The 72089-nt window shown below is 42.4% G+C and overlaps 2 protein-coding genes across 3 annotated transcripts; both read right to left on the bottom strand.

Annotated features, from left to right (window-relative positions):
- Positions 1 to 12642: 12642 nt before the first annotated feature.
- Positions 12643 to 43927, bottom strand: LOC135558143 (carboxyl-terminal PDZ ligand of neuronal nitric oxide synthase protein-like). Of its 2 annotated transcripts, XM_064991880.1 has the most exons (10): positions 43745 to 43927; positions 43235 to 43306; positions 31552 to 31644; positions 29267 to 29325; positions 27845 to 27953; positions 21398 to 21542; positions 20145 to 20269; positions 15942 to 16094; positions 13793 to 13961; positions 12643 to 13250 (listed from the first exon to the last, which is right to left on the bottom strand). In XM_064991880.1, exons 1-10 carry the CDS (start codon positions 43847 to 43849, stop codon positions 12724 to 12726), a joined length of 1557 nt encoding a protein of 518 aa, XP_064847952.1. In that variant the 5' UTR covers positions 43850 to 43927; the 3' UTR covers positions 12643 to 12723. The 2 variants fall into 2 exon arrangements, with proteins under 2 accessions (XP_064847952.1, XP_064847951.1); XM_064991879.1 differs by having other exon boundaries at positions 13016 to 13961.
- An 8425-nt stretch (positions 43928 to 52352) lies between these two features.
- On the bottom strand, positions 52353 to 61171 carry LOC135558422 (regulator of G-protein signaling 5-like). Its single transcript, XM_064992217.1, has 5 exons — positions 61033 to 61171; positions 60349 to 60504; positions 54260 to 54321; positions 53950 to 54116; positions 52353 to 53052 (listed from the first exon to the last, which is right to left on the bottom strand). Exons 1-5 carry the CDS (start codon positions 61074 to 61076, stop codon positions 52891 to 52893), a joined length of 591 nt encoding a protein of 196 aa, XP_064848289.1. The 5' UTR covers positions 61077 to 61171; the 3' UTR covers positions 52353 to 52890.
- Positions 61172 to 72089: the final 10918 nt, after the last annotated feature.

Consider the following 72089-nt stretch of genomic DNA (forward strand, 5'->3'; position numbering starts at 1 on the left):
AGTAAAAGTCTAAAAGTACTCGGTTCTAAATATATTTAAGTATCAAAAGTGAAAGTAAAAGCATAAATCATTTCAAATTCCTGATATTTAGCAAAGCAGAAAAAATGTACGGATAGCCAGGGGCACACTCCAACACTCAGACATTATTTACAAAAGATACATTTGTGTTTAGTGAGTCCGCCAGATCAGGGGCAGCAGGGATGACCAGGTATGTTCTCTTGATAAGTGTGTGAATTGGACCATTTTCCTGTCCTGCTCAGCATTCAAAATGTAACAAATACTTTTGGGTGTCAGGTAAAACTTAAGGGGGCTGAATAATTTTACACGCCCAATTTTTCAGTTTTTGATTTGTTAAAAAAGTTTGAAATATCCAATAGATGTCGTTCCACTTCATGATTGTGTCCCACTTGTTGTTGATTCTTCACAAAAAATACAGTTTTATATCTTTATGTTTGAAGCCTGAAATGTGGCAAAAGGTCGCAAAGTTCAAGGGGGCCGAATACTTTCGCAAGGCACTGTAGCTAGAGAAATGTAACCCCTCATAGAAGGACCTAATGGATTCACGGACTGGAGATCAATATTATAGATCAGTCGTCATTTAAAGCTATTCAGCATTTGTTTACAGGAGGTGGAAACATTTTAGTAAATGAGGTGGCAGATTTGCATGTCAACAACAGGCACAACTGAGATACAAAGAAAAGAAAATATATAATGTAAGACTGCAACTTCATTCGTAACAACAACCTAAACATGAGGAAACGTTGGTCATAGGCCTCACGCAGGCCCAGCTCCAGGATGACATGCCTGGCAGGCCCAGCTCCAGGTTGACATGCCTGGCAGGCCCAGCTCCAGGTTGACATGCCTGGCAGGCCCAGCTCCAGGATGACATGCCTGGCAGGCCCAGCTCCAGGATGACATGCCTGGCAGGCCCAGCTCCAGGATGACATGCCTGGCAGGCCCAGCTCCAGGATGACATGCCTGGCAGGCCCAGCTCCAGGATGACATGCCTGGCAGGCCCAGCTCCAGGATGACATGCCTGGCAGGCCCAGCTCCAGGATGACATGCCTGGCAGGCCCAGCTCCAGGTTGACATGCCTGGCAGGCCCAGCTCCAGGTTGACATGCCTGGCAGGCCCAGCTCCAGGATGACATGCCTGGCAGGCCCAGCTCCAGGATGACATGCCTGGCAGGCCCAGCTCCAGGATGACATGCCTGGCAGGCCCAGCTCCAGGATGACATGCCTGGCAGGCCCAAGAACTCTACATTGGCAAAACTGGGCATTGCAATTCATATACAATTTCTTATGTTTAAGGGGAAACAAAACTGGGGGGGGGGGGACAAATTCTATCTGGGGGGTTCCATGCCCGGCTTTGCCACCTCATAAAGTGCTGTAGACATCACGTGGCAAATAAGCAATACATTTTCATGCTGACCAAATTATCCCATTGCCTTTCTTTTAAAAAAGTCTGAAGAAATATACACTGCTTCACGCTTTAGTCAGAACCCTCTGATTTGACCATGAGAGGGCAGTAAAAGTCCGTGAGGATCTCATATTGGCTTGTCTTGTGCGGAACAACACCAAATATGAATGAGAGGGCAGTAGAAGTCCGTGAGGATCTCATATTGGCTTGTCTTGTGCAGAACAACACCAAATTTGAATGAGAGGGCAGTAGAAGTCCGTGAGGATCTCATATGGGCTTGTCTTGTGCAGAACAACACCAAATATGAATGAGAGGGCAGTAGAAGTCCGTGAGGATCTCATATGGGCTTGTCTTGTGCAGAACAACACCAAATATGAATGAGAGGGCAGTAGAAGTCCGTGAGGATCTCATATTGGCTTGTCTTGTGCAGAACAACACCAAATATGAATGGGAGGGCTGTAGAAGTCCGTGATGATCTCATAAGGGCTTGTCTTGTGCAGAACAACACCAAATATGAATGAGTCTCAATAATTGTCTTACATGGCTCCCTCTCTTGTCGCCACTCATTCATCTTCACTAATAACAAAGATCAAATAAATAATGGACAGGTGAAAGCATTATGGTGGATCCTTACCAGGAATTGAATTCACATGCCCACTTTCTTTCCCATCAGTGCAGATTAAGGTAAGGACAGGAGAGGGATCCACTTTAAAATAATAAACACAGGAGAGGAAACCACTTTAAAATAATGAACACAGGAGAGGAAACCACTTTAAAATAATGAACACAGGAGAGGAAACCACTTTAAAATAATGAACACAGGAGAGGGATCCACTTTAAAATAATAAACACAGGAGAGGAAACCACTTTAAAATAATGAACACAGGAGAGGGATCCACTTTAAAATAATGAACACAGGAGAGGAAACCACTTTAAAATAATGAACACAGGAGAGGAAACCACTTTAAAATAATGAACACAGGAGAGGAAACCACTTTAAAATAATGAACACAGGAGAGGAAACCACTTTAAAATAATGAACACAGGAGAGGAAACCACTTTAAAATAATGAACACAGGAGAGGAAACCACTTTAAAATAATAAACACAGGAGAGGAAACCACTTTAAAATAATGAACACAGGAGAGGAAACCACTTTATCCTACTATAATGAACACAGGTGTCACGCCCTGGTCGAAGTATATTGTGTTTGTCTGCATTTATTTGGTCAGGCCAGGGTGTGACATGGGTTTTTTGTGGTGTGTTTTGTCTTGGGGGTGTCTAGCATAGTCTATGGCTGCCTGAGGCGGTTCTCAATCAGAGTCAGGTGATTATCGTTGTCTCTGATTGGGAACCATATTTCGGCAGCCCTATTCTTTGAGTATTTCGTGGGTGATTGTTCCTGTCTCTGTGTTTGTTGTCACCAGATAGGCTGTATAGGTTTTCACGTTCCGTTTGTTGTTTTTGACCTTAATTCATCAATCGAGTACAAGGGTGGAGCGAAAAATCACAGACACTCGGCCCTCCGTGGAATGAGTTTGACACATGATGTATGTGAAGTACAACAAGCTGTAATAAAATGTACATTTTTATCTGATATAACATTGATGAATACATAATATATGAAGAACATGCAGATTCTCGCATGCGGGTAGAATACATTAACACCAACCAAGAAATAACAACAACAGCTACAAATAGGATTAAGATCATGTAGGATACAGATCATGTAGGATTCAGCTCATGTAGGATACAGATCATGTAGGATACAGATCATGTAGGTTTGAGCTCATGTAGGATTCAGCTCATGTAGGATACAGATCATGTAGGATTGAGCTCATGTAGGATTCAGCTCATGTAGGATATAGATCATGTAGGTTTCAGCTCATGTAGGATACAGATCATGTAGGTTTGAGCTCATGTAGGATTCAGCTCATGTAGGATACAGATCATGTAGGATTGAGCTCATGTAGGATTCAGCTCATGTAGGATATAGATCATGTAGGTTTCAGCTCATGTAGGATACAGATCATGTAGGATATAGATCATGTAGGTTTCAGCTCATGTAGGATACAGATCATGTAGGATTCAGCTCATGTAGGATTAAGATCATGTAGGATTCAGCTCATGTAGGATTCAGCTCATGTAGGATTAAGATAATGTAGGTTTCAGCTCATGTAGGATACAGATCATGTAGGATTCAGCTAATGTAGGATTCAGCTCATGTAGGATAATGATAATGTAGGATTCAGCGCATGTAGGATAATGATAATGTAGGATTCAGCTCACGTGGGATTCAGCTCATGTAGGATAATGATAACGTAGGATTCAGCTCATGTAAGATTCAGCTCATGTAGGATAGAGATCATGTAGGATAATGATAACGTAGGATTCAGCTCATGTAAGATTCAGCTCATGTAGGATAGAGATCAGGTAGGATAATGATAATGTAGCATAAAAATAATGTAGGATACAGATCATGTATGATACAGATCATGTAGGATAATGATAATGTAGCATAAAGATAATGTAGAATACAGATCATGTATGATCCAGATCATGTAGGATAAAGTGGTCTAAGTATTGGAGTCACAAAGCAATATACCTTCCCAGTTTCCATAATCAACTTAATGATCAAATCAAATTGTATTTGTCATATGCGCCGAATACAACAGGTGTAGACCTTACAGTGAAATGCTTACAGACGCAAAGACTGTGTCCTCATGTTCAGTACAGTGATGAAATCTGCTACAAGGCTTGGAGTCATTAAACTACATTAGGTGACAGAGAGCGAAAGAGCTACTGTAGAGTTACCAAGTGCCCAATTTCCCCATGATCAACTCAATGAACACTATCGTAAAAAAAGTGGTTGGAAGCAATTGACTGTATATGGAGTGTGGTCATTATCACAAGGCTTGGAGTCATAAAAAGTTGTAGACAGCGAGCTACTGTGGAGTTCCAAGTGCCCAACTTCTCCATCAGATATAGTTCAGGAGTCGTACCCGGCTTAAAAAATCACATAAGTTACATGGACTCACTGTGTGAGAAATAATAGGGGGTTGATATGATGACTCCTGAACTACTCCTTCCTCTGTCCCCCATACATACTGTACAACAACTGTAAGTTCCCTCAGTTAAGTTTAGAGTTTTAAGCACAGATTCAGCTACAAAGACCAGGGAGCTTTTTCTAAAGCCTCATAAAGAAGGGCAGTGATTGGTGGATGGGTAACAATAGCACATCAGACATATACATTTAAGCAGAGTCAAGGTAAGAATCATTTTATGGATTATGTATTAAACCACCCAGACACATAAAAGATGTAGTCGTCCTGCTGATCTGAGCTGTAAGACAGGAAGGAAACTGCTTAGTGATGAGGCCATTGGGGATTTTAAAAACAGCTACAGAGTTCAATGGCTGTGATGGGACAGAACTGAGGATGGATCAACAACATTGTCGTGACTCCACAATAATGACCTAAATGAGTGAAAATAAGAATAAAAATATACAGAATAACAAAGTAATACTTTTAAAAAACTGAAAATAAATCCCCTTTTTGGCCTAAATGCAAAGCCTTATGTTTGGGGAAAATCTAGTACAACACATTGCTGAGTAATTGCCTCCTTATTTTCAAGCATGGTGCTGGCTGCATCATGTTATGGGTATGCTTGACATCGGCTAAGACTGGGGAGTTTTTCAGGATAAAAAGAAACAAGATAGAGCTAACCACAGGCAAAATCCTAAAGGAAAACCTACTTCAATCTGCTTTACACCAGACATCGTGACAGAAATGCACCTTTCAGCAGAACAATAATCTACAAAACAAGGCCAAATTTACTTTGGGGACATTATTCAGAATTCTGATGTGATATAGATACAAAGAGCTTTTAAACCTTCCACCGTAGACAATAACAACAGCTCAGACCGGTGTGAGTTCATGTCAAATATAACACAGCTATTAGATATAGCCTAGGCTGCTTATCCATGTTCTTAAACATTAATTAGTCACAAGCTGCTGCTACTAACCTACTAGAATTGGAATAATTTTCTTCAGTCTTCTCACCTGAGAACTGTAACAAAAACAGTAGCTAAATGGAATGGATGTCCCGTTCTGATTAAAATAATGTTTTTCCTGTTGAAATAAAAGATGAATATGTATATATTTTTTAATTGTGGGAAGTTAGTAGAATCAAGAGGCATTCAGACAGTTTTCAAGATATGTAACTTTCAAAATACAGAAATGATCCCTGCAAAATGCATCATATGGGGGTGATTTCTGTGTTTTGAAAGTTACATATCTTGAAAACTGAATTGATAACAAGCAAAACATTTTGGGACTATGTCAACAATGGACTAATGAAACAAATCGCAAAAGATAGTTGTTGGGTGGAGTTTTCCTTTAAGAAGTCATATTATTACTTATTACTTATTATTATTATTATTATTATTATTACTACTGTTGGATTACTAAACAAGACTGTCATACCTGGTGTTAAATCAAATCAAATTGTATTTGTCACATGCACCAAATACAACAGGTGTAGGTAGACCTTACAGTGAAATGCTTACTTACAAGCCCTTAACCAATAATGCAGTTTTAAGGAAATACCTAAAAAAGTAAGAGAAGAATAACAAATAATTAAAGAGCAGCAGTAAATAACAATAGCGTGGCTATATACAGGGGGTACCGGTAGAGAGTCAATGTGTCAATGTGTGGGGGCACTGGTGTCGAGGTAATTGAGGTAATCATATACAGTTCATGTAGGTAGAGTTATTAAAGTGGCTATGCATAGATAATAACAGAGAGTAGACGCAGCGTGTCTGGGTAGCCAGTGGATTAACTGTTCAGGAGTCTTATGGCTTGGGGGTAGAAGCTGTTTAGTAGAAGCCTCTTGATGCTCGGGAACCGCTTGCCATGCGGTAGCAGATAGAACAGTCTATGACTAGGGTGGCGGTAGTCTTTCACAATTTTTATGGCCTTCCTCTGACACCATGCCTGGTATAGAGGTCCTGGATGGCAGGAAGCTTGGCCCGGTGATGTACTGGGCCGTACACACTACCCTCTGTAGTGCCTTGCGGTCGGAGGACGAGCAGTTACCATACCAGGCAGTGATGCAAGGCACCACACAGTCAGGTCTCTGACCTCCTCCCTATAAGCTGTCTCGTCGTTGTCAGTGATCAGGCCTACCACTGTTGTGTCATCGGCAAACTTAATGATGGTGTTAGAGTAGTGCCTGGCCGTGCAGTCATGAGTGAACAAGGAGTACAGGAGGGGACTGAGCAAGCACCCTTGAGGGGCTGCCATGTTGAGTATCAGCGTGGCGGATGTGTTGTTTCTTACCCTTACCACCTCGGGGCAGCCCGTCATGAAGTTCAGGATCCAGATGCAGAGGGAGGTGTTCAGTCCCAGGGTTTTTAGCTTAGTGATGAGCTTTGGAGGCACTATGGTGTTGAATGCTGATCTGTAGTCAATGAATAGCATTCTAGGTGTTCATTTTGTGAAGGTGGAAAAGGGCACTGTGGAGTGCAATAGAGATTGCATCATCTGTGGATCTGTTGGGGCGGTATGACAGTTGGAGTGGGTTAGTGTTTCTGGGATAATGGTGTTGATCTGAGCCATGACCAGCCTTTCAAAGCATTTCATGGCTACAGACGTGAGTGCTACGGGTTGGTAGTTATTTAGGCAGGTTACCTTAGTGTTCTTGGGCACAAGGACTATGGTGGTCTGCTTGAAACATGTTGCTATTACAGACTCGGACAGGGAGAGGATGAAAATATCAGTGAAGACACTTGCCAGTTGGTCAGCGCATGCTTGGTGTACACATCCTGGTAATCCGTCTGGCCCAGCGGCCTTGTGAATGTTGACCTGTTTAAAGGTCTTACTCACATTGGCTGCAGAGAGCGTATTCACACAGTCATCCGGAACAGCTGATGCTCTCAAGCATCTTTCAGTGTTACTTGCCTCGAATAGAGCATAGAAGTTATTTAGCTCGTCTGGTAGGCTCGTGTCACTGGGCAGCTCGCGGCTGTGCTTCCCTTTGTAGTCTATAATAGTTTGCAAGCCCTGCCACATCCGACGAGCGTCGGAGCCGGTGTAGTACGATTCGATCTTAGTCCTGTATTGACGCTTTTCCTGTTTGATGGTTCGTCAGAGGGCATAGCGGGATTTCTTATAAGCTTCCGGGTTAGAGTCCCGCTCCTTTAAAGCGGCAGCTCTACCCTTTAGCTCAGTGCGGCTGTTGCCTGTAATCCAAGGCTTCTTGTTGGGGTATGTACGTACAGTCATTGCGGGTACGACGTCCTCGGTGCACTTATTGGTAAAGCCAGTGACAGATGTGGTGTACTACTCAATGCCATCGGAAGAATCCCGAAACATGTTCCAGTCTGTGCTAGCAAAACAGTCCTGTAGTTTAGCATCTGCTTCATCTGACCATTTTTCAGGAGGATAGAGTTATGGTCCGATTTGCCAAATGGAGGGTGAGGGAGATCTTTGTACGCATCTCTGTGTGTGGAGTAAATGCGATCTACAATGTTTTACCTCTTGTTGCACATTTAACCTGCTGACAGAAATGAGGTAAAAACTGATTTAAGTTTCCCTGCAGTCACCGGCCATTAAGAGCGCTGCCTCTGGATGAGCGTTTTCCTGTTTGCTTATGGCGGAATACAGCTCATTGAGTGCGGTCTTAGTGCCAGCATCGGTCTGTGGTGATATGTAGACAGCTATGAAAAATACAGATGAAAACTCTAAGTAGATAGTGTGGTCTACAGCTTATCATGAGATACTCTACCTCAGGCAAGCAAAACCTTGACACTTCCTTAGATATCGTGCACCAGTTGTTGTTTACATAAATACATAGGCCCCCGCCCGTGTCTTACCAAAGGCTGCTGTTCTGTCCTGCCGATAGAGTGTACAACCCGCCAGCTGTATGTTCTTAATCTCATCATTCAGCCACGACTCGGTGAAACATAAGATATTATAGTTTTTAATGTCCCGTTGGTAGGATATACGTGCTTTCAGTTTGTGCCATTTATTTTCCAGCGATTGAACATTAGCTAGCAGAAAGGAAGACAAAGGCAGATTAGCCACTTGTTGACTGATCTTTGCAAGGCATCCTGATCTCTTTCCGCGAAACCTACGTTTCCTTTTTCAGTGAATCATAGAGATCTGGGTCTGGTCGGGTGTCTGTAGAATATCCCTTGCGTCCGACTCATTGATGAAGAACTCCTCATCCAGTTTGAGGGTGAAATCCCAGTTCTGAGGTCCAGAAGCTCTTTTCAGTCATAAGAGATGGAAGCAAAACAAGTTACGAACAAGATAAAATGGTAGTCCTACCCTCCGGCGCCATCTTCTCCAAATTTGCTTGTGTGTGTGTGTGTGTGCTTGTGTTTACATTTTACCTTTAGGGACTTCCACACAGAAACCTCTAGAATCTCTGAAAGGTTCCTCTCTCTCTCTCTCTCTCTCTCTCTCTTTCTCTCTCTCTGTTGTACTTAATCAGGGCGTACGACCAAAATAACTGCAAACCGACAACAACAACAACGTACCAAACACCATGAGAAACTCCAGTTGTAGCTAACCTGGTTCAGTTTATTTTAATTTGATTTAAAACGTATTTAAACTAGGCAAGTCAGTCAAGAACGCATTTTTATTTACAATGACGGGCTACGCCGGCCAAACCCTAACAAATGTTGATGTGTTGTTACATTAACTGGTTAAAGACATGTTCAATTTTAGAAATGTTCAAATGTTACATGTTTTTAATCTGTTAACGTAGGCCAAACGAAGCCAAGATTTTAGGATTTGTGGCACAAGCATCACAACTATTTTCTTAATATTCATGTCACTATTGGCTGAACCGCTGAAATTTGTGATTTAGAAATGTGCGTTTGAATCAGCTTTATGAAGTCAACAATCAGACAGTGAAACATACGCTCAAATTGATTTTGTAACTCTGATTATCAAGGCACAAGGCGAGACCCAGACGTAGACACAGGAGGCAGATGGTTGGAATCTTCCAATGTTTATTTTTCCAAAGGGGAAGGCAAGAAAATGTTCATTGACAGGCAAAAGGTCAAAACCAGATCAGAGTCCAGGAGGTACAGAGTGGCAGACAGGCTCGTGGTCAAGGCAGGCAGACTGGTCAGGCAGGCGGGTACTAAGTCCAGAAACAGGCAAGGGTCAAAACCGGAAGGACTAGAAAAAGGAGAATGCAAAAAGCTGGAGAACGGGAAAAACTCTGGTTGACTTGGAACATACAAGACGAACTGGCACAGAGAGACAGGAAACACAGGGATAAATACACTGGCACAGAGAGACAGGAAACACAGGGATAAATACACTGGCACAGAGAGACAGGAAACAATGGGATAAATACACTGGCACAGAGAGACAGGAAACAATGGGATAAATACACTGGCACAGAGAGACAGGAAACACAGGGATAAATACACTGGCACAGAGAGACAGGAAACAATGGGATAAATACACTGGCACAGAGAGACAGGAAACAATGGGATAAATACACTGGGGAAAATAAGCGACACCTGGATGGGGTGGAGACAATGATGAGGACAGGTGAAACAGATCAGGGCGTGACACTGATGATGAGTCAAAACACTAGATTCCATAATCAGCAAATGTGTTTTAGCATGTCCAACATGTATGTGCTGTACCGCGTACGCTACCCAGAGTTAGGAAACAGCAATGTCAGTATTCTTGTCACATTGAGCTTAATGAATGCTCCCACAGGTGCTGATCCCATCCAAAGACCAGCGCTGTTGGGCTCTTGCTCTCCCAGTCAGGCCAGCACCTTTCAAAATGCTCTCAACACAGTCCACTGTGTCCAGACAGCTAATGGCTATAAATACCGACAGAGAAAGACATTTTGAAAAGGTCAATGTTAGTTGGAGCACAGAATGTCGTTACCAGAAAAGAGCCGGTGCGGAATATGATAAGAGGAGACCTGGGTTCAAATACTATTTGAAATCATTTCAAATACTTCAGCTGTGTTTGATTTGAGCTTGATTGAGTTTGCCTGTTGCAATGAAACTAATAGAACAGTCCCAAAAGTGCACCTGGCACTCCAGGCAGGTTAATGCAATTGCTCAAAGTATTTAAAAGATTTGAAATACTATTTGAACCCCGGTCTGGATAAGCGCTTCACAGGAGGATGAGGCAAACTAATTATGCATCCCAAATGGCACACTATTCACTACGTAGTGCACGACTAGTGAATAGGGTGCCATTTTGGATGCATTCTAAAACAGCAGGCTATTTATCATTCCTTCACATTATCTAAAAGAGGAGATATATTGTATATGGCATTTGAGGAAGGGCATTGAATTCAACGAGGAGAGCGCCAGTGACATCACGTCAAAATAGTGCACTTCCACTTGTACACTTTCATATCAGAAAAGACATGATAGAGAGAGGGGAGAGAGAGGGGGGAGAGAGAGAAGAGAGAGAGAAGAGAGGGGAGAGAGAGAAGAGGGGGAAAGAGAGAAGAGAGGGGGAGAGAGAGAAGAGGGGAGAGAGTATGAGAGGGGAGAGAGAGAAGAGAGGGGAGAGAGTAAAAGACAAGTAGAGAGGGCACCAGAGAAATATAAAGAGTGTGTGTGTATGTGTGTGGGGGGGGAGAGCGAGAGAGTCAGAGAGCGAAAGAGAGTAAGACACGCACAAAAAAGTAAGAGAGTAGGAGAGAGAGAGAGAGATTTATCGATTTGGAGAGTGCCCAAAGACACAGCCCACCAGTACATTGAGTCAGAGGCTTGGCGCCGAGTCAAAAAGTCCTGCTGTTTGACAGCTGGGCCATTACAATAGGAAACGGCTGTTGTGGTGCAATACATTGACACGAGGGAATAGTGACAGCCGTGTTGCAGAGAGTAGCACCTGCTAAATATGATGCTGTTTTTGCAACACACCTCTCCGCTGCAAACAACATTTTGATTCGGGGACGATAGTCAGTAAATGTCTTAAGACTAGTGAAATATTGAAATAGTGAATCCTAACATGCCTCGCCTTGGGAGAGAGAGAAAATAGCTATGTTGAGCTACTGTAGAAATAGGCGTAATAACATTTTGACTACATGATATTCAATTGGCTCAAAACCTCTCCTCTACAGAGTAGTGATAGATTATTGGCCTAAAACCTCTCCTCTACAGAGTAGTGATAGATTATTGGCTCAAAACCTCTCCTCTGCAGAGTAGTGATAGATTATTGGCTCAAAACCTCTCCTCTACAGAGTAGTGATGGATTATTGGCTCAAAACCTCTCCTCTACAGAGTAGTGATAGGATTTAGATTGACTTTGGAGCCAATAATCTATCTTGGGAGAGATGGGGAAACAGTGTAGCGATGGTGAGTTGAGCTGTTGACATTATGGTTAATAACATTTTGGTTGTGCTGTATGATATTCAGTTGGCACAAAAGTTACTCGTACCATAGTCTAGGGGAAAGTTATATATTGTATGTTGCAATGTGGTGGATAAAAACTTGAATATAAACTGTTTTGAATCACTTGTCCATTGCAAATGAGATCCAGTCAAATGTACTGTAACACAGTGTTAGTACAGCAGGCGTTTGCAGTTCACAGTTCAAAACAATATCAAGTCTAATTTAGTCCTTTTTAACCCATTTTAAGTCTTTCAATAAAAAAACCCATCAAGACTGATGACTGGCCATGCTGGGGGGGTGTGTTTCACTGTTACACAATGGTCCAATAACACAGACCAGAGTCATATATTTAGATATATGATATACAGACCAGAGTCATATATTTAGATGGCTCTGACACAGACTACAACTACACTGCAATAAGCCCAGGGGAGTAGAAACAGCAGCAGAGGGTCAAGTGCTGAGACAAAATATATTAAAAAATATAAACAAATGCAACAAACACATGTAAACAACTGCATCAAATATAAACAAATGTGACCAAATATAAACAAAAACGGCAAAAATAAGCAAATAATAAAATATCCAACATATGTAAACAATGCAACAAAAAAAACATATTTAGCAAGTATAACAAATATAAACAAATATCAAATACATCTAAACAAATATCAAATAAATAAAAACAAATATCAAATAAATATAAACACATATCTAATAAATATAAACAAATAAACATAAACAAATATCTAATACATATAAACAAATATCAAATAAACATAATCAAATATCTAATAAATATTAACAAATATCAAACAAAAGTACTGTGAGCAGAGTTTGGAAGGAGGAGAACTGTCAACAACACTATAGCACTACTGTATATGCTATGACTGAGTGAAGCAGAGCTGTGGAGGGCTACACAGCCATCTCATCATCCAGACAGTCTGAAGGGCTCTCTGTGTTCAGCACGTTGAAGAGGCGTGCCGTGCCCTCAGGCCCCGCCCCCTCTCCCTGCCCCCAGCTGTCCCTGTCACTGCTCTCGTCCGTGTTGGACTCGTATTCCGAACCGATCCCCGACTCCCGGAACCGGAGGAGCTCTAGGGCTCCAAGGACCTCCTCTCCGCCAACAGGGGAGTCCCCGTCTGGCCCGCCTGAGCTCGGACTCTCACCCTCCTGGTCTTGGTTCTGGTGGGGCTCCTCTCCCCTGCGGCGGGGGAAGCGGAAGCACTCCAGCCTCACGGCACTGCCGCCAGGCCCCAGAGAGAGGCTCTCCGTGGCCCTAGTCCCTGGTGGAGAGGACCCTGTTAGGGTGGAGGCCCATGGGCCATTGTTGATCTGGGGCTGAACCTGCTGGGGGCCCATGGAGGTGGGGATGGTGGGGGCGTCACGCAGGGGGGGCTTGGCACGGAAGGTGATCTCCAGCAAACTGTCCTGGGAGCCCACTGTGGAGAAGACAGAGAAGAGAGAGAGTGAGATTGAAAGAGGATAAATAATGAAAGATACAAATAAAATAAAGAAAGACATTTAGTGGGAATGGAGGAAAGAAGATGAGTGGAGGGAATAGAGAGATGAGAGAGAGGAGGTGATTTGAGGGGATAATTGAGAGCGGAGATTATGATAAACTGGAAAGGGCAAGATGACAGGCAAGAAAACAGGCAAGATGACAGGCAGGATGAGAGACAGATAACAGGCAAGATGACAGGTAGGATGAGAGACAGATAACAGGCAAGATGACAGGCAGGATGAGAGACAGATAACAGGCAAGATGACAGGCAAGATGACAAGCAAGATAACAGGCAGATAACAGGCAAGATGACAGGCAAGATGACGATGAGAAGAGAAACAGGGATGAGAGGGGAGAGATGACAAGAGAAACAGGGATGAGAGGGGAGAGATATCTGAAAGAGGGATGAAGAGTGAGGGGGAGAAAATAAAAGCGAATGATAAGAGAAGAGAGAATGGATAAAGAAGCAGAGCCAGTCACTGGAGCTGAGTCCTCCAGCAGCCTTGAGCTCCAGCTCCTGGATCTGTTTGACCAGTAGGGAGATGTGCTGCAGCAGGTCAGTGTTCTGCAGCAGGAGTCTCTGGACACGGGCCTGGGCGTCTGTCCTTGCACGCACCTCCACTGACAGCTGGTCCTGGAGCACACACGTCTAGGTAGACACACACCACACACACACACTGGGAGGTGAGAGTGTATACACACACGTCTAGGTAGACACACACCACACACACACACTGGGAGGTGAGAGTGTATACACACACGTCTAGGTAGACACACACCACACACACACACTGGGAGGTGAGAGTGTTTACACACATGTCTAGGTAGACACACACCACACACACACACTGGGAGGTGAGAGTGTTTACACACATGTCTAGGTAGACACACACCACACACACACACACTGGGAGGTGAGAGTGTATACACACACGTTTGCAGGGATGTAGATACTATATGTAGATACTGTATGTAGATACTGTATGTAGATACTATATGTAGATACTATATGTAGATACTATATGTAGAAACTGTATGTAGATACTATATGTAGATACTATAGGTAGATACTATATGTAGATACTGTATGTAGATACTATAGGTAGATACTATATGTAGATATTGTATGTAGATACTATATGTAGATACTGTATGTAGATACTGTATGTAGATACTATATGTAGATACTATATGTAGATACTGTATGTAGATACTATATGTAGATACTGTATGTAGATACTGTATGTAGATACTATATGTAGATACTATATGTAGATACTGTATGTAGATACTATATGTAGATATTGTATGTAGATACTATATGTAGATACTGTATGTAGATACTATATGTAGATACTGTATGTAGATACTGTATGTAGATACTATATGTAGATATTGTATGTAGATACTATATGTAGATACTGTATGTAGATACTGTATGTAGATACTATATGTAGATACTATATGTAGATACTGTACGTAGATACTATATGTAGATACTGTATGTAGATACTTTATGTAGATACTGTATGTTGATACTATATGTAGATACTGTATGTAGATACTGTATGTAGATACTATATGTAGATACTGTATGTAGATACTATATGTAGATACTGTAGGTAGATACTATATGTAGGTACTGTATGTAGATACTATATGTAGATACTGTATGTTGATACTATATGTAGATACTGTATGTAGATACTGTATGTGCGTGTGCATGCTTACACACCAGGTGCATGCATGCAAAAATGCGAACACACACACACATTTGTGTATTACTATTTTTGTGAGGACACACACACATACACACAGTAAAATAATATAAATGAATATGCACTCATAGGTTATTAAACATACACACACAGAAATACCCCAAAATATCTAACAGAAATTCACAAACACACATCCACTGGTCCAGGATGAAAGGGAACACTTCATCACTCCTGTGATTCTGCCTCTGTTCGCTCAGCATTAAAAAAGAATCCGTCGTTATAACCCAAAACCAGCCCAAACCTCATTAGACCGTGTGATTACAGGAATGACAAGAGAGAATGAGAAACAGACTAGAGATTGTAGAGTGACAACGTTGAGCCGGTTTGCTCGTTAGTCATAAGGAATGTCTTATTAGACCAGCAGAGCTGAGAGCTACCTTTTGAGGAAGAGCACTGTCTTATCATCCTTTATAGCCCCAGCAGCAAAAGGCAATACCTCTCCCTTGTTGAACCGTCAATCATTAGAGTGGTAGCTCAGGGTAGCACGAACCAGTTAAACAAAATAAACACTAATTGAACTACTTAAAAGTAACGTAAACACGTTCGGGAAAAAACTCAATATATAAAATGTCGTATTTATAATACACACGTTACTGTCTATAGTGACGGTTCAGACAAATTATGAAATAGCCACTTGTGCTCACCACAGAAAATGCTGTACGAGGTTTCTAGCTAGCTAATAATCTGCCAAGGTACTGTGGCTCAAGTTTAATAGTCTCTTTTTGATCTAATATACCACAACAAACAGTGAAATGTACAGTATTTTGGCTAATCAAACTAGGCCAATGTTACACATAAGCTGCATTCAACAAGACAAACTGTAATTTGGAAAAGTTTGAAAATGTGTCTACCTGTGCTGCAGCAGCCTGGGCCTGCTGCTCCTGCTGCTGGAGCAGCCTCTGGAGCAGCTGCACCTGGTGCTCCACTGAGCGGGGGGAGTTCACGGCCAACAGGTCCGACACGGATGGCCCCGTTGTGGGGGAGGTCAGCTGCAGGGCTGGGTCCTTGGATGGGGAATAAAGAGGACCAGGTCAGTTGTTAGTGATCTATAATGAATGAGGATAGGAGGTGAGCCCACTGTACACGTTACGTTGCATATTGTTAAGGTGCAAGATTCCAGTAACTTTTCCCCAAATCTAGTGTTTTTTTCCCAGAAATCCTGGTTGAAGGATTCCCAGATTGTCTGTTGATTCCCTCCTGATTCTGGGAATCTTCAAATCAGGATTTCAGAAAAAAAACAAACAGTACATTTTGGGGAAGTTACTGAAATTTTACAAGCCCATACTGTACATTGTTGTATGTTCACACAGGCAGAAATTAGTTACTAATACTGTTATCTTTATGTGGAGCAAAGCTGTCATGATTTCTATTCCATCTGATAGTATTAGCCTTAATTTCCCCATTGGTGAATGGTGCCACTATGTTACAACGTGTTATAATTGTGTATACCACAATAGTGAAAGCTCATTTTGGAAACCTATTGGACTTCATTTAGCACTTCACTTAATATGCCTACCATCGTAAAAAAATAAGGACACAGCACCAAGGAAAGCTCCGTACTAGCAGTAATTATCTCTGTGCTATGAATACACCGGGCTGGGATTCAACACAATACGGTTCAATACAATACAATAGGCTACAATAAAGGTTGATACAATCAGACAGGGAAGATGAAGCTATTAACAAAGAGATAGAGAGAGAAAGAGAGACAGAGATAGGAAGAGAGAAAGTTATTTGACAAGCAGAAAGAGAGAGTGAAAGAACACCTTTTAAAAGGGAGACTATAAATAGTGGTCTGGAGGAGAGTGGCTGTCATGTCTGACAGTATTTATGGGGGTCTTTTGAGTACCTTCTTGTGTTGTACAGCATGTTAGCTTTTGTGACAGACATCTACAGCACGTTACAGTACAAAGACAATCTGGTTTGATGAAGATGAGGGTCTATCTCAGCCCAGCTCAGCTCATAGAGGATTATCATTAGATTATTAGGTCATTACTTAAGTATATTGATGGTTTACAGTAGAGACAGACCAGACCGTTCAACTGTCCTCTACTCTAAGTGCATCGATGACGTTGTCCCACAGTGACCGTACGTACATATCCCAAACAGAAGCCATGGATTACAGGTAACATCCACACCGAGCTAAAGAAAGCGAAGGTAACCTGCCTGTCGATGTTGCACACACTGTATATAGACTTTTTCTATTGTATTATTGACTGTATGTTTGTTTATTCCTGTGTAACTCTGTGTTGTTGTTTGTGTCGTACTGCTTTGCTTTATCTTGGCCAGGTCGCAGTTGTAAATGAGAACTTGTTCTCAACTGGCCTACCTGGTTAAATAAAGGAGAAATAAAATAAAAGATACATTTAACTTTGGATTGGAGATGTTTAATATGAGTCTGGAAGGAGAGTTTACAGTCTAGCCAGACACCTAGGTATTTGTAGTTGTCCACATATTCTTAGACACATAAGTCTAAAAACCGTCCAGAGTAGTGATGCTAGTCAGACGGGTAGGTGCGGGTGTAACCGATGTGACATGGCTAGCTAGTTAGCAGGGTGTGCGCTAATAGCGTTTCAATCGGTGACGTCACTCGCTCTGAGACCTTGAAGTAGTTGTTCCCCTTGCTCTGCAAGGGCCGCGGCTTTTGTGGAGCGATGGGTGCTATACTGTTACACTGCCAGCAATCGGTTGAAAAGCATGCATTTAGTTTTACTAGCATTTAAGAGCAGTTGGAGGCCACGGAAGGAGAGTTGTATGGCCTTGAAGCTCGTTTGGAGGTTTGTTAACACAGTGTCCAAAGAGGGCCAGATGTATACAGAATGGTGTCGTCTGCATAGAGGTTGTTCACTGTTCACTCTGCTACCGCACGACAAGCATTACCGGAGCGCCAAGTCTAGGTCCAAAAGGCTCCTCAACAGCTTCTACCCCCAAGCCATTGGACTGCTGAACAATTCATCAACAATGTACCCCCTCCCCTCCTTTGTGTTTACATTGCTGCTACTTGCTGTTTATTATCTATGCATAGTCACTTTCCAAATGACCTCGACTAACCTGTACCCCCACACATTGACCTGGTACTGGTACCCCCTGTATAAAGCCTCGTTATTGTTATGTCATTTTCTTGTGTTACTTTTGATTTGATTATATTCTTCTACTTTAGTTAATTGGTAAATGTTTCCTGAACTCTATTTCTTGAACTCCATTGTTCGATAAGACGTTCACTGTAAAACAAGACCTCTAGAATACACAATACTATCATCATCTTGCTAACAACCATCGGTTCAAACACAGAAGTCCCCCACCATAGACTTTATCATATCAATATGGAATGAGTGAGAGAGAGAGAGGGAGAGAGAGAGAGAGAGAGAGAGAGAGAAAGAGAGAGAGAGAGAGAGAGAGAGAGAGAGAGAGAGAGAGAGAGAGAGAGAAGAGAGAGAGAGAGAGAGAGAGAGAGAGAGAGAGAGAGAGAGAGAGAGAGAGAGAGAGAGAGAGAGAGAGAATAGATAGTGTGAGTGGGTTGTATGACACACTGGTTAGTGGAGCACTGGAGAGCATCATGCTGTGTTTTCATCAATAAAACATAGGAACACATTAATATTACAGCACCACCCTATGAGATATTTCTCGACCTTATGACAACAAACACAATATAACGACAAACAGGAGATAACATCTCAGATCCTTCAGTCGTGTATGTTAATCTGCAAAAAGCTTCAACGTGGGACCGTCATAGGATGCCACCTTTCCAACAAATCAGTTCGTCAAATTTCTGCCCTGCTAGAGCTTCCCCGGCAAGCTGTAAGTGCGAGTAACAATGGCTCAGCCGTGAAGTGGTGGGCCACCCAACCTCACAGAACGAGACTGGTGAGTGCTGAAGTCCGTAGCACGTAACAATCGTCTGTCCTCGGTTCCAACACCGAGTTCCAAACTGCCCCTGGAAGCAGCATCAGCACAAGAACTGTTCGTTGGGAGCTTCATGAAATGGGTTTCCAAAACCGAGCAGCCGCACACAAGCCTAAGATCACCATGCGCAATGCCAAGCGTCGGCTGGAGTGGTGTCAAGCTTGACGCCATTGGATTCTGGAGCAGTGGAAACGCATTCTCTGGAGTGATGAATCACGCTTCACCATCTGGCAGTTCAACGGACTAATCTGGGTTGAGCGGATGCCAGGAGAACGCTACCTGCCACAATGCATAGAGACAACTGTAAAGATTGGTGGAGGAGGAATAATGGTCTGGGGCTGTTTTGCATAGTCCAGGCGAGACCCCTTCGTTCCAGTGAATGGAAATCTTAATGCTACAGAATACAATGATGTTATAGATTCTGTGCTTCCAACTTTGAGGCAACAATTTGGGGAAGGCTCTTTCATGTTTCAGCATGACAACGTGTCATGCCCTGATTTGTTTAACCTGTCCTTGTGCTTGTCTCCACCCCTCCGGGTGTCGCTTATTATCCCCGGTGTACAAACTGGCATTTGTCCTGGCTCCTATTTTTCCCAGTCTCTGTTTTTTCTACTCTTCCTGGTTTATGAACTCTCGCCTGTCTCCGACCTGCCTTTTGTCTACCCCTTTTGTTCTAATAAATATCGGAGCTCAATCATTTTCCTCCTTTCTCTGCATTTGGGTCTCGCCTTGTGCCCTTATACAATGCCCACGTGCACAAAGCGAGGTCCATAGAGAAATGGTTTGTTGAGATCGGTGTGGAAGAACTTGACTGGCCTGCACAGAGCCCTGACCTCAACCCCATTGAACACCTTTGGGATAAATTGGAACGCCGGCTGCGAGCCAGGCCTAATCGTCCAATATCAGTACCCGAACACACTAATGCTATTGTGGCTGAATCGAAGCAAGTCCCTGCAGCAACGGTCCAAAATGTAGTGGAAAGCCTTCCCAGAAGAGTTTGAAGTTACAGCAGTAAAGGGGGGACCAACTCCATATAAATGCCCATGATTTTGGAATGAGATGCTTGATGAGCAAGTGTCCACATACATTTTCTGTTGCAAAACGTTTCGTTACAGTGTGATGTAATGAATAAGACTCAGGTCATACAGTACCTTCCCATCTTTACTAAGAAGGTCCTGGCTTTTGGTCTTGTCCAGGTCAGATGACAAACAGTCAATGCTCTCCTCTGTGGTGGCTTCAAGGTCAGTCGAATCAGACAATGCCAACCTCGTCTTGGCTGAATGAGAGAGATGGATGGAGAGAGATGGATGGAGAGAGAGATGGATGGAGAAAGATGGATGGAGAGAGAGATGGATGGAGGGAGAGATGGATGGAGAGAGAGATGGATGGAGAGAGAGATGGATGGAGAGAGATGGATGGAGAGATAGATGGAGAGACAGAAAGATGGATGGAAAGAGAAAACCAATCATAAACATAATAACATAGGGACCAACTTCCCACAGCAAAAACGTATAACATAACCCATTTTTTTAATACAAACTAATTGTATTTTAGAGATTTTCTCAGACCCAAAGACGCATGAAACATCAAATCAGAATTTGGCTCCTCTCCACTTTCTCTAGAGTCACAACACACTCTAACTGATTGAGTCTCAGAACAGAATGTCCCCACTGTGCAAATATAGAACAGTATGTACTAGGTAATAGGGCACTACTAGGTAATAAGATGGTTCTAGGTAATAATATGGTTCTAGGTAATAAGATGGTTCTAGATAATAAGACAGTACTAGGTAATAAGATGGATCTAGGTAATAGGACGGTTCTAGGTAATAAGATGGTTCTAGGTAATAAGATGGGTCTAGGTAATAGGACGGTACTAGGTAATAAGAGGGTTCTAGGTAATAGGACACTACTAGGTAATAAGATGGTTCTAGGTAATAATATGGTTCTAGGTAATAAGATGGTTCTAGATAATAAGACAGTACTAGGTAATAAGATGGATCTAGGTAATAGGACGGTTCTAGGTAATAAGATGGTTCTAGGTAATAAGATGGGTCTAGGTAATAGGACGGTACTAGGTAATAAGAGGGTTCTAGGTAATAGGACGCTACTAGGTAATAAGATACTTCTAGGTAATAAGATGGTTCTAGGTAATAAGATGGCTCTAGGAAATAATATGGTTCTAGGTAATACGATGGTTCTAGGTAATAAGATGGCTCTAGGTAATAAGATGGTTCTAGGTAATAAGATGGCTCTAGGTAATAAGATGGTTCTAGTTAATAAGATGGCTCTAGGTAATAATATGGTTCTAGGTAATAAGATGGTTCTAGGTAGTAAAATGGTTCGAGGTAATAAAATGGTATAAGGTAATAAGTCAGTATGGTGCATGGGCAAGTGAGACACACCTGGCACAGCGTCTTCCCCATCTGCATCGGTAGCATTGGTGTCCAGTCCATCCTCAGAGCTCTGCTCCCCTGTCTGCTGCAGGGTCAGCTGGTGGCACACGTCAAAGGCCTGGCCCACCGTCCGCACAATGCGCATGGCCTGGGACTAGAGGGGTGGGGGTGGAAGAAAGGGGAGAGGGAGGGGGAGGGAGGGAGGGAGGGAGGGAGGGAGGGAGGGAGGGAGGGAGGGAGGGAGGGAGGGGGAGAGATGGGGAGGGGGAGGGGGAGAGATGGGGAGAGATGGGGAGGGAGGGAGAGAGACAGAGGAAGAAGGGGGAGAGACAGAGGAGGGAGGGAGGGGAGAGATGGGAGGGAGGGAGGGAGGGAGGGAGGGAGGGAGGGAGGGAGGGGGAGGGAGGGAGGGAGGGAGGGAGGGAGGGAGGGAGGGAGGGAGGGAGGGAGGGAGAGGGAGAGATGGGGGAGGGAGGGGGAGAGATGGGGAGGGGGAGAGATGGGGAGGGAGGGAGAGAGACAGAGGAAGAAGGGGGAGATACAGAGGAGGGAGGGAGGGGGAGAGATGGGAGGGAGAGAGAGAGAGAGATGGGGGAGAGATGGGGAGGGGGGAGGGGGAGAGATGGGAGGGAGAGAGAGAGATGGGGGAGAGATGGGGAGGGGGAGAGATGGGAGGGAGGGGGAGAGATGGGGAGGGGGAGGGGGAGAGATGGGAGGGAGGGGGAGAGATGGGGAGGGGGAGGGGAGAGAGAGATGGGGGAGAGAGAGGACAACAAAAGAAGGAGGGAAGAGAGTTTTAGACGGCACAGTAATTCAGTAGGTGCATGCTGTCGTTGTAATGGATTGGTTCATTCCAGAGCCGTAGGATCTCAAGCTTTTCCTTTAGACCCTACAAGGCACAACAAACTCAAAAATCCATCCATTATATAACCAAAATAATTCAATATCTCCAACGTTATACATTCTTGCCCTTAGAGCAATTATGCCGCAAGGCCTGAAGGAGGGTTGTCTTGTGCACTCAGTGGCACATTGACCAGGTGCTTTAAAATGCCCCACATTCATACTGTGGAGGAATGGTGCCACAAGGCTGTCAATCACCACTGTATTTCGGTAAGCACAGGGCCAGTGTTGTGTGTGTGAGACAGTGTGCTCCTACAGTGCAACAATAATGACCACCGTTATATGTTTATGATATGCTATGTTACCTGTTTATAGTAAGTACCATGCTGTACCATATGGTGATCATTTGAGCTATTTCCAGTAGATGCCTCAATCCAAAAGGATCACCACTAATTTTAATTTTACATGGCCCAACGGGAAGTGAACTCATGACCTTTGAGATACTTGCTCTGCTCTCAAAAAAGAACCATCTGGATCACAAGGCCAATTTAGGAATTTCAGTATTTCTATAAACCCGACAGTGATCAACAGGAGCCGGGGTTACCAAACCCAGTGTCAGCAGTTTACCCTCCTCTCCTCTGGACAAGGTTTGATCTGGAAGTCCGAGATAAGAGGTTCAGGGCTGGAGGCATCTGAGAAGCGCGACTACACCATGTAGGGGATTACATCCTGTGTCTTTACTTTCTGGTACAGATGGCAGGTGGTACAGGTTGCAAATGTTAGAATTAAAAGCCTCTTTCTCTCTGACTGCATCCCTATGTAGTGCCCTACTTATAACCAGGGCCAATAGGGAATAGGGTGTCATTTGTGATGAATTAGTATGCTGCTTCACTCAGTCACTGTCTACGGTACATGCCTGGTATCCATGGTGAAGGGATGGGAGTCAACCTCACTGGAAGGGTTGTTATCCAGGCTTTTGTAATGAAGAACATTTCCGCTGTTTGATATGCAGCTATGGGGTAGTCGCGTGCCATCCTTTTCTACGAGCATTTTTCTATCGTGCAGAGTTGAGTCATCAGATGTGTGCAACTGTGATCTTGTAGATGAGTCAATGTGTGTGTGTGTGATTGTGTATAGACAAAACTCTCTATTGATCCAAGAGTCCCAAGGCTCCTTTAATGCATCATGGCACAGTGCCCTATACCCAGCCCCCTTCCCAAAGCAGCTGCTGCCACACATCTGATACCCTGTAGAGATAAACGGATTATACACCACAAACTAAATACCACAGATTATATACCACTGATTATATACCATGTATTGAATACCACATATTATATACCACATATTATATACCACTGATTATATGCCACTGATTATATACCACTGATTATATACCACAGATTATATACCACAGATTATATACCACAGATTATATACCACTGATTATATACCACTGATTATATACCACTGATTATATACCACTGATTATATACCACTGATTATATACCACATATTATATATCATGGATTATATACCACTGATTATATACCACTGATTATATACCACTGATTATATACCACAGATTATATACCACTGATTATATACCACATATTATATATCATGGATTATATACCACTGATTATATACCACTGATTATATACCACAGATTATATACCACTGATTATATACCACAGATTATATACCACTGATTATATACCACATATTATATACCACTGATTATATACCACATATTATATATCATGGATTATATACCACTGATTATATACCACATATTATATACCACTGATTATATACCACATATTATATATCATGGATTATATACCACTGATTATATACCACAGATTATATACCACTGATTATATACCACTGATTATATACCACTGATTATATACCACATATTATATTTCATGGATTATATACCACTGATTATATACCACTGATTATATACCACAGATTATATACCACTGATTATATACCACAGATTATATACCACTGATTATATACCACATATTATATATCATGGATTATATACCACTGATTATATACCACATATTATATATCATGGATTATATACCACTGATTATATACCACAGATTATATACCACTGATTATATACCACTGATTATATACCACTGATTATATACCACTGATTATATACCACATATTATATATCATGGATTATATACCACTGATTATATACCACTGATTATATACCACTGATTATATACCACAGATTATATACCACTGATTATATACCACATATTATATATCATGGATTATATACCACTGATTATATACCACTGATTATATACCACAGATTATATACCACTGATTATATTCCACAGATTATATACCACTGATTATATACCACTGATTATATACCACATATTATATATCATGGATTATATACCACTGATTATATACCACTGATTATATACCACAGATTATATACCACAGATTATATACCACTGATTATATACCACTGATCTGGATCCTGTGGATAATTTGCATCTCATACCCAGCCCACTCCCACAGCGATACACATTGTCTTAACCATAGAATTACATAGAAGATATATAGAAAGTATTCACACCCCTTGACTTTTTCCACATTTTTCTGTTACAGCCTGAATTTAAAATCGATGAAATGTAGATTTTTTTTGTCTCTGGCTTTAACACAAAGTGGAATTATGTTTTTAGAACGGTTTACAAATGAATTAACAATTTAAAGCTGAAATGTCTTGAGCCAATAAGTATTCAACCCTTTTGTTATGCCAAGCCTAAATAAATTCAGGAGTACAAATGTGCTTAACAAGTCACATAATAAATTACATGGATTCACTCTTGTGTGGAATAATAATGTTTAACATTGAATGACTATCTCATCTCTGTACCCCACACATACATACATCCCCTCAGTCGAGCAGTGAATCTCAAACACAGATTCAACCACAAAGACCAGGTAGGTTTCCCAATGCCTTGCAAAGAAGGGCACCTATTAGTAAAACAGACATTGAATGTCCCTTTGAGCCTGGTGAAGTTATTAATTACACTTTGGATGGTGTATCAATACACCCAGTCACTACAAAGATACAGGCGTCCTTCCTAACTCAGTTGCTGGAGAGGAAGGAAACCACTCAGGGATTTCACCATGAGGCCAATGGTGACTTTAAAACAGTTACAGAGTTTAATGACTGTGATAGGAGAAAACTGAGGATGGATCAACAACATTGTAGTTACTCCACAATACTAACTTAATTGACAGAGTGAAAAGAAGGAAGTCTGTACAGAATACAAATATTCCAATACATGCATCCTATTTGCAATTAGCCATTAAAGTAAATCTTCAAAAAAATGTGGCAAAGAAATTAACTTTTTGTCCTGAACACAAAGCATTATGTTTGGGGCAAATCCAACACAACACACAAAGTATGACTCTTCATATTTTCAAGCATGGTGGTGGTTGCATCAAGTTATGGGTATTCTTGTTATCGGCAAGTACTAGGGAGATTTTTATGATAAAAATAAACAGAATAGAGTTTAGCAAAGGCAAAACCTTAGAGGAAAACTTGGTTAAGTCTGCTTTTCAACAGACACTGGGAGACATATTCACCTTTCAGCAGGACAATAACCTAAAATACAACACCAAATATACACTGGAGTTGCTTACCAAGACGACATTGAATGTTCCTGAGTGGCATACGTGTTACAGTTTTGACTAAAATCGGCTTGAAAATCTGTGGCAAGACTTGAAAATGGCTGTCTAGCAATGATCAACAACCAACTTGACAGAGCCTGATTTTTTTTCAAGAAATAATGTGCAAATATTGTACAATCTAAACTCAGCTAAAAAAGAAATGTCCTCTCACTGTCAACTGTGTTAATTTTCAGCAAACTAAACATGTGTAAATATGTGTATGAACATAACAAGATTCAACAACTGAGACATAAACTGAACAAGTTCCACAGACATGTTCCACAGACATGTGTCTAAAGGAGGGTCAAAATCAAAAGTAACAGTCAGTATCTGGTGTGGCCATTAAGTACTACAGTGCATCTCCTCCTCATGGACTGCACCAGATGTGCCAGTACTTGCTGTGAGATGTTACCCCGCTCTTCCACCAAGGCACCTGCAAGTTCCCGGACATTTCTGGGGGGAATGGCCCTAGTCCTCACCCTCCGATCCAACAGGTCCCAGACGTGCTCAATGGGATTGTGATCCGGGCTCTTCGCTGACCATGGCAGAACACTGACACTCCTGTCTTGCAGGACATCACACACAGAACGAGCAGTATGGCTGGTGGCATTGTCATGCTGGAGGGTCACGGCAGGATGAGCCTGCAGGAAGGGTACCACATGAGGGAGGAGGATGTCTTCCCTGTAACGCACATCGTTGAGATTGCCTGCAATGACAAGCTCAGTCCGATGATGCTGTGACACACCGCCACAGACCGTGACGGACCCTCCACTTCCAAATCGATCTCGCTCCAGAGTACAGGCCTCGGTGTAACGCTCATTCCGCCGACGATAAACGTGAATCCAACCATCATCCCTGGTGAGACAAAACCGTGACTCGTCATTGAAGAGCACTTTTTGCCTGTCCTGTCTGTTCCAGCGACGATGGGTTTGTGCCCATAGGTGACGTTGTTGCCAGTGATGTCTGGTGAAAACCTGCCTTACAACAGGCTTACAAGCCCTCAGTCCAGCCTCTCTCAGCCTCTTGTGGACAGTCTGAGCACTGACGGAGGGATTGTGCATTCTTGGTGTAACTCGGGCAGTTGTTGTTGCCCTCCTGTACCTGTCCCGCAGGTGTGATGTTCGGATGTACCGATTCTGTGTAGGTGTTGTGTGGTCTGCCACTCCGAGGACGTTCAGCTGTCCGTCCTGTCTCCCTGTAGCGCTGTCTTAGGTGTCTCACAGTATGGACATGGCAATTTATTGCCCTGGCCACATCTGCAGTCTCATGCCTCCTTGCAGCACGTTCACACAGATGAGCAGGGACCCTGGGTATCCTTCTTTTGGGGATTTCCAGAGTCAGTAGAAAGGCTTCTTTAGTGTCCTAAGTTTTCATAACTGTGACCTTAATTGCCTACCTGTAAACTGTAAGCTGTTAGTGTCTTAATGACTGTACCACAGGTGCATGTTCATTAATTGTTTATGGTTTTTTGCAAAAGCTTGAGAAACAGTGTTTAAACCTTTTACAATGAAGATCTGTGAAGTTATTTGGATTTTTATGAATTATCTTTGAAAGACAGGAACATTTCTTTTCTTGCTGGGTTTAAGTGTACAAAGCTCTTAGAAAGACTCACAGCCGCCAAAGGTGATTCTAACACGTATTGACTCAGGGGTTGAACACTTATATAATAAATATACTGTATATTAGTGTTTTATTTTTCATAAATGTTCTACAAAAGTTATAATTTTTCTTATAATTTTTCTTCCATGTTGACATTACAGAGTATTTTATGTAGATTGTTGACACAAAATGTAAATTAAATAAATGTTAATCCCACTTTATAACACAACAAAATATCAAGGCAATGTGAATACTTTCTGAAGGCACTGTAGAATTATAGGATCTCTAAGGTCTTACCTTCCTCTTGGATTTGAAGACATTACAACGGAACATGTTGCTCTGGCCATCTCTCGCAATGTAACTGAAGATCTTCAATTCCTGGGCGTCATGTGACACATAGAAAATCCTAAATGAGACAGGGAAAATGTAATGATAATGGGAATTTGATTGATTTCACTTTTAAAGGCCCAATGCAGCCATTTCATATCAATATCAAATCCTTTCGCTGTAATAATTAAGTAACTTACTGTAATAGTTTTCCATTAGAATTCACAAAAATAGCTTTTTAGCAAAAACTATTTCTCAATAAAAACAAATTCTAGGACTGTCTGGGAGTGGTCTGAGTGGGGAAGGGGAAAACTGGAAACTAGCTGTTACTCTCTTGGTTATTGGTCTACTAACCAATTTACTGCCTGGTGATGTCACCTGGCAAGCCAAAATCTTCCGCCCATGCAAGCTGTTGATTAGAACGTCCTATGTAGATTGTATTTTCAGGGGCCTCCCGTGTGGCGCAGCAGTCTAAGGCACTGCATCGAAGTGCTAAAGGCATCACTACAGATCTGGGTTCAATCATGTAACCGGGAGACTGATGAGGTGGCGCACAATTGGCCCAGCGCTGTCTGGGTTAGGGGAGGGTTTGGCTGGCTGGGATGTCCTTGTCCCGTCGCACTTAAGCGACTTCTTGTGTCGACCGGGTGCATGCACGCTGACATCGGTCGCAGTTTTCATTGACACATTGGTGTGGCTGGCTTCGGGGTTAAGCAAGCAGTGCGACTTGTTAGGGTCATGTTTCAGAGGACGCATGACTCTCGACCTTCGCCTCTTCCGAGTCCGTACGGGGTTGGAGCAATGGGACAAGACTGTAACTACCAATTGGATATCATGAAAATGGGGTAAAATGTACCCCCCCCCCCACCCCAAATATTGTATTTTCTACTAGGAAATAACACTGATCACATTTTCATACTTTTACAGTGTTAGTTTCATCAACAAAACTGAATTTTGACCTTACTGGGCCTTTAACTACTCAACCAAAAGTCATCAATGTATAAAAATACCCCCCGAAATATTTTCAAGGCTCCATGCAGTGAAAAACATTAATGGGCCTTTATTAACTACTCAACCAAAAGTCCTCAATGTATAAATGTGAAAAACATGATTTCCTGTGTGTTATATATATTTTGTCTCCACACTGTGAGGTTGGAATAATACTATTAAATAGTGACAATTATGATAGAGACTTCCTGTAAATTAGATTATAGACCAATAGGAAAGAGACTTCCCAACCTCTCTTTTTGGACCATTTTAATTGAAAACAATCTCAGGAAGGTACTTTATTATCACCCAGAAAGGATTTGATATTGAGATTTTTTTTTAAATGGCCGCATTGGACTTTTAAAAAGAGTGTTTATGTTTGAGGACACTTTGACATTCCCTTACCTATAGATGGGGTCTTGTGTTATCATGACGGTGTTGTCATCCCATGACCACTCTTTCCTCTGCAACACAACCAGAGAACAACACAATGCTGCAATTCACTGCTATGACTTAGGGACAGATTTATGAAGTGTTTCACCTAAAATAAATACGGACTTAAACTTTTTTCCATCTGCAGACATTCAATATGTAGGACCTTGCAGCTTCCATGAAGGACAGAGAGCTCTGGTGGTATTCCATCTTTTGGCAAATCAACACATTCTGCATCCATAAGCCATTGCGCCTCCATATGCAAAGAATGTTGATCAGAACACTGTATTTTTACATTTTAGGATACATTTAAAAAAAAAATCTTTTGCCTCTGTAAGGAACAGTTACACACTTCACACTGTTGAAAACATGTAACATAAGGTTTCCTTCACGCGGAAACTGTAGATGTACAGTGCATTCAGAAAGTATTCAGACTCCTTCACTACTTCCACATTTTGTTACGTTACAGCCTTATTTCAAATTAATTTGTTGTTTTTTTCCCTTCATCAATCTGCACACAATACCCCATGATGACAATGCAAAAACAGGTTTTTAGAAATTTTGCAAATGTATATAAAAAAATACCCAGAGATATACCATTTAAGATACAGTAAGTATTCAGACCCTTTACTTGTTGAAGCACCTTTGGCAGCGATTACAGCCTCGAGTCTTCTTCGGTATAAGATTGGTGCAACTGTATTTGGGGAGTTTCTCCCGTTCTTCTCTGCAGATCCTCTCAAGTTCTGTCATGTTGGATGGGGAGTGTTGCTGCACAGCTATTTTCAGGTCTCTCCAGAGATGTTCAATCAGGTTCAAGTCTGGGCCATTCAAGGACATGGAAAGACATATATTTTTTTAAATAAATATGTAATATATATATATATTTTTTAAACTAGGCAAGTCAGTTAAGAGCTAATTCCTGTTTACAATGATGGCCTAGGAACAGTGGCCTTGCTCAGGGGCAGAACAACAGATGCTTACCTTGTCAGCTCGGGGATTCGATCTAGCAACACTTTCGGTTACCGCCCCAATGCTCTAACCACTAGGCTACCTGCCGCCCCACACTTGTCCCGAAGCGACTCCTGTGTTGTCTTGGCTGTTTCCTTAGTGTCGTTGTCATGCTGGAAGGTGAACCTTCGCCACAGGCTGAGGTCCTGAGCGCTCTGGAACAGGAGTTCAATCTTGGTTTCATCAAACCAGAGAATCGTGTTTCTCATGGTCTGAGAGTCATTGAGGTGCATTTTGGCATGCTCCAAGTGGGCTGCCATGTGCCTTTTACTGAGGAGTGGCTTCCATCTGGCCTCTCTACCATAAAGGCCTGACTGGTGGAGTGCTGCAGAGATGGTTGTCCTTCTGGAAGGTTCTCCCATCTCCACAGAGGAACTCTGGAGCTCTGTCAGTGACCATCGGTTTCTTGGAAACCTCCCAATCTCCCCTGATTGCTCAGTTTGGCCGGGCAGCCACTTCTAGGAAGAGTTTTGGTGGTTCCAAACATCTTCCATTTAAGAATGATGGATGCCACTGTGTTCTTGGGGACCTTCAATGCTGCAGAATGTTTTTGGTACCCTTCCCCAGATCTGTGCATTGACAATCCTGTCTCAGAGCTCTACGGACAATTCCTTCGACCTCATGGCTTGGTTTTTGCTCTGACATGCACTGTCAACTGTGGGACCATATATAGACAGGTGTGTGCCTTTCCATATCATGTCCAATCAATTGAATTGACCAAAAGTGGACTCCAATCGAGATGTAGAAACATCATAAGGATGATCAATGGAAACAGCTCAATTTTGAGTCTCATAGCAAAGTGTCTAATACTTATGTAAATAAGCTATTTCTGCAAACAATTCTAAAAACCTGTTTTCACTTTTCATTGCATATATTTTATATGATTATAAATATGGCATCAAAGTGTTGAAAAACAGATTTTTTGCTTTGGGTATTGTGTGTAGATTGCTGAATACATTTTTATTATTTAATCCATTTTAGAATATGGCTGTAACGTAACAAAATATGAAAGGATTAAGGGGTCTGAATTCTTTCCGAATGTACTGTATGTGTCATTGACTTCAGTGTAATATAATACTTGATGTTAGTGTGCGTTATGGACACGACACAAGACAGCCAAACTCATACAATGTAAAAATCGAAGTGGATTAAGAAAAAGTCTCCAATAGAATGATAGAATAATTCCTAATAAAGAACAACGTTTAGACATTCTGTTTTCATCGGGGTGTCATCTGTCGAAGGGACCTTACCTTTTTCTTTTTTCTCAAAACCACCCGTACACCATCGGCAGACACAATGATGTTGACCTTCTTCTTCTTCATGTTCTTCAATTTGAATTCATACTGTAGGGGAGGGGGGGGGGTGTCAATTAGATAGATTTGTTCATGAAATTGGAATGTCAAATAACCCATACAATTATACGCTATACAGTATGGACTTACCATGGACTTTGGTGTCCATTCCTATTCAAGAAGTAAACTGAAATTTCAATTCCTCAACCTTGTCCAGAGATACCTGATGTAATGGAATGAAAACATGTACCACTAATAGGTAGTGAGTACTAACAAGCAGTGAGTTCTAACAGGTAGTGAGTACTAACAAGGAGAGAGTATTACCAGGTAGTGAGTACTAACAAGGAGAGAGTATTACCAGGGAGTGAGTACTAACAAGGACAGAGTATTACCAGGGAGTGAGTACTAACAAGGAGAGAGTATTACCGGGGAGTGAGTACTAACAAGGACAGAGTATTACCAGGGAGTGAGTACTAACAAGGAGTCAGTACTAACAGATAGTAAGTACTAACAGGTAGTGAGTACTAACAAGCAGTGAGTTATATCAGGGAGTGAGTACTAACAGGTAGTGAGTACTAACAAGCAGTGAGTTCTATCAGGGAGTGAGTATTACCAGGGAGTGAGTACTAACAAGGACAGAGTATTACCAGGGAGTGAGTACTAACAAGGAGTCAGTACTAACATGTAGTGAGTACTAACAGGTAGTGAGTACTAACAAGCAGTGAGTTCTATCAGGGAGTGAGTATTACCAGGGAGTGAGTACTAACAAGGACAGAGTATTACCAGGGAGTGAGTACTAACAAGGAGTCAGTACTAACAGGTTGTGAGTACTAACAGGTCATGAGTACTAACAGGTTGTGAGTGGTAACAGGCAGTGAGGACTAACAGTTAGTGAGTACTAACAGGTAGGTAGTAGTAATAGGTAGTGGGTGGTAACAGGTAGTGAGTACTAACAGGTAGTGAGTAGTAACAGGTAGGTAGTAGTAACAGCTAGGTAGTAGTAACAGGTAGTGAGTACTAACAGGTCATGAGTACTAACAGGTAGTGAGTACTAACATGTAGTGAGTACTAACAGGTCATGAGTACTAACAGGTAGTGAGTACTAAGGGACAGATCGAAATTGACAGCTCACGGTGTCATAAAAAAACACCCCCCTCCCCAAAGTTACAAATATTTCCGCATGACACTCCCCCTTATACTATAAAATAAATGAACACCTTCCCTCCTCATAGAATTAACTCAAAATATGGTTTACGACCACAAATAAAACTAACTGTAGCGACCGTATGTTTATAAACGTGGATATCGATTTTGCCATTTTGTGGCACAGTCAATACCACACACGGCTACGGGCCAGAAGGTGGAGGGTTCGCCGACCACCACAGACGAGCTCACTCTACCTGCCTGTTTCAATACACAACCATCAGAGACAGCTGCCGACAATGATCAGCTCTGGGGAAATCAGTTTTTCAACACTTTGATGCCATATTTATAATCATATAAAATATATGCAATGAATTTTCCACCAACAGGTTTCTGTGCCAGTGCACTACACCACCAATAAACAAAGCATACTGACATCGGGCACCTCAAATCAAATTGTATTGGTCACACACACATGGTTAGCAGATGTTATTGTGAGTGTCGTGAAATGCTTATGCTTCTAGATAACAGGTAATATCTAACAATTCCACAACAAACCTAATATCTAACAAATTCCACAACAAAACCTAATACACACAATCTAGTGAAGGAATGGGAGGAGAATATATAAGTATAAAATATATGGATGAGCAGCGACAGAGCGGCTAAGATGCCATAGATAGTAAGAATAGATAGTGAAGGATACAGTATAAACATATGAGATGAGTAATGTGAGATAAGTAAACATTATTAAAGTGACCAGTGTTCCATTTATTAAAGTGGCCAATGATATCAAGTCTGTAGGTAGGCAGCCGCCTCTCTGTGCTATTCGTGGATGTTTGCGTTTTCAACACTACAATAAATAGACTGTCAACCTTGACCTTGGAGGTTTACCCAGTATCGAAGGCTTGGCTTGGCAATCTCTAAATGTCACTAAACTTTCTTGTGTTTTGTAACAGGTGTTAATAAATACATTTGAAAAAAGAAAGAGACCTTTGGCCGAACCCCAGAGAGGTAGAGATGTGGCATGCTACGACACCGACACGTATTTCTTTTTGTCAGATAGCTACTGTGTCTGGAATACAGATATAGACGTATAGAAGGTACGGAAATTCTTACATTTTCTATCCAAATATTTTGCGCAAAAATAAGCATTATATTGTTAGAAAACAAACACACTACCCTCCCGGTGTCCACCAAAACAAACACACTACCCTCCCGGTGTCCAGCAAAACAAACACACTACCCTCCCTGTGTCCACCAAAACAAACACACTACTCTCCCTGTGTCCACCAAAACAAACACACTACCCCCCTTGTGTCCACCAAAACAAACACACTAACCCCCCCTGTGTCCACCAAAACAAACACACTACTCTCCCTGTGTCCACCAAAACAAACACACTACCCTCCCCTGTGTCCACCAAAACAAACACACTACCCCCCCCCCTGTGTCAACCAAAACAAACACACTACCCTCCCTGTGTCCACCAAATCAAACACACTACCCCCCTCCCGTGTCCACCAAAACAAACACACTACTCTCCCTGTGTCCACCAAAACAAACACACTACCCCCCCCCCCGTGTCCACCAAAACAAACACACTACCCTCCCCAAAGAAAAAAAGAAAGTTTGACAACCCTTCCCTATTTTGGACCACCCCTCCCCCAGTACATTTCGACCTGTCCCTAACAGGTAGTAAGTACTAACAGGGAGTGAGTACTAAAGTATTTAGCATTGTAAGGGAATTTCCCCCTGAAATGGACAAAAATGAATGGGAAACCATTGGCATAGTACAAACCATGTACACGATGGACAATACCACCCAAATCGGCGTTGATTCATGCAAAATGTTTTGCAAATGCCATATGGCAATTGCCAGTTGTAACACTTCAAAAATCCAACAGGTGGCGTGTGCGCTCCACCTTGGTTTTTTATATAGGAAATGGACCCCAAGTCAACATCCAAAAGCCAAATTTTGAAAAAAAGGAATTTTTTGTCAAAAACTTATCACCCCTAAAAAAAGTGCTTTCTGGACCGTTTTTTGAAATTCTTTAGAATTTTGTGTCAATTACACACGTATAAGAACTGTATCAACATACTTCAGTCATATTTTATTATCATATTTTTTTTTTTAACTTGTGCATTAGGCATATGTTTTCTCCATTTGGAATATGATTTCATAGGAAGTCAAAAGTCAAAAATTGCAAAATTTCATAAACTTCACACACCCCTAAAAAAGTGCTTTCTGGACCGTTTTTCGAAATTCTTTAGAATTTTGTGTCAATTACACACGTATAAGAACTGTATCAACATACTTTAGTCATATTTTATTATCATACATTTTTGTTTTTTTTACTTGTGCATTAGGCATATGTTTTCTCCATTTGGAATATGATTTCATAGGAAGTCAAAGTCAAAAATAGCTAAATTTTATAAAAAACTTCACACACCCTTAAAAAGTGGCATATGTTTTGTGGGGGCCAAATGTCATAAGAAATTTGACATGCTCAAAAATCCTACAGAAATGCAAAATTGACTGGCTTGATGAACTCGGGATGGCCGGGCAGTGATTGTTGTTCCTTTCCATCACTCGTGGTGTTGATTTCATCATGTCCATTTGTTTATGTTTTCTCACTTTTGCAAAGTCACTGTGCATTTGCAATATGGTTCAATGGGCATTCACCATCACGAATTTGTCATGCTATAAAAATCGTGCAGGAATGCGAAATTGACTGGCCCGATGAACTCGGGATGGCGGGGCATTGATTCTGGTACCTCTCCATCGCTCGTTAGGGTTGATTTCAGAATTCCCATTTGTTTATGTTTTCTCACTCTTGCAAAGTCACTGTGCATTTGCAATATGGTTAACTGGGCATTCACCATCACAAATTTGTCATGCTATAAAAATTGTGCAGGAATGCCAAATTGACTGGCCCGATGAACTCGGGATGGCTGGGCAGTGATTCTGGTACCTCTCCATCGCTCGTTAGGGTTGATTTCAGAATGTCACTTTTGGTGATGGTACCTCACTGTTGAAACATATTGCAAATGTTTTCTCACTTTTGCAAAGTCACTGTGCATTTGCAATATGGTTAACTGGGCATTACCATCACGAATTTGTCATGCTATAAAAATTGTGCAGGAATGCCAAATTGACTGGCCCGATGAACTCGGGATGGCTGGGCAGTGATTCTGGTACCTCTCCATCGCTCGTTAGGGTTGATTTCAGAATGTCACTTTTGGTGATGGTACCTCACTGTTAAAACATATTGCAAATGTTTTCTCACTTTTGCAAAGTCACTGAAAATCGTGCAGGAATGCAAAATTGACTGGCCCGATGAACTCGGGATGGCTGGCCAGTGATTCTGGTACCTCTCCATCGCTCCTTAGGGTTGATTTCAGAATGTCCATTTGTTTATGTTTTCTCACTCTTGCAAAGTCACTGTGCATTTGCAATATGGTTAACTGGGCATTCACCATCACGAATTTGTCATGCTATAAAAATCGTGCAGGAATGCCAAATTGACTGGCCCGATGAACTCGGGATGGCTGGGCAGTGATTCTGGTACCTCTCCATCGCTTGTTAGGGTTGATTTCAGAATTTCCATTTGTTTATGTTTTCTCACTCTTGCAAAGTCACTGTGCATTTGCAATATGGTTAACTTGGCATTCACCATCACGAATTTGTCATGCTATAAAAACTCGTGCAGGAATGCCAAATTGACTGGCCCGATGACCTCGGGATGGCTGGGCAGTGATTCTGGTACCTCTCCATCGCTCGTTAGGGTTGATTTCAGAATGTCACTTTTGGTGATGGTACCTCACTGTTAAAACATATTGCAAATGTTTTCTCACTTTTGCAAAGTCACTGAAAATCGTGCAGGAATGCAAAATTGACTGGCCCGATGAACTCGGGATGGCTGGGCAGTGATTCTGGTACCTCTCCATCGCTCGTTAGGGTTGATTTCAGAATATCACTTTTGGTGATGGTACCTCACCGTTTAAACATATTGCAAATGGACAAGAGTCACCAGCAAGTCATCGTCCATCAGTCAATTTGATATCATTCTGACACCAAACTGATACAAACTGACACCAAACCCACTTTTCCCAACTCGTTTAGGAGCCAAGTATCACATACTTCAGAGCTGGCCCAAAATTCACAACGCCTTCGGTTCAAACCATAAAAAAAACATAAAACACGTAGTTACGTTCTAGCTGCGGGTCCATTTCTTGTGTTATGTGTAGGCCTAGCTGAGGCGACCCCGAATCCCAAGTTTCGGCTCGATAGTTCATTTGGTGTCCGAGTAAAACCCTAATTGGTGCTGAAAATCCACTTTTTTCAATTACTTGCTACGGGGTCCTTGAATGAGCTATCGGACAGAAACGTTGGGTTCTGTCTCTATGGGCCGAGACGGTCACAATGCACCTAGTCTTGTGACTCTGGGACATTTCTAAATGTCGCCATTTTCGTAATGGTCAAAATGAATTGAAGTCATTGCAAATATACGAGGCTGTTTCTCGGTCCGAGAACCTTCTAGAGCGACGTAACTCACCACGCACTATCGACCTGAGGTCTAGAACAGGATTCTAAAGTTTCGGAACTCTAGGTCTGACGGTTCTTTAAAAGTTCCAACAAGGTTAACTAATGCAGGGAGTGTATGTCTCTACGCACCCCAATGGGTCCCTACTTCCAAGCTGTGTGTGTGTATGATTTAGTTTTCCTTTGAAATTTTATGGGAAAAATGACTGATTTACAGTTCATGGGGGTTGCCTAATCACATATATGAAGTTTTGGAAAGATCTGATTTTTTTAACCCCTTGAAACAGCCCATGAGACACCAATTATGGCACTTCCGGTTGGCACAGGAAGCTATAACTCAACACACATCCTCATTGGGGTATTCTATTACAGAATCCTGAGGCAGGTTATGGGTATACACTTTTCGGGCGATTTTAACCACTTCCGGTTGGTCCAGGAAGCTTAGAATCGACACAGGTAGACCTTATAGTGGCCTGATGGACTGGTACCGAAGACAGGTTCATAAGGCATTCATAACCCATATAGGCTCCAGGTTGAATTTAGGGGAGCAGGCAATGTATTCCTATGGGGAGAGAAGTCAATGCAAACTGTTTTTATGTAAACACCTTCTTTTTACTGTGAAGGGTTAATGCCACACGGTCAAGGTTAGGCTTGCACAGATCGGGAGGACCTTAGGAACATTCCTGTGTTTGAATTGTCCTTCTAAACCTAACGGTTCCGCCGCTGTCACCCAAAATCAAATGACGTTGTGGTGCAGGCTTCATTTTGGGCCTACTTTTCTAATGGTCCCTGCGCTTAGACCGAGCGAGCTACAGTCAAGCGGGATATCTCGTGGAACTCGGCACGGCCTTGGGATTATGTTTATGCCATTGCCTGCTCTCTGTGTCTTTAAACACCGCGCTTTGTCACTCCATCCTTGCTGTGTGTGTGTGTGAGAGCTTTTCTTTGACATCTGTTGGGAGAAATGACTGATTTTACAGTTCAGGAGGGTTGCCTAATCACACATATGAAGTTTTGAAAAGATCTGACCTTTTTAACCCTTGGATACAGCCACTATGACACCATTTAAGGTACTTCCTGTTGGCACAGGAAGCTATAAATAAACTCATATCCTCATTGGGGTATGCCTTTACAGAATCCTGAGTTTTAAGTCTTTACGTTAAGAACTGAGTTATTTACGGAAGGTTTAGTGAGTGTGTGTTATTTTAGAAAATCACAGAAATCTCGCAGAGCTCCGCAGCACACTTTAAAAATATTCGTATGAACACCCTGCAACTGGATCTGTAACTGTTGAAAAAAACCCACCTATATTTGAACATCACAAATCTGTCATTGTATGATTTCTCTTAAATGACGATAGATAAATGGCTGATTTTTTTGTTATTGACACCGGAGGCTCCTTGACTTTGACGTGAAGTGAAAAAATAATTTCTCTATTTTCATTTTGGACCTTTAATCCCAGAAAAATGGCCATAACTCAAAAACCGTTGAGGCCTAGACGCCATCTTGTTCGGGCCAACTGCCCATTATGCCAAACCTATGCTCACCAAGTTTCGGCTTCGAAATATTTTCAGTTTTCGAGATAAGGCCCGTCGTGATTCGTGATGTTTTGTCAAATTGCAGTATGATTGCTTATGCCCTCTTGTGGGATTTTCCGGGATAGCGTAAAAATGACCAAAATTTGATTATTTTATAAAACGAAAACCGAATGTCCGACAAAGTTCATTTGATGACTTCCCGGTAGGTCTGGCCCTGCCGCTCAGCCCGACACCGTCCCCGAATTTAACAAATGTTTTCGGATGTCTAGTAAGGGACGGTACATTTGCAATATGGACTTTCTCACTAACCATACAGAAAATGTTGAAATGTAACCTTAAGGTATGATATCCCTACAAGACACCATCTGCTGCTGAGAGTAAATCAAAGTTACACAAAGGCTGAAGAAAAGTGGCAAAGTCAGATTGTAGAGCTGGTAAAGTCTCCAACAAAAAGGTTCCCTGTTCCCCCCCAGAGTGCATTAGACATGAAGGAATACTCAGTAGTGTGCACCACTTGTATCCTGCCCCTTCATTAGTTAGACTTGTTAGAAGTGTTCCCTCTGACTGTACTGTAGGGGACCAGACATCTAAAAGAAACATGTTTTTCCCCAAATTAGGAAATATATCAGAAGTCCAATTGATCAAATGAGGACTTTTATCAAATGAGCACTTTTCCAGGACCCTAATCAGGACCCTCTCATGTCAGAGGTTTGAAGCTTTGTCCTGCTGCCTTTCTCTCCCTGTAAAATAGAATGATATTCAGACTGTTTTTTTATACTAATTGGGTGATTTTTTAACTCCTTTTCAGTATTGGACTATGGACTATTTCACGGACTGTACTACTGTTTTCACTGTATTGCTGATTGACTGTATTGTCTTGCTGGCTATATTATTGTATTTTAATATTTGCTGTGCCGACCAGCAATAAATGCCCCACTGGGATGAAAAAAAGTTTATTACATTTGTAACCCACAAAGTTCCATGGTTCCTTGAGATGTGTAGCCTAGCCACACCCATAGTCACTTGCTGGAGTGTATTCATTAGTCGCACACTGTCGCAAAACGTTTCACACTATAAAAACGTTTTTGCAACGGAAAACGTTTTGGACAAATTCAGGTAGGTCTTTTTGGCTCCTACACTCTTATAAAACAATGGTTCCAAAAGGGTTCTTCTCCATAGGATAACCCTTTCTGGTTCCAGGTAGAACCCTTTGGAGAAATTAAAACCACTGGACTAATCACACTGTGTATTTAAATACTGTATTCTGTACATTGCTCATTCTGTTATTTCTACTACTGTCCATTGTATTTTATTTACACTGTTTTATACACACAACATATTTATTCATATACTGGGCTCTTGACATAGCTCACTGACATATCTACTGCTGTACATATCATTCTTAGTATATCTACTGCTGTACATATCATTCTTAGTATATCTACTGCTGTACATATCATTCTTAGTATATCTACTGCTGTACATATCATTCTTAGTATATCTACTGCTGTAGATATCGTTCTTAGTATATCTACTGCTGTACATATCATTCTTAGTATATCTACTGCTGTACATATCATTCTTAGTATATCTTGTGTATATTCATCTGGTGTATATACATAAAGATTGCATTAGGATTACTGTCACAGTGCTATCTTTACTTATTTATTGTTCACCTACTACCTTTTAATAACTTAGAAATTGCACTAAGCCTGTAAGTAAGCATTTCACTGTTGTATTCGGCGCACGTGAGAAATACATTTTGATTTGATATTTGGGTTGTTATTTAGGGTCGTCACGATTTCTTTCTCTTCTTTGTGTTCTCCCTTGACATTTCACGGCGGATCCATAAACAAAAGCATTTCGCTGCACCGGCAATAACACCGGCTACAACACCGGCTACAATACCGGCTACAACTCTCGTAGCCTAGAAAGAGAGAATAAAGCAAACTGACTATTCCCTCTCTCTTTATGCTATTGCATGGGATTTGGAAGGCAGCAATACCTGAAGAATGGATGTGGTGTTTTTTTGTCTGAGCTGATGCAGTCTTTACAAGCCCGGTTTCAGATATGTATACACTGTCTTGCCACAAATGAACGTAGGAGTCGGCAGCACAAAGAGATCTGGGACCAGGCTAACTTTTCCACCATAAAGTAGAGTAGGCCATGTACTCCACTGTACAACAACAAGGGAACTTGGCCAAAGAAGGACGACTTTGATAAACAGTAAACGCTCGTTGAGCCCAATTCCATTATGATCCCAGAGGACACTGACTTTCCTCTGATCCAATAAGGACGACTTCAATAAACACTTGTTGGGCCCAATTCCATTATGGTCCCAGAGGACACTGACTTAGAATAAATAAATTACGGACAGCAAAACACCCACACACCATCACACCTCCAAACTCCATGCTACACGATGGGAACCACACATGAAGAGATCATCCATTCACCTACCCACCTACAAAGACAAGGCAGTTGGAACCAAAAACCAAAAATCTGCAATCTGAGGTGCAGTTAACTCTGATGAACTTATCCTCTGCAGCAGAGGCAACTCTAGGTCTTCCTTTCCTGTGGTGGTCCTCATGAGAGCCAGTTTCATCATAGCGCTTGATGGTTTTTGCGATGCCACTTTAAGAAACTTTCAAAGTTGACTGACCTTCATGTCTTAAAGTAATGATGGACTGTTGTTTGTCTTTGCTTATTTGAGCTATTCTTGCCATAATATGGACTTGGTCTTTTACCAAATAGGGCTATCTTCTGTATACCACCCCTACCTTGTAACAACACAACTGATTGGCTCAAAATTATTAAGAAGGAAAGGAATTCCACAAATTAACTTTTAACAAAGCACACCTGTTAATTGAAATGCATTCCAGGTGACTACTTCACAAAGTTGGTTGAGAGAATGCTAGGATTATGCAAAGCTGGCAAAGACTGGCTACCTTGATTTGTTTAAAACTTTTTTGTTTGCTACATGATTCCATATGTGTTATTTCATAGTTTTGATGTCTTCAATGTTATTCTACAATGTAGAAAATAGTGAAAATTTAAAAAACAAAAATCCGGGACTGAGTAGGTGTGTCCAGACTTTTGACTGGTACTGTACATCAACTGGTATGCTATCCAGCCCTGGAGTTTTCCCAGACTTGAATACTTTAATTGCATCTAGAAGTTACTCCTCTGTAATTGGGCCTTCACATGTGTCTTTCTGTATAGCTGTTAATTTTACACAATTTTTTACACTAAAAAAATCCTTACAATTAACTTCAGTTAGTGGAAATGGAGGAGACTGAAATGAAAACAGATGTTTAAAGTACTTTGCTTCCTCTTTCAAAATATGGTTTGGTGAATCATGGATGACTCCGTCATTTGTAACAAGTTTCACTAAATTATTTTTGGTTGCATTTCCATGTCGTAAATTAAAAGCTAAATTTGGTGCATTTTTCACTATATTCCATCTAGTTTGCGTTATATTAATAATATATTACACTATATTACACTTTCTTGAATAAGTTTGTCCATTTATTTTAGTTTTTCCTCTAATTTATTCTGTGCCGCAACAAAAAAGTGATCAAATTTAAATCCCACATCTGTATGTTCACTAAAAATATTCCCCATTATTTTCCTCCTTATAAGAGTTGTCTCTCTCTGGACGTCATTGAGGAAGTGGCCAGCCTCTGTGTGAAACAGAGACACTGACCTCTGTGTCACAGAACCGGCGGCATGGTTAAATGTAGCATTTGGCTCTCCCAGCTGACTCTGCAGCAGTTAAATCCTCTCCGTAACACTGTAATACTCTGGCCCACTGCAGTATCCATTAATGCCAGACACCATCGCCATCTCTTTCTCATCTCTCCAGCGGAGAGGATGTCTCTTAAAGAGATTGTTAAGGATATTGGTTTTAAGATTAAGAAAGATATCTCCTTATTGAGAGATGGTTAGGATTGGTTTGATAGGATTAGAAGAGATGGTTGGTTTAGACTGAGATTATAGTCTTATAACCTTAGAATACAATGATTGATTTGCAATATTTGATATGTAGATGTAGGTCAGTTTGATATGCAGATACCATACCAATGTGAGAGAGAGTAGAATATGAATATCTTAAAAATATATTGGACATGCATGCCATACACACTCCTCACACACACACACACACACACACACACACACACACACACACACACACACACACACACACACACACACACACACACACACACACACACACACACACACACACACACACACACACAGTCCAAGTTTTTTTTAAATGTTTTTATCTTTAAGGCATTGAAATATTCCTAATATGGAGAAAGTATCATTACTGGAAGGGAGAGGAAAACATGTAATATTATGCCCCCCAGGTAACTAGATAATTGGTAAAGTGATCATTGAAGTATCTTACCCGTATCCTTCTCATTGCAGCCACTATCTCCATTCGGCTGTTCGGACGACCCACTTCCAGACTGCCAATGTACTGTAATATTTACACAGTTATGACATTTGTCATTAGTAACTCAAGTAGTCTTGAACTCTTACTCTGTTCTCATATGCTTCTTGTCAAATGGACTTCACTGTTCATTCTGAATACATTGTAAGGGTAGGCTACTGGAGGTCTATATGGATTTGATAAATTGGCATGGGATAATACATTAATGAATACATTTCAACAAGCACACTGTAACATATAATACAGTGCAATCAGAATTCAATCAACACTGTTGAGTGTAATATTAGGGCACAATTCAAATGAAATAAAAAAAATGTCAATCTAGCTATCATCATTTACATTGTCATAACATTTTGGAAAAATATCATTTTGGATATCAATTCATTATATAGTCAGCGCGCATCCGTACACTATAGACCCTTATGGATGAGACGCTACTGTAGTTCATAGCCTATGTAACATTACCTTTGCCTCGAAGCAGACCCCATGCTGAAATGCCGCCTCGTTGTGCATTGGGATCCTCAAATCCTGTGCATCATCCACTAAATTATACCTGGTTATCCCTGGCATCGCCCTTCTGATACATACACGACTTGTCCAACACTAGTTTTATGCCAACGCTATTAGAAGACTGCAAATACGCGCATCTCGCCCAACACTCAAGAGGGTCTTTGATTGGTTAGTCGCCTAGAACCCAGCGGTCATTCCGGTTGAACCACTGTGCGCTACAGATTGATTGGCTAATGAATTTTGTTAACGCCATATGCGTCTAGCGGTCCAATTTGATACCGTCCGAGCTAGAATATCTGCCAGTCTAGTGGCGTTTCAGATGACGCACAATTCTCAAGGCAAGGTTGTCAATTATTTTTATGCCATTTCCATGAATAAAAACTGATGTTTACGCACGTGCCAAATGACGAATGACAGCATCCAAATCTGCTTGAAGACCAGCTGTTTTTTTTTTAAATCAGAGGATTTCACTATTTCCACTGGAACAGAGCATAGCATCATCATCATGGACTTGCAGGAGTAGCGTATAACTCTCTCCAATTCACATAAACCCTGTAATAAGGGTTGTATGACATCTAGTGGCATAATCTGGAAACAGCGCAGGTGCTGTTTTCAAATGTGCCTACTGTATTCTCCATTGGTGTCCAGATTAACTAAGTAAGCCTACGCAGATGTTAGCCTACTATTTGGGAACAACTAATCACAGACTCAATTTGATGCATGAGAGTTTATTCACAAGAACCAGGCAATTGCCCCCAGAATGGATTTGCTACACAATACCAACAGGGCAAAGACCATACTGTGTGTAATGTATGTGCAGGACAGATGTGTGATTGGTGTAGTGCTGTCCGTAGTGCTGGTCAAACATGGTGGATAAATAATGCAGGCCATTTTCTGTTGAAAAATGGTCACAGTTCCGGCTCTCCCATTGGCACCAATGCATTAGCAGCTGGGTCAGGTCTGCTTAGTTCATTGACTGTATATGAACCAGAAAAAAGGAGCGAGTGAGATGTCTTGTTTCCACTTCCATCTCTGGCGCTGGTTAAATATGTGCTGTACAAAAAAGGCCCTGCGCCTTTAAGGCAATGGCTGACAAGCCTTATGTTGGTCAATCACCCCCCCGACACCCTGCCTTTGCGCATTATGTGAGTTTCCAAAAAAGAGAGGGAAAAAGGGTTTACAGGTCATGGGTAGATGGCCTAGTCAAGTTGTTGAGTCACGTGTGCGTCCATTTAACCATGAGTAGATATGATATAATGTTATAATTCTAATTATTTATGCAACAATGTGTTCGTCACCATCCTGTCTATTTCAAATCTTCTCATTGATCAGATGTGTCATTCAACGTGAATTCAGCACTTTGGGGGGGGGGGGCACAACCCATATGGAATTCCCGTTCTCTGGCAGCGTTTGAATTCAGCACTTTGGGGGGGGGGGGGCACAACCCATATGGAATTCCCGTTCTCTGGCAGCGTTTGAATTCAGCACTTTGGGGGGGGGGCACAACCCATATGGAATTCCCATTCTCTGGCAGCGTTTGGAACTGCCGGTCTGTGGTCACGAACACCAAGTTCATTTCAGCCCATGCTTTCCTTCAGTCCCATGACTTTTTGGCCCTGGCGGAGACATGGATCACCCCAGAGAACACAGCTGCTCTTTCTTCATCTGACTACGTTTTCTCTCACAGTCCGAGAGCATCTGGTCGTCGCGATGGTGGCTCAGGTCTACTCATTTCTCTTAAGTGGAGATTTTCTCTTTTCTCCTTCTCTTACCTGTCCATCTCCTCATCCGAAAGCAAGACTACTGTGGTAAAACCTAGTGAGGAAGCCGATTTTTAAACTCTCCCGCTCACTCCACCCTGTCACTGGACGATGTGCAACGACAGTCTCTTTTTCCACCAAAAAATGTAATCTCTTACCTGTCCATCTTACCTGTCCATCTCCTCATCCATCTCCTCGGATCTCTCAGGTTATTGTCCTCTATCGGTCACCAGGTGCCCTTGGAAAGTTCCTCAATGAGCTTGACACCTTGATAAGCTAATTTCCTGATGGCTCACCGCTCTTTGTACTTGGCGACTTCAACCTCCCGAAGTCTGCCTTCGATTAATTTCTTTCCAACTCTTTCTTTCCCCTCGCCTCTTTTGACCTCACCCTTTCCCAGTCCCCTCCCACTCACCAGGCAGGCAATACGCTTGACCTCACCCTTTCCCAGTCCCCTCCCACTCACCAGGCAGGCAATACGCTTGACCTCACCCTTTCCCAGTCCCCTCCCACTCACAAGGCAGGCAATACGCTTGACCTAATCTTTACTAGAGGCTGCTCACCTACTAATCTCACTGCAACCCCCCCTCCAGGTCTCTGATCACTACTACTTGTTTCCTTTTCTGTCTCCCTTTCCTCCAACCCTAAACACTCAGCCCCTACCCAGATGGTCAAGCGCAATCGCAATCTTCACTCTCTCTCTTCCACTACTCGCTCCCATCGACCCGTCCGACGTCAAAAACTATAGACCAGTATCCCCTCTCTTATTTTCAAAACATTTGAGCATGCAGTCTCTGATCAACTTTCTTGTTATCTCTCTCAGAACGATCTTCTTGACCCTAACCAGTCAGGCTTCAAGACGAGTCACTTAACGGAGACTGTTCTTCTCTGTGTCACGGAGGCTCACCACTCTGCCAAAACTAGCTCTCTCCCCTCTGTTCTCATCCTCCTAGATCTATCTGCTGCCTTCAGACACCATCAGATCCTCCTCTCCACCCTCTCAGGTCTGGGCGTCTCAGGCTCTGCACACTTTTGGATTGCATCCAACCTGGCAGGCCGCTCCTACCAGGTGACGAGGAGAGGATCTGTGTCTGCACCACCTACTGTCACTACTGGAGTCTTACTTACTTAGTCCTTTATTTAACTGTGTCCCCTAGGGCTTGGTTCTGGGCCCTCTCCTCTTCTCTCTATACACCAAGTCAGATCCTCACATGGTCTCTCCTCTCATTGCGGATGACACTCAACTACTTTTCCCCTTCCACCCTTCCGACACCCAGGTGGCGACACGCATCTCTGCGTGCCTGACAGATATTTCAACTTGGATCTCGGCCCACCACCTCAAGCCCAACCTCGACAAGAATGAACTGCTTTTTCTGCCGGAGAAGGCCTGCCTCCTAATCCTAATCCTTCTCCTCTCCATCTGGCCTACTGCAATTTACTGTTGGCTGAGCTCCCTGCCTGTCCTAATCCAGGCACTTCTCCCCTCCCATCTGGCCTACTGCAACTTGCTGTTGGCTGAGCTCCCTGCCTGTCCTAATCCAGGCACTTCTCCTCTCCCATCTGGCCTAGTGCAATTTGCTGTTGGCTGAGCTCCCTGCCTGTCCTAATCCAGGCACTTCTCCTCTCCTATCTGGCCTATTGCAACTTGCTGTTGGCTGAGCTCCCTGCCTGTCCTAATCCAGGCACTTCTCCTCTCCCATCTGGCCTACTGCAACTTGCTGTTGGCTGAGCTCCCTGCCTGTCCTAATCCAGGCACTTCTCCTCTCCATCTGGCCTACTGCAACTCGCAGAGTCGTTGCCCATCTTCCGAAAACATCGGTCACTCTACCTCTTCAAAGAGTATCTTAAATAATCCTCCTCACCTCTTGAAAGTACAATGAGAAGATTTGTGTTTGCACCACGTTAATTATCTCGGAAAATATTTGTAATGTTGTAGTTCTTGTTCACAAAATTCATGCTAATGTTGGGTTTTTGAGCTAACGCCCAATTGACTCCCATTCACTCCTTGAAGGAGAGCTCTCCTTGTCCCAGTATCGCCCAGAATGCACCGCGCGGCCCATTGACGACGTAGGGCAACGTACACAATGGGCATTTAATACGATTAATACAAATGGAGTTTCCCATCTCCTCAAAAGTATCTCTGATATCTCAGTAACCACAAGGAGAAATGTCCATCACAAGAGACACGTCTGGGGGAAAAATATTTTATATTAGAAATACTTAAGATGAAAAAAAATTGTTGAATGTGAATGACAATCCATCCCTTAATTTGAGTGGCATTTTCATGGCACAAACCTTATTGTTACAGTAGGCCCTCTAGTTATGACATCATTTGTTGACGTTATTCTCTTTTATGAGTCATGCCGCATATCTTTTTGCAAAAGCTTGATACCGGCCTGTTCTCTCAGTGTCCAGATGATGGCACTAGATCTCTGTATTAGACATGCTGACAAATCTCAACAACATAGTGGTGTGGGCTAATATAGTCTAAATGTTTGCCTTGGGGTAAGTTGAGACAATGGCCTTGGGGTAAGTTGAGACAATGGCCTTGGGGTAAGTTGAGACAATGGCCTTGGGGTAAGTTGAGTCAATGGCTTTGGGGTAAGTTGAGTCAATGGCCATGGGGTAAGTTGAGTCAATGGCCATGGGGTAAGTTGAGACAATGGCCTTGGGGTAAGTTGAGTCAATGGCCATGGGGTAAGTTGAGTCAATGGCCATGGGGTAAATTGAGTCAATGGCCATGGGGTAAGTTGAGCCAATGGCCATGGGGTAAGTTGAGACAATGGCCATGGGGTAAGTTGAGACAATGGCCATGGGGTAAGTTGAGACAATGGCCTTGGGGTAAGTTGAGACAATGGCCATGGGATAAGTTGAGGCAATGGTCATGGGGTAAGTTGAGACAATGGCCATGGGGTAAGTTGAGACAATGGCCATGGGGTAAGTTGAGACAATGGCCTTGGGGTAAGTTGAGACAATGGCCTTGGGGTAAGTTGAGACAACGGCCTTGGGGTAAGTTGAGACAACGGCCATGGGGTAAGTTGAAACAATGGTGGAGCCAATTGGAAGTATTTCTTCCCTGGCGTAATGCAAGGTATTATCGCTGGGATATGGGGTAACAACAGGCCTGCCCTATTTTTAAGTGTTTACAAAAGTACAAAGTTTGTTAGGTGTTAAGACTGTGTTAAATTATTAAAAGACAACACATTGCTACTGTGTTTGAGAAATAAAGATATACACGATTTTTAAAAAGTAGTGGTAATATTTAATTCAGTACAGAACTATGTAGGCGGCTTTACTTAGTCAACGTGAGCTGCAGGGGTACGAGGTAATTGAGGTCGCTATGGACAGAGCATTCACTAAAGTATTCAGACCCATTCCCCTTTTTCCACATTTTGTTAGATTACAAAATTTCTAAAAACCTTGTTTTTGCTTTGTCATTATGGGGTATTGTGTGTAGATTGAGGGCCAAAATTATTGAATACATTTTAGAAGAAGGCTGTAATGTTACAAAATGTGGAAAAAGTAAAGGTGTCACTGTAATAGTAGGGGTAAAGTGACTAGGTAAAAGTCAGTGAAAGAGTGTGTGAAGAGTCCAGTGTGTGTGAAGAGTCCAGTGTGTGTGTGTGAAGAGTCCAGTGTGTGTGTGTGAAGAGTCCAGTGTGTGTGTGTGAAGAGTCCAGTGTGTGTGTGAAAAGTCCAGTGTGTGTGTGTGTGAAGAGTCCAGTGTGTGTGTGTGAAGTGTCCAGTGTGCTTGTGTGAAGAGTCCAGTGTGTGTGTGTGAAGAGTCCAGTGTGTGTGAAGAGTCCAGTGTGTGTGTGAAGTGTCCAGTGTGCTTGTGTGAAGAGTCCAGTGTGTGTGTGAAGAGTCCAGTGTGTGTGTGAAGAGTCCAGTGTGTGTGAAGAGTCTAGTGTGTGTGAAGAGTCCAGTGTGCTTGTGTGAAGTGTCCAGTGTGCTTGTGTGAAGAGTCCAGTGTGTGTGTGTGAAGAGTCCAGTGTGTGTGTGTGAAGAGTCCAGTGTGTGTGTGTGAAGGGTCCAGTGTGTGTGTGTGAAGAGTCCAGTGTGTGTGTGTGAAGGGTCCAGTGTGTGTGTGTGAAGAGTCCAGTGTGTGTGTGAAGGGTCCAGTGTGTGTGTGTGAAGGGCGTCCAGTGTGTGTGTGTGAAGAGTCCAGTGTGTGTGTGAAGGGTCCAGTGTGTGTGTGTGAAGAGTCCAGTGTGTGTGAAGAGTCCAGTGTGCTTGTGTGAAGTGTCCAGTGTGCTTGTGTGAAGAGTCCAGTGTGTGTGTGTGAACAGCCCAGTGTGTGTGTGAACAGCCCAGTGTGTGTGTGAAGGGTCCAGTGTGTGTGTGTGAAGAGTCCAGTGTGTGTGAAGAGTCCAGTGTACTTGTGTGAAGTGTCCAGTGTGCTTGTGTGAAGAGTCCAGTGTGTGTGTGTGAAGAGTCCAGTGTGTGTGTGTGAAGAGTCCAGTGTGTGTGAAGAGTCCAGTGTGTGTGTGAAGTGTCCAGTGTGCTTGTGTGAAGAGTCCAGTGTGTGTGTGAAGAGTCCAGTGTGTGTGTGAAGAGTCCAGTGTGTGTGAAGAGTCCAGTGTGCTTGTGTGAAGTGTCCAGTGTGCTTGTGTGAAGAGTCCAGTGTGTGTGTGTGAAGAGTCCAGTGTGTGTGTGTGAAGAGTCCAGTGTGTGTTTGTGAAGGGTCCAGTGTGTGTGTGTGAAGGGTCCAGTGTGTGTGTGAAGGGTCCAGTGTGTGTGTGTGAAGAGTCCAGTGTGTGTGTGAAGGGTCCAGTGTGTGCATAGAGTCAGTACAAGAGAGTCCGGGTAGCCGTTTGATTAGCTGTTTAGAAGATGTCTTGGATGTAGAAGCTGTTCAGGGTCATATTGGTTCCAGACTTGGCGCTCTGGTACCACTTGCCGTGTGGTAGCAGAGAGAACAGTCTATGGCTTAGGTGGCTGGAGTAATTGAAAATGTTTGGGGCCTTCCTCTGACATTAGCAAGTGTCATCAAAATTGATAAAAGGTTTGAAAAACAATTCTAGTAACTGTAACAGTTGGCCAACGGAGAAGTTAATCCAAACATTTGGAATGTTTTTAATCCTTAAACTATTGACTGGATTATAGGACATGAAACATTTTACTGGCACTTACATTTAATGTAGTTCAGGGAATTTGGTGGAAATTCCAGCATTCAATTTATTGTATTTTTTTTCCCATCTTAGAATGCACTCAAATATATCAGATATTTTGTAAATATTTTGTGTTAAAATAAAGACAATCATGTGCCTAATTTGCATAAATACATACTTATTTGCATAAACACAGGGGTGGAACAGGGTTGCAACCACCAAAAACGTCCTCTGTCTAGGCCTACCTGCACTCACCTGCGCTTTCTAGACTGACTCATTAATTACTGTGTCACGTTCTCTTGCATAATTCAATAACAGGATAGATTAAAAATCAACAGGTTTGGCTCTAGATTACACCTCTATATATACTTGACATAGTTTTTTGAGATCAGACATAATATCACTATAATCTGAGTGTTCATTTTTGGAAGTTGCTTTCGTTTCAGCACATCTAATTTGTAAACATTTCAACTGTATTAAATGATTACTTATAGATGGCTGAAAAAGACAGATCCTCAGGTTGCTGCTACTGACACCGCCTGGTATAGAGGTCCTGGATGGCAGGGAGCTCGGCCCCAGTGATGTACTGGGCTGTAACCCACCACCCTCTGTAGTGCCTTGCAGTTTCCGTACCCAGCGGTGATCCAGCCAGTCAAGATGCTCTCGATGGTGCAGCTGTAGAACTTTTGGAGGAACTTTATAATTGGATTTGATCCGGGGTGAATTGTGCCAAGATACCACTTTTTTTTGACAAGTTATGTTTTCAAAACTTGAATGATAACATAAATTCTGATTATTTCCAGAGATCCGAAACATCCTGAAATATATGCAGATATCATTGTTCGTAAGGATACCATATTTCCCTTGACAGAGTGATACTGAATGTAAACCAATGCTCAATTTACCATACTCTCCCCTGTATGTTTTTTTTTACTGTGTAAATTGTTCAAAGTAGTCATTGTGCATAGAGTTGTATGATTTGTTAAACTTTGAAATCAATTGTTTTTAGTTTGGCATACAATTGAAAGTGAAAAATCGGAGTCTCCGTGACCTTGGAATTGCCCACAGTGCACCCATAATGCACCATTTCAAATTGACCAAAAAATTGTCTTGATGGGTCGTTCTACCGAATGGTCTGATGACAATAGTTACACTTTTTAATTTCACTTAAGAGTTTGACACAATAAGTAGTGACAAAATGTCCACATCTTGATGGAAATTAGGTTTGACTATTTTGAGTCGGGATGACGTCTGAAATAAATCATTGAACCAAGGCACAGAGAGTAGCCAGAAACATCAATACACCTCACTGAACAGAGTGCAGCGTCAGCACCCCCCCTCCCTCTCCCCCACACAAAAAAAAACCCTTATGTGACATGAACAAGTCGTCAAGAGCATAACATTTGTAAAACACCTTCAAATCCCTAATCTGACACAAAGGTTGTTCCTTTGCAATGCTTCAGTCTGGGTACTGACTGTACTCATTTATTATTTATCATTACAGGCAAGAGCAGCTGAACAAGGTGCAATTTTCTCAGTCCTCTTTCTTTGGCTGACCTAAATTCAACCAAAGTATAACAGTTTTGCTTCAGCTTGAAAGCCATGACGATAAGAGTTACGAACATGAGATTTAAGAGCAACCACACTGATGTCCAACAGTTAAATAAATTATACAGATTGGTAAAAGTTACGTAGCTTGACATGTTTTTTTTTTATTGCAGATTGAATGAATTGAATGAATGAAAACACTTTCTATTTTCAGAGGTGTGTCATGCATGTCAGGTAAAGCTCTGATGTACTCACTATACCATCTGTTGGTGGTGTGCATAGTTAGTCATGTGAATAGTGGTTAACTTGTCTTGTCACTGCATTGTCTCCTCATCCTTCCTCAAACCACACACACACTCTTCGTCATATTTCTGAAGTATTCATTTATACATTGCAGTGCTAAAATGAAGACTTAAAAAAAATGTGTTTTGCGTGTAATATTTATTTCCTTTAGATACTGTATCAGTTGAATAATGGTTCAGGTAAATAGGTGCTAGTGTGTGATTTAAATATCAGATTCCAAAAAATGACTAACAGACCAATCAATAAATCAGTCATTTACCCAACGAACCCTCCAATCAGTCTGATGACATGATTGATAAATCAAGTCAATCAATCAATCAATCAATCAATCAACCAACCAATCAGTCTGATGACACGACTCTAGCCAGTGTTTGAATTTCTACTTTATAATCTCCTGGTATTGGTTGGATTTGAGGAACCTCCTGTATGAATCTTTTTCCATGAGGGCAAAGACCTGTCTCTGGGCTAGGTCAAAGGTCATAGGAGTCAGTCGGCCCAAGTTCCTTACTGTTACGTCCTTGGTGATGTGGTCAATGTTCACCTGTTGGAGGCAGAGAGTCAGCTGAGCATTAGAATCAAATGACTTGAGGGATAGTGCCTTTACAATGAGAAGGTCCATGTTTCAATGTATCCTGTTGTTACAGAGCTTGGGTGTATGTGACGTGTATTCGGTATGTTAGATCAATAAGGATGTGACAAAATACAGGTAAGTTGACCACAGAGTACAGTAAAGATAATGTACCTTTTCTAGATGTAGTATATAGCATGAATTGTTTATGAAATTGCACTGTCATGAATATTACATGAAAATGTATACTAAAGTAATGTATCGTGTCAATCATCATATCGTAACTTTTCTACAGTAAGACTACCTAATCTTACCATTGGACTATCACTGACTGATTACTATGGTAATACCTCTCAAAAACAAACACAGTATTTGTGTAATGTTTGTACAGTCTAGGACCACTGTACTTCGTATAACCTCACGCAGTGGTCCAGGTGTGTAATACTATAGGTAATGTGTGTAAATACTAATTCCCTGGTCTTGCACATCAACAGACGCTTTGAAGCTCTTCGTCTCTGTACTTTACTCAGCAAACACACGTCCTATTCATTACACGACCCAGTAAAAGCCAATTCCTACCCAAACAAGACTGGCACGTGTTCAGTGACCAATATTAACAAGAGTTTCAAAACTAAAGTCCTCATCTAATTTGGTGAATTACGCTTGAGGGTTGACATCATGCCCATTGTCATTTCATAACTATGTCAATGTATCAAATGCAGGGTTGTGTTCATTAGGACACACAACAGAACACTTAAAACAAGCGCTTCTTATTGGACAAGTCCAGATAGTCCCTCCCTACTTCAGTCTTTATTCTTCAGTTTGGTGCCTATCGAACACAACCCCGGAAAAAGGAGAATTAGAACAAACCTCCCAATGGGCCCCGGTCTGTATAAACTCCTTATAAATCCTCTTAGCCTTGGCTGCCATTTTGCTTGTTTCTCTGGTCCTCTTGTAGTCCTCACAGGCTAGCCAGAACTCAATGTTCTCCTCGCTGAACTCTGACCTCAGGAAGCCCCTGAAAGTAGCCAGGCCATCTGTTAGGGAGAGGAAGAGGAATACAGTGAGTTATCTGATTTGAAGTTTACCAAAGTAGAGTCAATGATTGACTGCAACATAGTCTCATTAGAATATGTCAAAATACTGATATTTAACCATTTGTATAAGTGCTGAAACTTACAGTTGTTGGTCAGTACATTGTCCAGGGCCTTCCCCCACTGCGATGCTTCCGCTCTTGATGGTCTTGAAAGAGACATATTTTATTATAATGTGTTGTATAAAGGATGTCCACAAAATAGAGATGTGTTTTTATGTTTGCATGTCTTGTTTTACCAGGTAAGTTGACTGAGAACACATTCTCATTTACAGCAACGATCTGGGGAATAGTTACAGGGGGATGAATGAGCCAATTGGACGCTGGGGATGACTAAGTGGCCATAGATTGTAGGAGTGCTAGAATGGGACTTTAGCCAGGACCACAGGTCAACACACTTACTCTTACGGTAAGTGCCATGGGATCTTTAGTGACCACCACAGAAAGTCAGGACATCTGTTTCACGTCCCATCCAAAAAAAACAGCACCCTACACAGGGCAATGTCTCCAATCACTGCCCTGGGGCATTGGGATATTTGATTTAGACCAGAGGAAAGTGTGCCTCCTACTGGCTCTCCAACACCACTTCCAGCAGCATCTGGTCTCCCATCCAGGGACCAACCAGAGACCAACCAGGACCGATCCTGATTAACTTCAGAGTCAAGACAGCAGTGGGACGCAGGGTGGTATGCTGCTGGTGTGTGTGGGTGCGTGTATGTTGAACTGTATGGCTGCGTTTACATAGGCAGCCCAATTATGATATTTCTTCCACAAATTGGTCTTTTGACCAATCGCATCAGATCTTTTCCAGAGCAGCTGAATTTCTAAAGAATTTGGCTCCTTTTGTGTACAATTATTTGTGTTGCACCCTTTAAATGACTCAGGCAAATCCTGTCCATCCTCATTTTTGGCAACTTAAATTAAGGCTTGGTTGAAAGCAAAATGTATTTTTTATTAGCTTATTTTTCTGTCATATACGTTGTTAAAGAGACAGTCTACAGTTTCCAAAGTAATGTATCACAATGGAAAATGTGCTTTTTCACAATGTAGAAACCTAACACTGCAGAACATGAATTTGTAAATATAATGACAGGTATTTAGTTCAACATTTGAGCTTTTACAATAATAATTGTCTCTCTAGGGTTGGGTCGTGTGGGTAAATTATTTCACATAATTGTTGAAACAGTCTTGTCCGTTTACGATATTACAATATCAAAGAAATGACTGCAAACAACAAACACTGTATTTTTCCACTCGGACATCATTGCACACGTCATAGAGCAGCAGAATATGTAAGGCAGATTTTTTTACCATGCTTACTGCACTCCTCTCTTCCATTTCTCCTCTGTTACAGCAACAAAACAAAAACAATAACAAAGGCGCTGGGGCGAACAGGCGCTGTTTCCCAAAATGCGGATTAGATCTTAATGCCGTGAATTGCAATAACAATTACAGAAGACTTCTATAACAAACATAATATTCTGTTACAGTTACAATCTCCACTGATCAAAGTGCATCTCTTCAGTTTGACTCAAAATTGACCAATCTTTGCAAATGTAACAGTATTACTATCATCATGAAGATGTACAATTACCATTTGGCAAATCGGACCATCATTTATATCCTCCTTAGCAGATGCTACGTACAGGACTGTTTTGCTAGCACAGACTAGAATTTGTTTTGGGACTCTTCCGATGGCATTGAGGAGTACACCACATCACATATTGCACACAATAAGTGCATCGATGACGTCGTCCCCACAGTGACTGTACGTACCCAAACCAGAAGCCATGGATTACAGGCAACATCCGCACTGAGCTAAAGGCTAGAGCTGAAGCTTATAAGAAATCCCGCTATGCCCTCCGACGAACCATCAAACAGGCAAAGCGTAAATACAGGACTAAGATCGAATCGTAATACACCGGCTCTGACGCTCATCAGATGTGGCAGGACTTGCAAACCATTACAGACTACAAAGGGAAGCACACCCGAGAGCTGCCCAGTGACACGAGCCTACCAAATGAGCTAAACTACTTCTATGCTCGCTTCGAGGCAAATAACACTGATACATGCATGAGAACACCAACTGTTCCGGAAGACTGTGTGATCACGCTATCCGCAGCCGATGTGAGTAAGACCTTTAAACAGATTAACATTCACAAGGCCGCAGGGCCAGACGGATTACCAGGACATGTACTGTGCGCATGAACTGACCAACTGGCAAGTGTCTTCACTGACATTTTCAACCTCTCCCTGTCTGAGTCTGTAATACCAACCTGTTTTAAGCAGACCACCATAGTCCCTGTGCCCAAGAACACTAAGGTAACCTGCCTAAATGACTACCGACCTGTAGCACTCACGTCTGCAGCCATGACGTGCTTTGAAAGGCTGGTAATGACTCACATCAACACCTTATCCTAGAAACCCTAGAACCACTCCAATTTGCAAACCACCCCAACAGATCCACAGATGATGCAATCTATATTGCACTCCACAATGCCCTTTCCGACAAAAGGAACACCTATGTGAGAATGCTATTCATTGACTACAGCTCAGCGTTCAACACCATAGTGCCCTCAAAGCTCACCAATAAGCTAAGGACCCTGGGACTAAACACCTCCCTTTGCAAATGGATCCTGGACTTCCTGACGGGCCGCCCTCAGGTGGTAAAGATAGGTACCAATACATCCGCCACGCTGATCCTCAACACACGGGCCACTCAGGGATGCGTACTCAGTCCCTTCCTGTACTCCCTGTTCACTCATGACTGCACGGCCAGGCACGACGCCGACACCATCACTAAGTTTGCCGATGACACAACAGTGTTAGGCCTGATCACCGACAACGACGAGACAGCCTATAGGGAGGAGGTCAGAGACCTGGCCGTATGGTGCCAGGACAACAACCTCTCCCTCAATATGATCAAGACAAAGGAGATGATTGTGGAATACAGGAAAAAGAGGTCCCGATTCTCATCGACGGGGCTGTAGTGGAGCAGGTTGAGAGCTTCAAGTTCCTTGGTGTCCACATCACCAACAAACTAACATGGTCCAAGCTCACCAAGACAGTTGTGAAAAGGGCACGACAAAAACTATTCCTCTTCAGGAGACTGAAAAGATTTGGCATGGGTCCTCAGATCCTCAAAAGGTTCTACAGTTGCACCACTGGTTGCATCTCTGCCTGGTATGGCAATTGCTATGCCTCCAATCGCAAGACACTGCAGAGGGTAGTGCGTACGGCACAGTTCTTCATTGGGCCAAGCTTCCTGACATCCAGGATTCAGCCATAAGACTCCTGAACATCTTTATTTTTTATTTTGACCCCCTTTTTCTCCCCAATTTCGTGGTATCCAATTGTTGTAGTAGCTACTATCTTGTCTCATCGCTACAACTCCCGTACAGGCTCGGGAGAGACGAAGGTTGAAAGTCATGCGTCCTCCGATACACAACCCAACCAGTCGCACTGCTTCTTAACACAGCGCACATCCAACCTGGAAGCCAGCCGCACCAATGTGCTGGAGGAAACACTGTGTACCTGGCAACCTTGGTTAGCGCGCACTGCGCCGTCCCGCCACAGGAGTCGCTGGTGCGCGATGAGACAAGGACATCCCTACCGACCAAGCCCTCCCTAACCCTTACGGACCCTTTCTGGGTCTTGTTCAGGTTCCTCTTCAGTTCCATGACTTCCATCTTGAGTTTACTCTGGTGCCTCGGCTTTGCCTCCAGCTTCTGCTTCTTCAAGATGCTCTCTTACTGCAGGTTGAAAGACATTTGCCTCACTCTCATCTTGGAATCAACAGGCGGTACTGCGCCTCACTTAAACATTCTGAGTATCCATGGGATGAGTCTTCGGCTGTTTATGTCCCACTGATGTTTTCTTCTTCCTCCCTCTTTAAGATTTGTTGTGTTTTGTGTATTTTCTCCATGAGATTGTCATGATGTCATACGCTTCTCGTATTGATGTGTCTTCCATTTCTCTGCTGAACACGCGAGACTGTGTATTTCCTTCTTCGTCTCTTAGGTACACCAGATTGATTGTCCAGTTCACATCCTAAGAGAAGGAACAAATGAGAAAGACTTGTTGAAATGTAGGCATGAACAATGTTGAGGTAATCCTTCCAGTTCAGTTTCTGCATTTCTTCCAGTGTCCTTTTAATAAGAGTGTTCTGTTGAAGCTATCCGCTGAGATTTGACTGTGGATGATATTGTTTGAGGTTGTTCTTCAGTGAAGGTATCCCACTGTTGCATTCTTCTAAATAGTTCATTTCTCAAACTCCCTCATGATGATATCGGATGGGTGGCCGAAGTGTAGAACGAAGTCATTGAAGACCTTGCGTGCTGCAGTCTTGTTCGGACTTGTTTTGTGTAGCGTAAGCCTGTGAAGTGCTATTCAACACCATTGTTGATTCTTTCCATATGAAGATAGTTGATTGAGTTGCACATTTCCATAGACCAGAGAAGATGCCATCTAGCTCCCAGGATTGTTATCTTTTCTTCCCGCTGCAAAATTCTCTCCTAGATTCTCTGTTCCCGTTGTGACTTGTTTCAAACCGGGTGGAAAAAGACATTTTGTGTTGCACCTTTGAAATGACTTTAATTAAACTTTAAGGCTTGGTTCAATACAAAATATACTTTTTAGATCATAGCATTATTAATTGCTCTCTTCTCAAGTTGTAACTCTACATGACTGATGTTCCCAAAGAGACTGTGTACAATTTACAAAGTAATGTACATCAAAATAAAGTGTGCTTTTTCTGAATGACTATCAATTTCAATCAACATTTGAACTTTTAGAATAACAACTGAACTCTCTAGGCAAAACATGTTTGTTTCTAGGGTGCTCAACACCCTTGCCCACAGTATGTGGACACCACTTCAAAGTAGTGGATTCAGCTATTTCAGCCACACCCATTGCTGACAGGTGTATAAAATCAAGGAGACCGCCATGCAATCTCCATAGACAAACATTGGCCGTAGAATGGCCATACTGAAGAGTTGAGTGACTTTCAACGTGGCACCATCATAGGATGCCACCTTTCCGACAAGCCGGAAACATGAAAAACAGCACTTGAACGGGGCAACTGTAGCAGGGCAGAAATTTGACAAATTGACTTGTTGGAAAGTTGGCACCCTATAAAGGTGCCACGTTGAAAGTCTACTGCCAATGTCTGTCTATGGAGATTGCATGGCTGTGTTCTCAACTTTATACACCTGTCAGCAACGAGTGTGGCTGAAATAGCCTAATTCAATCATTTGAAGGGGTGTCCACATACGTTTGTGTATATATACTGTATACACATCATGTTGGCAAAAACATTTTAAGCTTCAATATCAGAATAACAATCTGGAAAGTGAAGATGTCAAAGAACATCAAAAAGTAAACATTTCTGGAAACACCTTGCTGTTTTGCGTCGCATTTGCTATCAAATAGTGGTGCGGTTGCTAACTAATTGTAAGTCAGTGAATTGCTTTGCTCCACAGCCAAAATACTTTTCCCAGACGTCTGATCCTGAATTGAATCTCTATCGATCGCTCCATACATCATTGTGGAGAAGAGAAGTTAGTGGGCATGACGTTTGGCCAGAGGGATGGGATGGGTAGACAGGCAAAAGATGCTTAGCTAGGCACCTAAAGTTATTTACAATTAGTTACCAAAGTTTTCTACACTCCTTCGCTAGCTATCGTAAAGCTGTCATTCTGTCTCCAGTTGTGTTTACATTTTATCATTGTGACCTGGGGTCAAAGTTAGCTGGTACGGAGTCCAGAAAAATGGGGGTACGTCACACCGGTAAAACATGAGCCTATCAGAATAATTACAATTATTGCAAAACAATTGAGGCTATCACACCATTTATCATTTCTGTTTTTCAGAGGCATGAAAAAATAGCAAATAGACTTAAAAATGTTGCTCCAGAATGTGGTGTGGTTCAATTTTGAACAGTGACATTTTGCACAAGGCAGAGATGACTGGCTGAAATGGCGGGTGCACAGTGCACTGTTTGGAATTATTTTAGAGTGGACAAAAGTGTGCAGTTAAATGCTGACCACAGCGATCAGGTAAAATAACAACCTAATGGTTATATGTATGCAGTACAATTAGTACACAGTATGTAAGAAATATAGGCAAGACAGATTTCGGACACGGCCAATGACTTATTCTGAACGCTTTTCCATTACCTGTCATACTTCGGAGGCGTCTCCAGACATCTCTCAGGTTTCTGTGGAAGAGGGATTACGTTCTCAGGTTTCTTCTGAAAGGGGATGACGTTCTCAGTGTGTTCATGGTCAGGCCTCTGGAGCAGGGTACCAAACTTCACCTTGATATGTTTAGCCCTAGAAGAAGACGGTGAATGTGACAATCTGGCACACTCAAAGATTAATTTATTGTCTGACGTTTTGAATCAGAATCACTCAGATCAGTCTTACTAAGTAGATTCTCAACATTTCTTTTAATTATAAAAAGTGAATAGGGACCATTTGAAAAGAACACACATACTGTACATTTACTGAAAAAACATTAGGAGCCAGGAGAACAAGTGTTAAACAACAAGGGTTAAACAACAAGGGTTAAACAACAAGGGTTAAACAAAGTGTAAAAGAACAGTTAAACAACTAAACAGGGTTCAAGTGTTAAACTGTTGGCATGATTTTAAAGACCCTGATAGAGCACCATGTTAAGCAAACACACTGCAGAGAGGCAAAAACCTACATAGAATTAACAAATCATCAATCAAACAGAGCCCTAAGATTAAACTGTTGTATCGGAAAGAGATGGAGTATGTATTTACATAGCCTACAAGGTGAACATTCATTCAGAATATATACTATTTGGACAGAATGCTCATATAGACCTGTACTCACCTCTCAAGACATGTTTGCTGTAAGACTGCAAACCCTTTACACATTCTCTAAGCCTAACACTATTAGTTTGTCTGTAGAATCACTCTGCGAAAAGGTCTGTCCTCAAGTTCTGCTGTCGCCTACAAGAATGTAATGCTATATAGAGACAGCTTATTGGCCAAGGGCCTAAAGAAGAGGAGACGGGCCAGCCAATCACACAGTGTGTTGGAAGTCCATCTGAAGGTTCACAGAGTTAGAGAGAAGAGACATCTGTGTGGCTCATGTTGACATCACATTAGTTATATCCCAAAGGACATTAACCCATGTAGGGGGTCATTCACCCTCTGGGATCTGGCCACGCAATATGTCACAAAATCCTTTAAAAACATAACTTGCTCTGATTTAGTGTTGTACGTTATATTAAAACACGTTAACTATGACATGTTCACAAAGATATTTCATTTTCATGTCCACCAAAAACTGCCTGATATATTTTAACTGAATTTAACCCCTCCTTCAATGCTACAGCCAACCCTTCCATCACTGCTACAGCCAACCCTTCCCTCACTGCTACAGCCAACCCTTCCCTCACTGCTACAGCCAACCCTTCCCTCACTGCTACAGCCAACCCTTCCCTCAATGCTACAGCCAACCCTTCCCTCAATGCTACAACCAACCCTTCCCTCAATGCTACAGCCAACCCTTCCCTCAATGCTACAACCAACCCTTCCCTCAATGCTACAGCCAACCCTTCCCTCAATGCTACAGCCAACCCTTCCCTCAATGCTACAGCCAACCCTTCCCTCAATGCTACAGCCAACCCTTCCCTCAATGCTACAGCCAACCCTTCCCTCAATGCTATACAGCCAGCCCTTCCTTCACTGCTACAGCCAACCCTTCCCTCAATGCTACAGCCAACCCTTCCCTCAATGCTACAGCCAACCCTTCCCTCAATGCTACAGCCAACACTTCCCTCAATGCTACAGCCAACCCTTCCCTCAATGCTACAGCCAACCCTTCCCTCAATGCTACAGCCAACCCTTCCCTCAATGCTACAACCAACCCTTCCCTCAATGCTACAGCCAACCCTTCCCTCAATGCTACAGCCAACCCTTCCCTCAATGCTACAGCCAACCCTTCCCTCAATGCTACAGCCAACCCTTCCCTCAATGCTACAGCCAACCCTTCCCTCAATGCTATACAGCCAGCCCTTCCTTCACTGCTACAGCCAACCCTTCCCTCAATGCTACAGCCAACCCTTCCCTCAATGCTACAGCCAACCCTTCCCTCAATGCTACAGCCAACACTTCCCTCAATGCTACAGCCAACCCTTCCCTCAATGCTACAACCAACCCTTCCCTCAATGCTACAGCCAACCCTTCCCTCAATGCTACAGCCAACCCTTCCCTCAATGCTACAGCCAACCCTTCCCTCAATGCTACAGCCAACCCTTCCCGCAATGCTACAGCCAACCCTTCCCTCAATGCTACAGCCAACCCTTCCCTCAATGCTATACAGCCAGCCCTTCCTTCACTGCTACAGCCAACCCTTCCCTCAATGCTACAGCCAACCCTTCCCTCAATGCTACAGCCAACCCTTCCCTCAATGCTATACAGCCAGCCCTTCCCTCAATGCTATACAGCCAGCCCTTCCTTCACTGCTACAGCCAACCCTTCCCTCAATGCTACAGCCAACCCTTCCCTCAATGCTACAGCCAACCCTTCCCTCAATGCTACAGCCAACCCTTCCCTCAATGCTACAGCCAACCCTTCCCTCAATGATAAAGGAACCTTTCCTTCACTGCTACAGCCAACCTTTCCTTCATTGCTACAGCCAACCCTTAATGTCACGTGAGCACAGTGAAAGAACAGTGAAATGCCTTTATTGCAAGCTCTAACCCCAACAATGCAGTAATCAATATCAATGTAGCACTAAAAACAAGGTAGAACAAAAATAAGAATAGGAAATAAAAGAAAACAAGAAAGTAAGAAGTTATATACAGGGTCAGTTCCAGGGTCAGTAGCTATATACAGGGTCAGTTCCAGGGTCAGTTCCCGGGTCAGTTCCAGGGTCAGTAGCTATATACAGGATCAGTTTCAGGGTCAGTAGCTATATACAGGATCAGTTCCAGGGTCAGTTCCCGGGTCAGTTCCAGTGTAAGAAGTTATATACAGGGTCAGTTCCAGGGTCAGTAGCTATATACAGGGTCAGTTTCAGGGTCAGTAGCTATATACAGGGTCAGTTCCAGGGTCAGTAGCTATATACAGGGTCAGTTCCAACACCATATGTACACTGTGCAGGAATACTGGAGTGATAGATGTATACTGTTTGTATAGGGGTAAGGTGACTTGGCATCAGGATATAATGATAAACAGAGTAGCAGCAGCGTATATGATGATTGTATGTGGGTGTGTAGAGTAAGTATACATGTGTGTGTGTGTTGGAGTGACAGTGTGTGTGAGTGTGTAGAGTCCTGCGAGTGTGTGCATAAATGTAAATCCATAAAATAAAATATTCCATGAACACTCAATGACAAATATACTATTTCTAGAGTTTGAATACACATTTATAATGTGATAAGAACTCGTTGCAAACCTCTAGGGCTGTAATTTAACGATTTGAGTAAATGATCTTTCATATGATTATTTGAAGTATATTGTGAGTATTATTTTGTACAAGTATTTCAAGGATATTCCAACACATTACCAGGACCTGACTACTTTCTGGAACCTAAGCTCATTCCAGGAACCAGGAAGTCAACTTAAGGGGGGGGGGTGGAGCAATCACCCTCCAAATGTAAATGTCATACTGTGAGTAATATGAAACATAATTACAATCAGACACCAGAGCAGAGGCAACCAGCGCTACATATTCAGTAATGAGGCAAACATTAAACATTGATTTTCCCTTTTGATAAGTCTGTGTTTTGCTATAAACAATCCCTTTCTTACAATCGGCTTGGTTCCCCTAGTAACCTGGTTACCATGATGGGTCAGTGTTTTGAACAGCTCTTCCCACATCAAATACAGCATTTTTTTTTCTTAAAGGGAAGGGTGAAATCATGAAGCCCCACTTGTAAGCCAGCTATGTCTTAAACATGTCCAGTGTGTCTGATTTGTACCGATCAAAGCCCTTACTGTAATGGGCTTGTTACTCTTTTGTTCCATGTACCTGCTTCAGATTCACTGGCAACTCCTCAAAGTCCACAATGCGGTAACACTTTAGTATAAAGGAACGATATAAAACCTTTATAAGGCTTTTATAGATTGTGTGTTCACCATTTATTAATCATTACTCCCACATTTATAAACCATTTACTAATCATTAGAAAAAGTATTTTTGAAGTCCCTAATCTCAAGTGATCGCTATCTATATACACTTTATAAATGTTATGCGTGACCAGTGTAATTTCTCACAAAAAGATGGGCATGCAATTGGTAGACATTCCATCTGTACTTTAGTAAAAGAATACGTACATAACACAGGATGTTTAAGGATCTGTCTGTCTGTCTGTCTGTCTGTCTGTCTGTGTGTCTGTCTGTCTGTCTGTCTGTCTGTGTGTCTGTCTGTGTGTCTGTCTGTCTGTGTGTCTGTCTGTCTGTCTGTCTGTGTGTGGATTTGAAAGCATTTCATCAAATAAAATCTAAGTCAATGTTCCAACACAGATTGGGTTTTTCTTCAAATAAATCCAAATCAAATCCAATCCAATTGGTCCACTGTGTCTCAGTGAATTGGTCTAACGTTGGATGTTTTTCACGAGTAAGCATTTATTTTGAAATCTCAGAAATCACAGTCTTGGCAGCTGATCTCTCTGTGGTTTATTTATTTCTCACAGGTCCCCAAACCGATGTTTTCTCCCACGACGCCAGATTTACTGGCAACTCCTCAAAGTCCACAATGTGGTAACACTTTAGTATAAAGGTCAAGAAAACATGATAAGAAGAAGAATGTGAGACAGCATAAAAATTGACCATCTCCATTCTAAGTAATCTTTATCAGGGAATCGGATCTATAAGATTCTGTACAGGGAACTCGTGTTTTCTTGTCCAGGAAAAACTCCTATCCCCGTAGCCCGAGGACTCTCTATAACCTCCAACATGGGCCCAGAGTTTTACCTGGTCCGGTCACGTGGTCAGGGAATCACTCCTGGCCCTACCTATGAAGCTCCAAGAAACGGTTTAGTAAACAAACATTCCAAATTCGACCATGAATCCTTCACATTATGAGGCTATTCACATCTTAGTGCAGAGAATGGTGCTAATGTGGAAAACCAATCCCAGAATAAAATGTGGGATGAAAAATGTGATTAGTCACTTATTTAGAAACGGAGCATAAACGGTTTGCGTAGTTGCAGTAAACTAGTATTTAAAAGTGCATTTTCTTTCCATCCATCTCACCACAATGAGGCAGAGAGTTAGAGTGGGCTACTCCAAGGAATGACTATTATTACTGTATTACTGTTACCCTGGAAAGACAAAGCTGATGTCTCTCCAGAGTAGTGGTAATGAGTTTAACACTGTAAGAGGGAGGTTCTTCCAGTAGCTGAAATCAGTTAATATTCCCTTGGGGATGGCGTAGTGAGTGATAAATCCTCTTGGTCACAATAAGAGGGAAACTAAGGGCAGTGTTTGATAAGTGGTGGTCTGAGACCCACAAGTGAGTCACGGCTACTTCCTTCTGGTCTGTGTCTGACTAAGGACAATTAGGTTAGACGTGTGGTTTAGATTATCTGCTGAATGGGTTGAAGGTCATTAGAATGGCCCTCAGCCTAGGTGGATCTTCGTGGAAATACATTGGGGGAACTTTCTAGTAGGGGATTTTTTTTGTATTTATTAGGATCCCCAATTAGCTGCTGCTGGGCAGCGGCAACTCTTCCTGGTGTCCAAACATGAAACAACATAAATAAAATACATCAAAATAAATGGACATTACAATTTAGCCACTCAGCAAGCGCTCCCATCCAGAGCAACCCACATCGAGAGCATTCATCTGGAGATAGCCATGCTCGACAACCACATATTAAAGTTGTATCCTAACCATGTATCCCATACATAATACTAGGGCTGATCGATATGGCAACATTTCACATCACGATACTTAAAACAAATTGGATGGTATGACAGTATTGAATGTTTTTTAATAATAAAAGTGCTACATGTGCTTTAGGAGTAGTGCGTGACCCTATGGTGGCAACACATACATTCTAAGGGATTTCAATGGGGCAACCCTCCAATTTCTGCATTTCCTGCACTTGTTTGAGATCATTTCCACACTTCCATGGCTGCACCATATAGGCAAACAATCTAGGCCTGATTTTTAACTAAATGTTGCAATTGTGATTTGACTTGCAATTTAGAGCAAAAGACGTGGGTGAACTGTCCGAATCATGGACATTTATTTCACCTTTATTTAACCAGGTAGGCAAGTTGAGAACAAGTTCTCATTTACAATTGAGACCTGGCCAAGATAAAGCAAAGCAGTTCGTAATAGAATGACTATTCTAATTCTATAGTTGGAATATAATAGTGGACCATTTGAATTCAGTGTTGTTTGACATGACAACGAATGAAAATGCCAGGGAGGAGTTACTGTGACAGGGTAGGAACCAGTGTTGATCAGTGTTTCCTAGGGGACCCTATAATCTTCGCGTACATTCAATGTTTTAGCTACTTCATGTAGATAACATTACTCATGCGTTGTGTATGCCTCTTTGATTTAGAAGATACTGTTGCACAAACACCATGCTGATTTAGGTCTACACCATCACTGGTATTATCAGGCTGTTTAAGCTAATTACGTTTGCTCTGACTCAGTTACAGAGCAAACTAACTAGCAATTGGCATTAGCGGTAACACGATTCAGGCCCAACTTGCTAAGCAAAGACAATCTAGCTGTTTGCAGATGTAAGAAACACAAACTACTAATAGTGCAATTCTAGAACGCTAGTGGATCTATATTAACAAGCAAAGTGAAAACCGCATCGTTGTCATCAACTGTGTTCCATGTGCTGCATGACCGTGCAGAATGAACGCAAGAGTCTCGGGGTCGAGGAACAACAAATGCACACCTTGAGTAACAGCGGGCGGTGCAAGGTTTGTGTAGAAAGTCGCATGGAGACAGAGATAGAGAGAGAGCGGAAAGAGATGACTCAAGTAGCAAAGTAAACTATAAAAATGGACATGCACATGATGTATCACATTCAACAAACCAAACATCCAAACACCGTTATAGAAAAACTCAACCAGTCCGTGCATCAATACCGGTATATTGTAAAATACAGGTATACTGCTCAGCCCTACATAATACAATACCAAACATAAAATACATGAAACTGTCTGTCGCTTCACAGTCCCGGTCGTGCCATAAGGTGCTCTTTTATCTGGTTTTAATGCTGTCTTGATTTACCAGGGGTGGCAAAGAGTTCCATTTAGTCATGGTTCCATTTAATGCTGTTGTGGACCTGGGGACTGTGAAGAGACCAGTGGTTACATGTCTTGTGCCGATGAGTGTCTGAACTGCTTGGGATTGTTACCTTGAACACCTCAACATCTCACACAAAGACCTATAGTGACGCAATCAATCTCCCCTCACACTTTGAGCCAGGAGAGATTGACATGCATGTTACTGACATTTGCCCTCTGTGTACATTTAAGTGCAAAACGTGCTGCTCTGTTTTGGACAACTGTAACTTGTCTATGTCCTTCTTTGCCGCACCTGACCACACAACTGGACAGTAGTCCAGGTGGACAAAACTAGGGCCTGTAGGACCTGTCTGCTAGACTGGGATATCAAGAAAGCAAAACAACGCCTTCTCACGGACAGACCTCTTCCCATTACAGTAACCATAGTTGTCCAGTAATTCAGAGGATCAAGTCTGTCTATCAGTGCAGCGGATGTACCGATAGCGCGAGTGCACCATGCCTGTCTGCCCCCCGCCTGTCTGCTTCACATCTGTCTGCTTCACGCCTGTCTGCTCCATGCCTGTCTGCTCCACGCCTGTCTGCTCCACTTCCTCATTGCTAGCTCAAGCCTGCCATGAGGAACCAGCAAACTACCTGGGAGTCTGGGCTGCACAGAAGTTAACACACTTGAATAATGTAACACGGCTGTAGAAATGTTGCATCTGCTAATTAGTGTTCCCAAAACAAAGTCCAGTACAGGCTATAACACCTCAAATGCAAGAAGACACCGGTAGCTTCCAGCTTGTAGGCTAATGTCCTTGCTAGTTTACAGCGGAAGCCATCATCAATTCACTACCCGAGTAGCTTATTTGTAATGATGCAAACCGTAACGCAACAAAAAATATTGCTGATCGTCGCGGAAAAACGTTATTCATTCACTTCGTCTCCCCCGACTCACGTCTCCCCAGTCAAGAGATCATCTTTGTTCGGGTCTCGAACAGACTGTGTGTGAATGACATCATGGGTGTTAAAGAGTCAGCGCACACTTTAAAAAATAAATAAGAGATTGCTTCTTTGCAAATGTTAATCAGTCAAATAAAATAAGTCCCAAATGGAAGGTAAACAGATTGTTTTTCATCTGTAGCCCCGTGAAATCAGCCAAAACAATCTCAATAACTCAATGTATGCACACACTCCTATTGAATATGCATTCACCTGTATTGCGAATGGGTCTCGGCTACATCTTGATTTACCCAGTTTATAAATAGAGATTTACCATTAAAATAAAGGATTACTGAGTGCTTAATGTGTCAATTGGGAGGAGCCTGAACAAAAAGTGAGCGCGAGAGTGGGATGACCTGGTGAGTTCTAAGGTAGTGGAACGCATAAACAACCTTGACACGAAAGCATATCATCACATTTGCGTAGTGGCACAGAGTAGAGGTACAGAGCAGTAGCATAGAGGTACAGAGTAGTAGAATAGAGACACAGAGCAGTAGAGTAGAGGCACAGAGCAGTAGAGTAGAGGCACAGAGCAGTAGAGTAGAGGTACAGAGCAGTAGAGTCAGTAGAGTAGAGGCACAGAGCAGTAGAGTAGAGGTACAGAGCAGTAGAGTAGAGGCACAGGGCAGTAGAGTAGAGGCACGGAGCAGTAGAGTAGAGGTACAGAGCAGTAGAGTAGAGGCACAGGGCAGTAGAGTAGAGGCACGGAGCAGTAGAGTAGAGGTACAGAGCAGTAGAGTCAGTAGAGGCACAGAGCAGTAGAGTCATTAGAGTAGAGGCACAGAGCAGTAGAGTCAGTAGAGTAGAGGCACAGAGCAGTAGAGTCAGTAGAGTAGAGGCACAGAGCAGTAGAGTAGAGGCACAGAGCAGTAAAGTAGAGGCACGGAGCAGTAGAGTAGAGGTACAGAGCAGTAGAGTAGAGGCACAGAGCAGTAGAGTAGAGGTACAGAGCAGTAGAGTCAGTAGAGTAGAGGCACAGAGCAGTAGAGTCAGTAGAGTAGAGGCACAGAGCAGTAGAGTAGAGACACAGAGCAGTAGAGTAGAGGCACAGGCACAGAGCAGTAGAGTAGAGACACAGAGCAGTAGAGTAGAGACACAGAGCAGTAGAGTTGAGGCACAGAGCAGTAGAGTAGAGGTACAGAGCAGTAGAGTAGAGGCACAGAGCAGTAGAGTAGAGACACAGGGCAGTAGAGTAGAGGCACAGAGCAGTAGAGTAGAGGCACAGAGCAGTAGAGTCAGTAGAGTAGAGGTACAGAGCAGTAGAGTAGAGGCACAGAGCAGTAGAGTAGAGGCACAGAGCAGTAGAGTAGAGGTACAGAGCAGTAGAGTAGAGGCACAGAGCAGTAGAGTAGAGACACAGGGCAGTAGAGTAGAGGCACAGAGCAGTAGAGTAGAGGCACAGAGCAGTAGAGTCAGTAGAGTAGAGGCACAGAGCAGTAGAGCAGAGGCAGTTATAGAAGTTGCACACATGGGGAACATTTTAAGTAACCTTGGGTCCGGGAAAATGTTGTCCTTTTATAAACACATTTCATGCAATTCTACGTCATTTTACATGACTGGAGTCTTAGGCTGAATCTGTTTCAATACCACACAAATGATTGAAATGGCAGAGGCTCCTTTGACACTTTGAATCTGAGATCAATAAAACCGTTTAAAAAACCAATAGCCAAGGCCTAGTCGTGTGAAGACATTATTGCATTCTTACAATATGAGGAGGAAATGATAGTCCGAAACATGCATTCCAGTTCCACTGACTCACCCAATGATGCACAGATCACTCACTGGTGACGACCGATGTGCTCGTGCCAAAGGCCTCTCTCTCTCTCTCTTTTGTAAAACAATATTTGGAAGTTGATCAAATATTTTGGTAGCCTACAACACAGAGTCTTCTCTTTTCAGCAGGAGCCATTCGCTTTCCAACCTGTGTTTTCCCTCGATTGGATTTGAAATATTGCGAAATGCCTGTTTTGTCGTTCCCGACTGTAGACTATTCCTTGTTATTGGGCTGCAAACCACAGCTGTTGATCCTCCTGTCGCTAAACTACAAGCCTTCTCTCCGTGTGGTACACAACTCTGAATGATGTCATTTCTTTCTGAAACAGACAGCAGTAACGGTATAACTTTGGCAAATGTATTTCAACGTATCAGGGGTGCTGCAGTTCGTTCAGAACCCTTCGCGTGGCTATGAAGGAAATAAATGATGAAGTGCAATACTGGAGAGATGAGAGTTGCAGGTTCATGTCTATCAGAGTAGAGAGAGATCATAGAAAGCTATATGAGACATAACGGCGCGCTTTTCACACAGCCACCGCAACGCGATCGTCTCAAACCTAAATGACAATGTTGCGTAAACCATAAACGTTTAGAATATTAGGCCCGGGCTGAAAATCTGCTTTTTCACATTACTTTTTTTGTGGGGGCAGGATAATTAACTAAGAGGCAACTCGAATGAACTTTGATCCGTTTTATAAAAAATGTTACATTGCAAAACGTGATAGTTATTTTTCATGCCAGGAGAGGTATCTGATCCGGTCAAATAGGTCTCGGAACAAACGGAGAGGTGCCCAGGATCCGGCTCAAATTAAGCACTGTGATTACCATTATGCTGTTATTTTTAAAATGTAATTTGATTTAACGTTTATTTAACCAGGTAAGCTAGTTGAGAACAAGTTCTCATTTGCAACTGCGACCTGGCCAAGAGCAGTTCGACACATACAACAACACAGAGTTACACATGGAATGAACAAAACATACAGTCAATAATACAGTAGGGAAAAAAGTATATATACAGTGAGTGCAAATAAGGTCAAATAAGGGAGTTAAGGCAATAAATAGGCCATGGTGGTGAAGTAATTACAATACGGCAATTAAACACTGGAATGGTAGATGTGCAAAAGATGGATGTACATGTAGAGATACTGTGGTGAAAAAGGAGCAAAATAAATAAATACAGTATGGGGATGAGGTAGGTAGATGGGCTGTATACAGATGTGCTATGAACAGGTGCAGTGATCTGTGAGCTGCTCTGACAGCTGGTTCTTAAAGCTAGTGAGGGAGATGGGAATCTCCAGCTTCAGTGATTTTTGCAGTTCGTTCCAGTCAGTGGCAGCAGAGAACTGGAAGGAAAGGCGACCGAAGAAGGAATTGGTTTTGGGGGTGACCAGTGAGATATACCTGCTGGAGCGTGTGCTACGAGTGGGTGCTGCTATGATGACCAGCGAGCTGAGATAGGGCGGGGCTTTACCTAGCAGAGACTTGTAGATGACCTGGAGCCAGTGGGTTTGGCGACGAGTATGAAGCGAAGGGCAACCAACGAGAGCGTACAGGTCGCAGTGGTGGGTAGTATATGGGGCTTTGGTGACAAAACGGATGGCACTGTGATAGACTACATCCAGTTTGCTGAGTAGAGTGTTGGAGGCTATTTTATAGATGACATCGCCGAAGTCTAGGATAGGTAGGATGGTCAGTTTTACAAGGGTATGTTTGGCAGCATGAGTGAAGGAAGCTTTGTTGCAAAATAGGGAGCCGATTCTAGATTTAATTTTTGATTGGAGATGCTTAATGTAAGTCTGGAAGGAGAGTTTACAGTCTAGCCAGACACCCCTTAGAACTGCCAATCTTGTTAGAAAATGTTATAGTTAGGAATGGAAATTTCAAGGTTTTTAGTGGTCTTCC

The sequence above is a fragment of the Oncorhynchus masou genome, chromosome 17, assembly GCF_036934945.1.
Source record: "Oncorhynchus masou masou isolate Uvic2021 chromosome 17, UVic_Omas_1.1, whole genome shotgun sequence".
Lineage (NCBI taxonomy): Eukaryota > Metazoa > Chordata > Actinopteri > Salmoniformes > Salmonidae > Oncorhynchus > Oncorhynchus masou.

What these genes read in the sequence shown, in the direction of transcription:
- LOC135558143 (XM_064991879.1), bottom strand. Translation starts at nt 43,849, where the DNA reads ATGCCAGGGATAACCAGGTATAATTTAGTGGATGATGCACAGGATTTG. An exon ending in CTGCAATGAGAAGGATACGG is followed by an intron (nt 31,645 to 43,234) that starts GTAAGATACTTC and finishes CCTCCCCTACAG; the next exon opens with TATGAATTCAAATTGAAGAA. An exon ending in CCCAGGCTGCTGCAGCACAG is followed by an intron (nt 13,962 to 15,941) that starts GTAGACACATTT and finishes GTGTCTACCTAG; the next exon opens with ACGTGTGTGCTCCAGGACCA.
- LOC135558422 (XM_064992217.1), bottom strand. Translation starts at nt 61,076, where the DNA reads ATGTGTAAAGGGTTTGCAGTCTTACAGCAAACATGTCTTGAGAG. An exon ending in CAATGTACTGACCAACAACT is followed by an intron (nt 54,117 to 54,259) that starts GTAAGTTTCAGC and finishes TCTCCCTAACAG; the next exon opens with ATGGCCTGGCTACTTTCAGG. An exon ending in AGACCGGGGCCCATTGGGAG is followed by an intron (nt 53,053 to 53,949) that starts GTTTGTTCTAAT and finishes TGCCTCCAACAG; the next exon opens with GTGAACATTGACCACATCAC.